General features: G+C 41.5%; 1 protein-coding gene across 2 annotated transcripts; it reads right to left on the bottom strand.

Moving 5' to 3' along the window:
* Positions 1–3,521: 3,521 nt before the first annotated feature.
* Positions 3,522–33,418, bottom strand: CLDN18 (claudin 18; the record flags this gene model as incomplete). 2 transcript variants are annotated; one of them, XM_079100891.1, is made up of 5 exons in its annotated part: positions 3,522–5,854; positions 7,144–7,254; positions 11,434–11,551; positions 12,618–12,782; positions 33,199–33,418. In XM_079100891.1, 5 exons carry the CDS (start codon positions 33,416–33,418, stop codon positions 5,683–5,685), a joined length of 786 nt encoding a protein of 261 aa, XP_078957017.1. In that variant the 3' UTR covers positions 3,522–5,682. The 2 variants fall into 2 exon arrangements, with proteins under 2 accessions (XP_078957017.1, XP_078957016.1); XM_079100890.1 differs by lacking the exon at positions 33,199–33,418 and adding an exon at positions 23,285–23,722.
* Between the last annotated feature and the right edge of the window lie 30,835 nt (positions 33,419–64,253).

Genomic DNA, 64,253 nt, shown 5'->3' with positions numbered 1-64,253 from the left:
TTGCAGAGTAAGAAAGAGCCTAACCGGGCCCTAGACTCTAGTCTTTGTTCTGGTCCTGAGCATGTCCTTTCTCCTCTCTGGTTCTTGTTGACAAAAGGGATATGGGCCTCTGCTCTGCCATCTTCAGAGATGAGTAGAGGTACTCAAATGGAGACATAAATGGAAGAGGGTTTCCAAAGGGGAAGGAGAACTAAAACAGCACAGTGTGAAGTCAGTTTCTGGGCTCATGACCATTGTACTTTTTATTTTTCTGTATAGGGGATTGTACCTAAGGCCTCATACATGCTAGGCAAGTGCTCTACTATTGAGCTGCATCCTCAGCTCTTTTAAAAAGTTTGTATTTGGAAACTGGTTCTCACTAAGTAGCCCAGGCTGACATTGAATGTGTAATGCTCCTGCCTCAGTCTCCTGAGTGGCTGGGATGGCAGGTGTGTGCCACCACACCTGGCTGACCATTGTATTTTATTGGTTCAGAATAAAGAGAGACCTTTATTCAGCCATGACTTAATAAATTCCTTCTTCCAAACTGCCTGAGTGCCTGAGATGGAGTTTCTGTTGTTTTTTTTTTTTTTTTTTTTTTTTTTTTTTTTTTTTTTTTTAATATTCTGCTCTTGAAGTTTTAGTTTTAGTTTTTCTTGAGAAACAAAGATATTATCATGGAAGAATATTTGACAAATACTGGAAAGCATAAATAAAGAAGAAAAGTATCATATGTCTCTCTGTCCAGAAGCAAAATATTTAAAAATATTTTGGAATATATTTCTTTTGGGGGCATTTTTCAAAGCATTCTTTTATAGAGTCAGTATTAGAAAAAGATTTTAATAATATTTATAGCTGCATGCTAGTTTACTTGTCTATGAAAACTATTGTAAGTCTTAGAATTTTAGGTTGATCCAGTTACACTGTTCTGAATAATTGATTAATATCTTTGGATATAAATACTTATGATTATTTCCTCAAGAGAAATTTAAAGAAGGTGAATTGCTGGATTAAAGGACAAACATTTTTAGCTTTCTTTCATGTTAGGTACAACAATAATATTATCTTTACATCTGCTGGTGCACTAAATTTAAGTTAAAATCAGGACAAAATATAATGTTTTCTGTGGTAGGAACTTGTACATTCCTCAGTCTTCAAGTAGGACTGTCTCTTCCCTGAAGTTTGAGAACTTATTAGAGGCTCAAAGGTTAGACCTCTACAGCTTTTCTTTTTCTTTTTTTAATTTGTTCTATTTAGTTAGTTACATGACAGAAGAATGCATTTTGATTCATTGTACACAAATGGAGTACAACTTTTCATTTCTCTGATTGTACACCAAGTAGAGTCACACCATTCATGCAGTCATACATGTACACAGGGTAATGATGTCTGTCTCATTCCACTGTCTTCCCCTCACCCCCTCCTATTCCCTCATTCCCTTCTGTCCAAACTTCCTCCATCTCTCCCCTGCTCCCCATTATGTATCAGCATCTACTTATCAGAGAAAACATTTGGACTTTGCTTTTTTGGGATTGGCTTATCTTACTTAGCATGATATTCTCCAGCTCCATTCATTTACCTGCAAAAACCATAATTTTATTTCATTGTGTATATATACTACATAAGGAAATGTATATTTCCTGATACAACTCACAGGACTATTTGAGTCTTGTACCCATCCCTAAACCTCTTCCTGTAGCCAGAGTAGTGTTATCTAACCATAGGAGGAAGTTGAAAATGAATTCCAAGAAAAGGTATAGAGAGTGGGAAAAAATCTTTATCACCCACACTTCAGAGAGAGCACTAATCTCCAGGATTTGTATATTTCCTTATCCTGAATGGATAAGATGCCTTTTGTCGAAGGGCATCTAGGTTGGTTGGTTCCACAGTTTAGCTATTGTGAATTGAGCTGCTGTAAACACTGGAGTGTCTACATCACTGTTGTATGCTGATTTTAAGTCCTTTGGGTATAGGCTGAGATGTGGGATAGCTGGGTCAAATGGTGGTTTCATTCCAGGTTTTCTAAGGAATCTCCATGCTGCTTTCCAGAGTGGCTGCACCAATTTGCAGTTCCACCAGCAATGTATGAATGTACCTTTTCCCCCACATCCTCACCAACACTTAATGTTGCTTATATTCTTGTTAATTGCCATTCTAATTGGAGTGAGATGAAATCTTAGTTTTGATTTGCATTTCTCTAATTACTAAAGATATTGAACATTTTTTCATATATTTGTTGATTGATTATATATCTTCTGTGAAGTATCTGTTCAGATCCTGAGCCCATTTATTGATTGGGTTTTTTGTATTTTTGGTGTTAAGTTTTTGGAGTTCTTTACAAATCCTGGAGATTAGTGCTCTATCTGAAGTGTGGGTGGTAAAGATTTTTTCCCACTCTCTATACCTTTTCTTGGAATTCATTTTCAACTTCCTCCTATGGTTAGATAACACTACTCTGGCTACAGGAAGAGGTTTAGGTATAGGTACAAGACTCAAATAGTCCTGTAAGTTGTATCAGGATTTTTTTTCTCTTGCAGATATCAGAAAAGAGATGCTTCTTTTTATCTAGTTTCCCTCACTGAAACAGGAGCAACCTTCACTGCTACTCTGTGGGACAATCTTCTCAAGAAGCAAACCAACAAGCGGGACACAGTGGCTCACACCTGGGAGGCTTGGGAGGCTGAGGCAGGAGGATGGCAATTTCAAGACTAACCTTAGCAACTTAGTGAGGCCCTGTCTCAAAACAAATATCAAAAGGACTGGGGATGTGGCTCAGTGGTTAAGTGCCCCTGGGTTCAGTCCCCAAATCCTCAATACCAAAAACAAAACAAAAAAACCCCAAAACTGAATAAAAAGAAGCAAAAGAAGCAAACTGACAGAGGGGAAAGCAAAACTGAGGTGAGGGCAGAGAAAGGTAGAGTCTTTTATGATTCAGCAGTGCCTGAAGCCAACTCTGGTCACATATCTGCCAGTTACATAAGCCAACATCCTGTTTGTGTTAAAGTTGTCATAGTTGGGGGCCTGTCACGTAAGAGCATCCTTTGCTTGCATTATTCCATTATTGTTATCATCCACATTTTATAGATGAGGAAACTGAGACTCAGAAAACTTAAATGCTTTTCTTAAGCTAATAGCTATGATGTGATGTGACCTGGAGTTGAGGTTGGGTTGCTCTGAATTCGCAGCTCACACTGTTCCTACAGCTTGAAGAGTCAGGGAACCAGCTTATTGAGCTGGCCAACCAACTCTTGACAGCATCAGGAGGGCAGGCATTGGCTCAGGGACAGGCCAGTTTCATTGGACACTTCAGACAGGTGCACTCAGGTTCCGGCAGACTTAGACCCCCACACTTCATGCCTGTTTGTCCGGGAACCCCCTTTCATTAAGGCTTTCTAACTTGCAGAATCCACTAACTGGGCTGGACCCAGACCAAGTTGGCTCCCAGTTGCCAGGCTGCTTCTGGCAAGATGAATTCAGCTTTGAGGTGCTGAGACTTCCCACTTCCACTTCCCAAAGCTCAGGAAAACAGAAGATATTCAAAAGGAAGATAACGGTGTTTTTAATACTTGAGTAACAAAACATGCAGGTCAATACTCAATGCATATACAATAAGAGCAACAAAAAATTATAAAGCACAGTCTAACTACATGGAGGCTTTCAAACAATTAAGTGTTGAATAGAGAATGTGCCAAGTGAAAACCCAACTGAGCCTTCAGCCTTAGACCTGATCAGGGACTTTCTGGTGATGGGGGAAAGCTCCTTGTGACCCATGGCCTTCATCTTGCAGGGATGAACCTGCTAATTCCAGCAAGAATATCTAATGGGGTTTCTTCTTCCTATTGCAAGTCAGAAATTGTGCCTTCAACTCAGTTCCTGAGAACCCTAAGAGTCTCCGTGCCCTAGATTTCTTATTTCTTCCTCCTTCCCCCACCTTCTCTCAAATTGGATTATCTATCTGTTCATACTCTGCCTCAAGCAATGAGTTCCCGGAGTGTCTCTCCAATTTGGCCTAAAACCCTTACTGCCACAGTGGGAGGGTCTCTGGGTTCACTGCTCTGGCTCTTAGTGAAAACTACTACTTCCTTTTATTTAAAAAATTTTTTTAGATGTTGATGGACATTTATCTTATTCATTTATTTATATGTGGTGCTGAGGATTGAACCCAGTACCTCACACATGCTAGGCAAGCACTCTACCACTGAGCCACAACTCCAGCCCTACTCCTTCCATTTTAATGGGCCATGATCTGGTCTTTATCCAGCATGGTCCATTTAACCTGAAGACCCCTCAGTATTCATCAAGCCCCCTAGAGGCCACTTTCTTAGGTACTATTGATGTAAGGATTTTCTTTTCCTCTAAATAACAATCCCAAAGTCAGATTCTTCCAGTGCCACTGCTCCTCCCTGGTTTGGTGGCTTTCAGATTACCTTTACCTCCATTTCTAAGGGAGCCTGTTCTGGCTTTGGTGCTGGGATGAAGTTCTGGTGTCCTGGAAGAAGGAGTTAAGGTTTTCTGTTCAAAAGGGCAGTGATACAAGTACTGGGTGGGGGTGTGGCTGCAAGGAACTCTCAGTTCAGCCTACAGCTCAAATATTTCAACCCACTCCAGATGAATTTAGCGAAAGGAACAGCTCTTAGTGTAAGTGCTACTGTCAACTGCTAGTGTGGACACAAAACATTAAATTCAGTCTCACTATTGTTTTAGGGGAACTTATTTTTAGCCACTTCCTAGGAATTTCTGTGTTCCATTATTTGTCTTTTACATGATTTTCATTTATTATCATGTATAATCAGGCTCAGAGGCCTCAAAAGGGAAGAATTAGAATCAGCGAGCTTTTTGTGGAATTTGGACTTGTATGTGACTTTACAAAGAAGTACAATATAGACAATGTCAAAGACAGTATTTTTTTCATTTTCTTCCTATCTATGTATAAGGGTCAAGCTAAGTCACAAATACACACGGGGGTGGGGGGAGAGAATCATTTTGCTAATAGATTTCTGACTACACTTAGATTATAAAACATTCTTTTCTCAGTCCCCTAGGCCCAATTTCTGACTTGCAGAATCCCACTGGATGATCTTGCTGGAATTAGCAGATGCCAACAGATGCAGAAAGGTTTGGTTGCCTCAACTAGAAAATCACTTTGGTCCAGTAACTTTTAAGGTCATAGCAAAGAAAACTCAAGAGAGCGGGCTGGATAGATGACACGTTTCCCTATCATTTCTTCTCCATTTAGTGTTTATTAGTAGCCAGTTGGGAATGGGAGAGGCAAAAATCAAACAGCAGAAAATAATGTCTTTGGATCTACTTTCTTATTTTCCTTTTAACAAGCTGGAAAATAGATGGTTAATGGGTTTATTAAATAGAAGGAGCAGGAAGAGTCTATCTAAATCAAAGTTTCAGGGAGTCAAACCACATTCTATCATCAGATTTTAAAAGTTATATTAAAAAATAGTGTTTTGGACAATGTGAGCTGTGTGGCCTCTACTTTACAAATGATAACTCAGCTGTTTTGTGTTAGACTATTTAGAGACAGAGACATGTAGCCAAGACCATCTGGCCTCAGAACAGATGAAATCAAGTCTTTCTAACTTCAGACTCTGAGTCAAAAGCAATAAGGAATCAGGGTAGAGTCTCCTTGTTTTGGGGTGAACTCTCTTTGGGGGAGGGTTTCTTCTGTCCATTCTGAAGGATCTTCGAACATTACACGTAGTCATACTTGGAAGGATGAGATTGTCCCTCATCCTCTGTGTGGGCACCCCCATCATATATCTTCTTGTTTTTAATGTTGGACCCAAAGCCAGTGCTGGCCTTGAAGCCTCCAGACTTGTAGCCAACATTGTGACCCGAGGCATGATAAGACACGGCTTTGTAGCTGAAAGAAAAAGAATTGTTCCATAACCACAGATGTTCACAGGAGGACAGACACCCTGTTACCCTGAATTGTCTCAGACCTATTAATCTGGGGCAAACTAAGATGTTTAGTGATCTTGCTCTTTGAGATATTAGTTTTTTCTCTTTCTTTTTTTGTCTCTAGGGAAGGATTTCTTGCTTTTATATTAGAGCTTCACTGTGCTGGTATTTGGTGACTAATGAGTTCTCTTAATCTTGAAGGTGAACTACAAGCAGAAGAATCATGGGACTTGTGAGTTGGAAGGTAGTTATTATATGCAACCCATCTCCTCCAGTTTTCTTATTTTATGGATAAGGTAGTACAACTGCTATGATTTGATGATGTACTTTTCAAAATTCACATTGAAACTTAATCACCACTGTGGTGGTCTTAAGAAATGGGGCCTTTGAGGAAGTGATTAAGTCATGAGGGATTAGGGCCTTAGATGAGGGATTGAGGTTGAAGGAGCTGTCTCTTGCCCTGTGAGGACAGCACTCCTTCCCTCCAGAGAAGGCAGCAAAAAGGTGGCCATCTTGGAAGTGGAGACTGGGCCCTAACCACACACCAAGCCTTGGTCTTGGGCTTCCCCACCTCCAGGACCATGAAAAATACATTTTTATTGTTTATAAATGAACCATTCCATGGCATTTTATAATAGCAGGCCAAATGGACAAAGACAGAGGCCCAAAGAGGACAAATGACCCATTGGAGGTCACATGGTTAAGTTAGCAGTAGAACCACACTGGAATTCAGCTCTACCAACTCCAGGTTCTTTGTGGAGTTAGAGTAGGGTTGCTCAACAGCAGTGCTGTTGACATTTTTGGAATTGGATGCTTCTTTGTTATGAGGGACCATAGTATGCATTATAGGATGTTTAATCTGGCCTAAACCTACTAGAAGTCATTATCACTTCCCCCTGCCTCCCACCACAGTTGCAGCAATCAAAAATGTAAAGTGTCTTCAGATATTGCCAAATATCCTGGGAGGTGGTACAAATTCTTTCCCAGCTGAGAACTACTAACTTGTGGAATATTGGAGTGAGAAGCAACCTAGAGGGATGCTTTTCTTTTCCTTCAAATAATAACACTCCTAAATCTTCCCAGGTTGAAATCTTCCTGTTCTATTCTTCAGAAAAAGAGCAAGTTATCATGAACCTTTAGTCAATAAATTTCTTCTGAGTACCTGGATTAATCATGTTGGCTATAAATTATATATTAAAATGGATTCTGAACAAATGAAGTGTCTAATTGCATTGGGGAAAGACCACTCACTTGGTATCATCCTGTGTCAGGCCACGGCAGGCAATGCACATCATCACGCCCCCAATTAGTGTGAGTCCTCCAGCGACCCAGCCCACGAACAGAGCTGCACCAAAGGTATACCTGGGTGGGGTAATGGTGAATGTGAATGAAACTGACTCAACTTTCCAGGCTCTTCCCACTGCCCCTAATCATGCCCATCCTGTCTGTCCCCATGGTTCTTTGAGTTCTTACTATGGGTCAATAATACTCATCTTACCTTATCTCAGGTAATGTTGTGCTATAGTTTTTGTGTTGAATGTCTCCCAAGGGCCCGTGTATTAAAGGTTGGTCCCAGGATAGTGTGATTGAGAAGTGATGGAATCTTTAGGAGGTGGGCTCTCCTAAAAGTGGGAGGTTCTTAGGTCAATGTGGGAGAGCCCTCCAAGAGGATTGTGGGACCTTGGTCCCCTCTCTGTTTACTTTTTGCTTCCTGGCCATGGGGTGAGCAGTTTGCTCTGCCACACATTCTCCTTCATTGCTATCTGGCAGCCCCATCAGAGGCTCAAAGCAATGGGTCCACTTGATCTTGGACTGGACTCTCCAAAACCATGAGCCAAAATAAACATTTTATCTTTCTAAATTAATTATCTCAGGTATTTCATTATAGTAATAGGAAGCAGACTAATATATCTTGCAACTATTCATGCAAGTAGGAGTATTATCTTCTGAAAGAACTAGGTTGAAGTGATTACTCATTCATTTTATCTTTTGTTCAACAAGTATTTGTTGAGCTCCTATTATATGTGCAGAACTTCCTTGGCACTGAGATAGGGGATGAACCAGGTAGATAGAGACCCTACCTACCTTCCTGGTGCTTCCTGTTCTAGCCCACACTAGAATTCTAACCTGGTGGTCTGACTCCAAAGCTGGTGCCCTTTGCTGTGAGAACTGCCTCCAACAGGACTCAATTACATCAAACCAAGATTAAGAACAAAATATCCTTAGAATAAAATAATTTCCAAATGGACATTTTTGGATGGTGAAGAGAGGTATCCCTAACTCCTCAGTGACCAAAAACTGTTAGACTGTTAGAATGCCAGTGGGTATCCTGATGCTGGCTAGTAACTTGATTTCCATCTCCAAAAGATCCGGCAGAAAAAAGGAACCAGCATGATGGATGCCACCCTTAGAGGTTTCCTCTTGTGCTCCTCCAAGAACTTGGGGGCTGTTCGTAGGATACTGAGAATCACTAATATATTTAAAATATACTACATGAACTAAAGACATTATGCCAGCAGCACACAGATGGCATTATGTGTGCAGACTTCTGCAACTAAGAATATGATATTTTAGATGTGCTTGAAAAGTATACAGATTATGATTAAAATAAACAATGTAAGACTTGTGGGCAGTGTAACACATAGGGCAGAACTGGTTGAAAGCTCAGATCTTAGAAAAAGTTCTGGGGGAAAACTTATACATAGGCTATTTTAATTTCCTTTGGACTAGGAAAAAGATATTTGGTTTGAGGGTAGCTGCCTTGGAATGAAGAACCCTGTCCTAACCCCATGTTCTACCTAGTGTTGCTGGGGAATGAATGGCAGACCCCTTCCTATGGCTCCTCCTGGGGGGACCTTGGTGACTCTCACAGCCCTGGTCTCTCTACCCTCACACAGACAGAGCCCATGTCCTTGATGTCCCTATATTTGGTTGAATGGCAATGTAATGCTAATGATAAAACAATAATTGCTACCATTTATTGAGCTCTTACTGAAATTGTGGTAAGCATATATTTCACCACTATCTCATTTAATTCTCATAATAGCCACTGTAATAGGATTCATCGTTGTCATTTTACCAAAGAGAAGCTTGAGGGTCAGAGAGTTAAGTAACTTCTCCAGAGACTCAGAAAGGACAAGGCACTGTCAGGATTTAAATTCAGGTCAGTCTGCCTTCAAATCCCTCATTGTAATTGTTAAGCTATACTTTCTTCTGTGATGGGAACAAGGTTCCTTTTCACCTTAGACACTGTCGGTCAAGGTTAGCAAACTTAAACATTTATGTGGGATAGGTGAGGAACTTAAATGAGCGAAGTAACTGGATATAAGAAAATATTTAATTTTCTTGATTCTTATGGGAAGAAATCATATAAGCATGATGATAAATGGCTTCAGAGTTGGACCCTTCAGTGGGGCCAAAGGAAACTGAGAGTGTAATGCCTGGCTAAAAAGGACAGCTGCCTCTCTGCTGCAGAGATGGCTGCCCTCTGAGAGTGAGGGTCCAGTGCTGCCAGGTCTTCTGATTTTCTTATACAGAGAGCTGGAAAAATAGGTGTGTGTGCGTGTGTGTGAATGTGCACACGTGTGCTGTGAAATCTGTTCAGGCGCTCAAGGTGCTCTGCCCCTTCAGCCACTTCTGTGTGTCTCTTCCCAGCCTTATCCTACAGGCCCTGTGACTCTCCCTGGATTTGGTGCAGCTCCTGAAGCCACTTTGCCCTTGTGACAGCACTGAAGCATGGAGACTTTTTAGATTGGGGTGGAGACCACCCTGAGGTGTAACCCACCTTGCAGAGCTCCCATGAGGACCAGCCTGACCCTGAGACTCACGCCTGGATTCCCCTTTCCTGTCTCTCTTCACCCCTTTCCTAACCACTCGTCTCTTCCTCCATGAACTCTGGCACAGGCATCTCCTTAGGATCCATTCCTGAGGATCCTAACGTGGGATGCTTTGAATTTTAAAAGTTGGAGATTAATTCAGATTATAAGATGAAAGGTTTAGGCTAATACAAAATATCTGTGTGCTGTGTGCAGTGTGAGGGCAGGGAGTTTGCAGCCCTGGTCCAGGGCTTAGGTTCTGCCAGTGTTAAAATGCAGCATCGGTGCAGGTGGGGGACAGGTGAAGGAGAGGTATACAAATGGAGCATTGAACCCAAAACCCCATCAAATGGGCTGCAAGGATCCTTCTTGTCAGCTGGGCTGTCTTGTATGATTTCTGGATGAGAAAGTGAGAAGAAAGAAGGAAGGGGAAAGACAACTGCACAACCATGGAGGGAGAAGTTAGGAAGGCCTTTCAGAATCTAATTTACTTATAGGACTGAAGTGGCCTGCCCAAGGGACAGGAATGGGTGCTCAGGAGATGGAGTGAAGGAGTGGTAGTGTCAGGCATTAGCTCTGGGTGCAGAGGAAGTGGTGGGCGTCTCCAGGTATTGAGATATTCCTGGCAGGTGGGAGTTTCTAAGTAGGACGGCCAACCATTCTGTTTTGCCTGTGATGGAGAAATTTCCCAGGAGGTATGAATTCTAGTGCTAAAACTAGGAAAGTCCTAGGAGAACTGGAATGAGTTGGTCATCTACTTCTAAGTTACCCTGGCAACTAAGAGACATTCAGGAACATGGCAGAGAACAAGGGCAGCTTATGGGGACCATTTCCTTCTTATTCTTGAAGCACAGTAGAAGCATAGCTGGGGATTGGAGTTCCAGGGAGCCAGACAGGGGTATATTTATCACCTCCTCATACCCTACCTGTACCTCATGTTGGTTGGCTGGAGAGATACCAAGTGCATCCATTGTAGAGAGGGAAGTCACTTTGGTGTATTATTTAAATCATTCTCCCATAACAAGATCTTCCTCCTTCGGGATTTCACCATTGCTTCTTGTTATCCAACACATCCATTTGAAGTAGCTAAGTGAATACAGGTGTTGGTATTGCTTTTCCATCTTTTTAAAGTTATACTCTTCTTTGGGCATCATATTATAGAAAGGTTTCAATTCTCTTTGCTAGACTGTGACCTCCATAAGAGTGGGGACTTGTCTATGTCAAGCACTGAGAATACTTCCTGGCCCATAGGCGCCCAATGCACTTACAGAACAAATGAATGAATGGGGGAAAGAGGCAGTTGTACAAGGAAGAAGCATCCCTTTTCTTACCTTGCTCATTTCTATTCAAGCTTTCACCTGTTCCTAGCCACGTTCTCATTATGGACTGTAAATGTAAGTTGAAGTTCATTTACATGCCTGGGTTAATAGTGCCTGTTTCATTGCCATTACAATGGGGCCTGTTTAAGAGTGTTAGATAAATACTGTGAACTGTCACTGTATTTCAATGCAAATGTCAGATCAGCCTCAAGTCATATTGCCAAGGATATTTCACTGAAACGAAGTTTATGAATTTATAGATCATTCTTGATTTATGATATGGCATGGTTGCTGCTGATAAATTTTTGCTATTTCAGGCCCTGACAATCACATTAGGCACATGTGTTTAATCAGATTCTTACAAAAGTATTCACCGTGGAATATGGAGACACAGATTAGGAATTTACCTGGTCTGAACAGTCTGTACCATCCCACCCATGCTGCTGTACATGCTAGCTGAGGACATCCAGAAGTTGGTAACCAGCATGTTGGCAAACACAGACACGCCAATAATTGCACACACACCTGTGGGCAAAGAACAAGAAAGCTCCAGAGTCAGCTTTAAGGGGTTGCAATATTTCTGAGGAAGTTTATGCTTACATGAGCTTAAATGAGCAGGCTGCAGAATATTCCCCTCCTAAAAAAGAATGGTCAGTCCAACCAATGATTATTGAATTCCTGTTATGTGCTAGACTGGGCAAGGTACTTATCTCTTATCTCATAATTCTGGTAGGATGTGTGTGTGTGTGTGTGTGTGTGTGTGCATGCACAGAAAGAGATATTCCATGCATGTTGGAACCAAGGATAAAATGCTTTTTATCCTTGATGATCTAGATGATGTCAAGAGCTCGTCCCTTGCTAGCGCCTCAACAGGAACATGCCTTTTAGGGATCCAATCACAATACTACCTTAGGGTTGAGCCTCTTGTGTTTGGGTTGGGGTGGTAGCTGAGAGAGACTGTTATGGTTTGGATCTGAATGATCCTTGTGTTGCAGGTTTAGTCAGCAATGCAGCAGTGTTTTGGAAAGTGACTGGATCATGAGGGCTTTCACCTTGTCACTAGGTTTAATCCACTGATGGATTAATAATTTGAAGACATTAGTGGGGGGTGGTGGAAACTTCTGGAAGTGGGCCTCAGAGGAAGTGGTTACTGGGGGTATGTCCTGGAAAGGTGTATCTTGTCCATGGCCCATTCCCTGTCCCTCTGTTTTTCTCTGCTTCCAGCCTGTCATGATGGAATAGTTTTGCTCCACCACACCCTTCCACCATGTTTTGCTTTACCTCAAGCTCAAAGCAATAAAGCCAGCCAACCATGGACTAAAACCTCTGAAACTACACGGAAAAATATTTTTTTCCTCTTCTAAGTTGATTTTCTCAGCATTTGTGACAGTGATGAAAAGCTAATGCTGGGACCTTAGCATTCGTGATGGTTCTGTAGAGTCTTATTAGGCCTCCACACTCAGATCTTGAATCCCAGGGAGAAAAGGTCTGAACAATGTTCCACAGCAGGAAGGCGGCACATTTCTTCTACCAGAATGATTTTTCTTTGACATTCCCAGAAGCGTGTTTGAGACTGGGAATTCATGTTTACCTGAGATAATGAACACAATTCCAGAGGTCAGTGTCATTTTGGCCTTGGCGGAGTCCTCCATGTTGCCGATGCGGATGCACTTCAGTGCAAAGATGGACACCAGGAGGCCGATGGCACCCAGTACTATGCCCACGATCATTAGGGCTCGCACTGCCTGCAGCATGGCTGTGGGACAAGGGGAGAGACACAAGTAGAAATTAGACCACCCCAACATGGTTGATTAGGTTCTGGGTTAATAAAACACAGCAACCACAATTAACCAGCACCTCTGAGGAACAGTAAGTCCATAAGAGAACTCTGTCATTGTCAAAAGATGTGGAATTGTGGGAAATGCAGAACATGTCACTTAGAATCCTTAGACTGATGTAGGATATGGACACAGATGTCTACCAAAGGAGAAAATTATGAATGGTTGGAATTGGGAGGACCCTTGGAATTCTGTTTCATTTCTTCATTTTAAAACTTGATAATTTGAGGTCCAGAAAGGGAAAAGCATTTGTCTAAAGTAGCAATCAAATTATTGATAGAGATTATAGTGAAACCAAGTCTCTCTGACTCTTAACCAGAATATCTTTCTTCTCTTGTCTTTCCATATGAGTTCAAAGCTTCATATAGTTGTGTCCACTTGAGGAAAATTCACTATTACTTTATAGCATATTATGAAGTCAGGGTTACCAAGTGAGAAGTCAAGGGTACTCCATTTTTTGATTTCCAAAAACAACTATGAAGGACATGGTGAGCTGTGGGTGTCAGATATGTATAAAGAAGATTGGTATATCAATACCAGGCCTTTCTGTTGGGGGCTGTGCCATGTTGGCGGTGCCGGGATGGCGCCTGATCACATCGGAAGCGAGGAGGTTGATTGACATAAGCACACTCAGGTGATTTTCTGGTCCACGCACACAATGTATGTGCATGTGTTCTCGAGCACTAATTGCCTGCTTGGAGCATCTCGCGTAATCTTTGCGTAAGAGGCGTGGCCCTGCTCTCCGCCTCCTGGAGGTGATATAAGCGTTGGCAGAGCGAGACAGAGAAACAGCAGCCATTACCAGAAAAGCTAGTAGAAGAAGACACACGCCCGGCAGCAGCCAGAGGGAAAAACACACGGCAGTAGCTAGTAGGGACATACGCAGTAGCAGCCATTAGCAGAAAAGCAGGAGAAGAAAGACACACACGCGGCAGCAGTGAGTAGGGGCAGCGGCGGAAGGCAGATCGCGGATCGGAGAACTGAGACGCATCACTAGGGCACCTTGGGTGGATGTACCCTTAGTTCACAGGATGCAGGACTTTAAGGTGTAGCAATTCTCTTCCTCTAAGCTCTAAGGAAAGCCTGTCCTTCTTTCAAAATCTCTGATAAGCAAAGTCTCTCTCTCTCTCCTCTCAAAGCAAGTAAACCTCATTTCCTCTATCCTCTGTAAACAAGCAAGAAAGCAGTGCACTAAAGAGAAAGATAGAAGTGCCTCAGTTTCCACTCCACCACCCATAAGACCCGTGCAAGTTGTTGCTGCAAGCGGTGACATACCCACGGATCTTTGGAACCGCAAAGAGCCAGCGACACCTTTCAACATGTTTATCACAGCTTATCAGTAGTTGACATTCTAAAAATCAATTATAGCTGTAGATCCTGCTGGATCCTCCTATAGTGACTATACCTGCAGACATTGTTTCTAGTGCATCCTTGAAGAGCAGCAGCTCATCACAACAATTATTTACTGAGTCCCCACAAGTGGGCATGGGATGACGGTATTTAGCAGGTCAGACCTGTCTCTGGCCTCAGAGAGTTTTTGACAAAGCGTGGAAAGGCAGTCATTCCATTACAAGTATGGTGAATTTTACAAGGAAGACGCATTAGTTCTTGGTGTCTTCCAGAGGGCAAGTCTGCTAGCTTGGGTCAGTCTGCTTGAGTTGACCACAGAGCTGTGTAGCTATACAATGATCTGGACACCAATTGTTTTATCCCAGGATCTCCCTTTTTCTTCTCTGAAGCACATGACTCCTGAAGGAGCTGCCAAGTCTTATATCTGTGCTTTTCAAAATTTTAGTTTCTATGCTGTCACAAATTGATGCCCTTGGAAAAATACAAAATCACATGCTTAAGTGTCATGGAAATGCCAAATTATTGAAAAAATTTAGAAATGTTTATTTTCAATTTTGATAGCAGAATTGTTCAGTTGGATAACAAAAGCTTGTCTATAGGACAAGCTCCAGTGTGGTCTATAGGACACATTTTGAATAGCACTATTGACCCTAATATCTTGTCCCTTGACCACAGCATGGGCATTTGACTCAACCCACACAAAGGAGACCCTTATGTAGCATGTATGTACTTTGTAAACAGAAGCATCAGGTCAGTCTCTCTTCAGGTGCTGAAAGACCTAATATATGGCTCTGGGAACCCATATGGAGAAAGCTGCTGTATAATGACAACCAGATGAAATTCAAGAGGGAGGTACAGTCCCGATGGTGGTTGAGCTCTGGGCTCCAGCAATTCCTGAAATCTAGGCACATTCTTTCCTTGGGATCCAGGAGCTATCACAGCATTATTATTTTTAAAAATCCCCTTATCTCTTGAAGCTAATTTATGTTGGGTTTCTAACTTGTGAAAGATGGTTTCATCAGTGCCTAGAAATGCTAACCCATAAAGCCTTATCCTTAATGGAGAGTTTCCACCCCTCAGGGGTCACGTGAGCACAGTGTTGCTGAAGCCATTTGGAGACAATATCTCGAGTCTAGTCTTATGGCTACAAAGGCACCAATCCCACGATGTGGAGTCAGAGAAGAGGTGAAGGAATCAGTTTTCTTCTATTTGAAATAGCTGAATTTTTTCTAATTATGTAAACAATAAATGGTCATTATAAAAATTGCACAGCCTATAGAAAACCATACACTGGAAAAAACCTAAGAACTCTTCATCTCACCTCTTGGAGATGACTTTTAGTATCTTGGCAAGTAGTTTCCCAGGAAGGTATTTTTAAAAAGAAGAAAAAAGCACCAGCGAAGTCCACTCTACTACTCGGACTCAACGGAAATGCAGGTGGTTAAAGACCTTGCAAAAGTATAGTAATAAGGGGACTGTCAGGTTCACCCAAAGGAGGTGTCTTTCCCACCCTCAGGGAGACCAGTTAATGATGCCCTGGCAGAATTCACACTTGGGAATGGAAAAAACAAGCAAACCCCAGAGAAACACTTAACATTTTTTTTTTCTCCTTGGGAACACCAGGGGACCTGCCCACAGTGCTGCAGGCAAAAGGCTCAGAGGACGCTGTAAACCAAGCAGGAGGTCTGTCCTGCCTTCGCTGTCAGCCAGTTGCTGCATTTGACTGAAAACTATTAGACATTAAATAAATTCCATCCACATTTAAAAAGCCCTGTAATGCAGATAATAAAATTAACTCCATTGTCTGGTTGAAGAAACTGAGACTCAGGGGTGAAGTTGCTTGTCTAAGGACACACACCAAGGGAAAGGCTGATCTGGGGTTTCAAACACAGAGCTGTCTCCAAATCTTGCTTTCCCATCACAGCACATGACTTTGAGGTACCTCACTGGAAAAACAGGTAGAGTTCTGGTACAGGGATCACAAAACTAATAGAATGTATTCTCCAAAGTTGGAGACTTGGCCAGAAAATGCCGTGCTCTAAATGGATGCTAAAAATGTATAAAGGGACATTCTTCCAAAATCGTCTTGGGAAATAACCTATCCTGGGAAGCCATTTGTAAATGTGATGCTCAAGATGAGGGCATTCCCATCTGACCAATCACCTTGGGAAAATTTCCATCTCAGGCAAAGCCAATGCTAGTGGTTTGGCCATGCACTCTAAGGTGTGTATCACAAAGCAATGTGTCATGATGCAAGAATTGGCAAACAATGAGAAATATTGAAAAAGAAGTGATAGATCATGCAGAATTCACTGAAGTGGCTTCTGCAAATAAAAGCATGGGTCATCTGCTCGAGTATTCATTTATATCTTTGCATTCAAGCCAGCACACATTGGCAAAATCTTCGTGTTGTCAAGTAATATACACTCATCCATGAATTCATTTATTCATTCATCAAGTATTTTAAAGCCCAGATCCTCCGCAATGGCTTTTGCCAGATGCTGTAGAAGGTCTAAAGTTTCATGAGAAATAATCTCTGCCTTCAAGCCTTTACCGGAAGTCCTAACCTCCAATTTCTTTTCACCTTGAGAGTACCTTGGCTGAGTAAACACAAAAGAACCACTTGTGACAGTAGCACAGGGTGTGGTTACTTCTCTTTGATATACTCAGTTAAACTGTACATCAACCCTGTGATTCAGGACGGTGGTGCAGGGGACATTTTGGGGCAGCCCCTGCCTTCAGGAAATAGCCTCAGAGCTGATTGGTTTTTGGATATTACTCTCATGAAACTGGATGTTTGGAAAAAGAACAGACTTAGACATTCCTCCATCTTGTTTCCAAGGGCCTCTTACAAACTTCAGATCTACCCAGGAGCCTGTTAGAAGTTTAAATATCTGTTCTATCTGTTCTAGTTCTGATTTTTTTTTTTTAAGCCTGAAGCTATTCAGAGAACAAAATAACTTATTCCTTTTGAAAAGCACTTGTCGAGGTATCTGGTTAAAATAAAACAACCCAAAGTAAGCAAACAAGCAAGCAAGCAGCCAACCAAACAAAAAATAATTAACCAAGTGGAGGTAAAAGATACCGCTTCCTCGTTCTGTGAAAAACTACACATATCCCCACCTTCAGCAAGGTACTCTGCTGATTGTGTGATTTTAATATTTGTTCCAGAACACATATCATGTATGTACTGTGGCTGTGGCCGAGGGATGTGGTCTTCCCTGATATCGTTGGATGAGAACCAATGGGGATGCTGGCAGGTGGGAGGGGAAACACTGGGTTTTCCAGTGTGAAGAGTTGGCTACTGGTGTGCCACAGGAATCCTTGGGACTGGAACCCGGCTAGTTTGCCCTGGTTAGCCTTTGTCTCAGGCTCTCAGATGCTCTTCTGTCTTTTGCTGGTCAGGTTTGCATAAAGCCTCATAGCTTTCCTGTTCTCTCTAGATCTCAAGATTTCTGATGAACCCTGAATCCTGCTTTGAATCAGGGGTCCACCATGACCCTGAACTCCTTTTCATTTTTTAAAGAAACTCTTTCTAGTTGCTTATATCCTACCCTATGCCTTTGGTTTGAAAAGACACAATATTGCTTTATATCTTGTGAGGCCATTGTTAGAGCCAGAAGTCTGTGCTTGGGTGGGTGAACCAAGATCTTACCTGCTTTGGAAATCAGGGCCCTTGAAGAGTTCTTCTGGAAATGGGAACTCTGCTGGGGGCAGGTGTCAGGAAGTGGGAGGAAATGTGCCCTGCCAATCATTGCTAGAGACCCCTTAATCCTTGTAATGATCCTGGGGAACTGCAATGTAGTGTTTTGAAGTTCCCTACCAGTTGGAATATTCTGCCACCTGGGATTCAAATTTTTCTCCATTAATAGGTAAACAGAGAAATTGCTCCCCAAAAGGTAGGTTTCTCTTTTCAGCATTCTGTCTCTTATTTGATATTCTGATCAAGAGGCCTGGTCTTATCAGCTGATAAAAAGGGAGTCAACTGGCTCTGGAACCTGATTCCCTGCACCCACGGTGTGACTCCTGCATTCTTCCCAATGAGTAAGGAGGTGTTATCGGACCTGAAGGGCGGGCAGGATTGAGGCTGAAAAAAGTAAACAGTGAAAAGGAAACTCAGTGTTCCCTCCCTGTTGCAAAATATCTCATTCTGTTAAAATAGCCATGGACTGACAGGTGAGGCACACTCAGGTGTGATTCTCAGTGCTGGCTGCACCTGAGCATCTCCTGGGGGAAACTTTTAAAGAAATAGTAATGTTTTGACCTCACCCTTGGAGACTTTCATTTAGTTGTTTGACTTCATTAATTTCAAGGAATAATGTAGGAAAAAGAAGGGCTCAGAGTGGGAAGTTGAGAGGAAAGAATTCCAGGGCTGACAGTACTGAGATGTCTAAGGGTGAGGTTGAAGAGGCAGCAGTTCACTTGGAGCCAGAGATCTGGGCTGGGGCTTTGGTGGGGCAGGGAAAGGACCCACACCTCCAGGCAGCCTGACCTCAGAGTAGAGGCAGGGAGAGCTGGTGGAGGAGAATGAAGAAGGAAGTCTGAGGCTGACCCCAGATGAATGTCCCTTCAGAAGAAGGTGTAAGAGCCTAGATTCTCCAGAGATCCCAAGGAACCCACATGGGGGTCCTCTGTGGCCCATGAAAACCTACAGAGCAATGTGATGCCACATGAACGTCAGCAGGCACGCCGTTTGACTTCATCCGGGTCTGCACCCTCAACTCAGTGGTATAAAGATATGTCTTGCATTAAGATGTTTGGATTATCAGATGCCACTTAAGCCAGGCTTGATAAGTATTTGTTTTCTCCTCATCCCTAAAAGAATCTGTCCCTTGCCAATCTTCTTGCTTTGCCTTTTAATGACTGTACACAAACCTGAATCTTCTCACATGGTGATAAAATCAGGCTGAGGATTTGAAACAGTCACATATATGGGATTGTGGTGATGGAGAGGGGAAGAAGTTTGAGAAGAGGAGCAAGAGGAAGGCCAGGCCTAGGAGGAGGCAATCAGGATGATCAATCACAAGATCTGGCTAGTGATGAGCCTGGAGCCAGCTGATGGAGAGGCAGAGTCTGCCATAACTTATCAGTGACTTAAAGTTTTCCCTGTTATGCAAACTCAGTCGCTAGAAATGTTTCTTCTGGATTTCGATGGAATCCTGTTCCTGTGTCTCAGACAGGTGGGGTTGAGGTACATATCTGAGTGGCTGCTGGGAACTGTCCCCTGTTCTTATGACTCGTCCCAGCATGACTTTTCACAGTACAACTAGGAGGTAGGAGGTAGAGTGGCACCCATCTCCCCCTGCCCCAGCCCTGTCACCCATTGTGGCCCATGCTAGGTGTTGTAGAGATTCAACACAGGCACCTCAGGGTCCTCTGGTCCATGCTTACTGACTGAGAAGACCACAGCTTCCAAGAGCCCTACATGTATTGTGGCGGGACCTTACATTCACACTCGCAGTCCTCAAAATATGATTGGTAAAGCCCTTCTCAGCTTGCTTGCCCTAAATCTCTCCTAAAAAAGCCCAGGGTATCTCCTGTTGCAGATTTGGAACATCTCAATACTTCTTGGGGAGCAACTGGGTCTCCTCTCTATGACCTCTTTGGCTTGACATCTAAAAAAGTACCTAGCATTACCAAATCTTCATCCTTCCTCCTCTTTTCCTTCCTTCCTCATTATTTTTTTTCTCTGAAAAATTGGCTTTTTTTTTTATGACCATATTTATATCCACTTGATATTAAGAGCTGGGGAATTTTTGTAATACAGAAACTCATCTCAAACCCTACCTTCTTCCTAATTTCAGGCCACACCCATCAAAATGTCTGACTTCCATACATGGTATATTATCTTGCATCAGACAATATTTTACACATGGAAGAATTTAACAGTATTTGAAAAATTAATATAAATTAACGCATGTCTTCTTTTGCACTGTCATTGGTGGTTACCATTTGATGTTCAAGGAAGGTCTTGTAGAACTGAAATCAGCCTGGTGGATAAAGTTAACCAAGGCAGTTAGTGTTCAAAGAGTCCCTTCTTAGAGGCAGTTGCTGTGCACCAAATAGCTGTATGCTGCTACATCTCCCAGTTCCCAGGGCCATGAGACTAGTTCTGGCCAAAGTACTATGGTTAGATGTCACTTGCAGGCTGAGGTGATTAGGAAAGCTCCTTCAGGACTTTCTTGTCATGCCCCACCTTCTTTGAATAATGCATTTCCCATAATGGACCATGTGGCAGGAGGTAAACTTTTGTTGTGCTAAGCCACTGAGATGTTTAGGTTTGTTCATTGCAGCAGCTGACCTTAACTACTCTGACTAATGGAGTCCCTGATAAGCTAGTTTCTGTAATACAGCAAGTGTTTCAAAGATATTTGTTTAATACATGATAGAATTAACAATAAAATGTGCTTAAGGCAGGAGGAGGACCAGGTCCCTTTCTATACATGGAACCATAATAGCAAAACACTATAGTACTATCCTTTTTTGAGTGAAACCTTTTACTTATTATTAGTGCACAGGGCTCATATAAATAATTAAACTATTATTATTTATTTCAACTTAGTATGACAACCCTTTGCTGAATACTCATCCAACCAGGTCCTGTACTGGGAACTGGGGAAAGAATTCTTGTCTAGCCAATGGAACCTGTAATGCAGACACTGAAGAGACAGATGTACAAATAACCAAGTTAGAGCTAAGGTTCAAACTTGAGCAGAACCCCTTTAGTGAACCCCGACATTCCCTTCCTGACACTTCCCATGGATAACCATTTTCTTCCTTGTGCTCCAAACACCCATGTAAAAGCTTTGTAACATGCATTGTATTTTCTTTGATATATCTAAAAACATGCACATACCTTTTTCACTAGTGTTTACTGGTGCTGACAGGACTGGTTTGGGGTCGTGCATACTCTGCAGGTAGGCAATAAATGCCTCTCAGATTAGCAGTGGCATGAGGAGTGCGTATGCTCAACCCCGTAAGAGTGCTCTGGTTTTTCTCTAGTTTGTGAGAGTCTATTTAATGTGAAAATGTGAGCAGGCTTCGGGGAAGATTTGTGGAGAGGGCAGTTGGGGTGCCCTCTCCACAAGGCATTCTGGGCAGTAGAGTCAATGGGTCTCCAGGACCAAGTCAACAGTGCAGTAAAAGAGAAGGAGAAGGCCTAGGAAGGAGGTCAGGGAAGGTAGGTTAAGGATGGTGTCCGACGTCATGTCTGTACCCAGTTAAGCTGGGAATAGAGAATCATGGAAGGTGCTTGAACTTTGACATGTGTAGGGAGGTGAGAACTGGGAACTGGGAGCTGGTGACTGAAGACTCCCCTAATCTTGAGCCATAATCAAAGGAGCAAATACTTTAAAGAGCTGAAGGACAGAAGCCAAATGAGAAAGGTGATGAGTGAGAAGTGGTGGAAAATTTTAGGCTTTGAATCTGGTTGTCAGTGACCCAGGAGGGAGATAGAACTTGACAATGATCAGAACCAAGAGAATATTTTCCAGGAAAGGAGGATAAGGCATAAGGGGGAAGGGAAAAAGGAGGAGGGGAGAAGAAAGGAGGTCCATCAACAGGGCATGGTCCCAGGCAGGGTGGCACAAGGTCTACAGAGCCGATGGAGAGTTGGCTTTGGCTAGGAGAGGGGAGGGTATCTAGTTCCACAGAGAGTAGAATTATCAAGGGTCAGAGGAGATATTCTGAGTGGACTCACAAAGGACAGGATACCTCCATAGAATAAGACAAGGTAGGGTGGTGGCAGTGGGTTTGGCCATTTAGACCCAATGCAGAAAATACAATACAGATGAAGAAGAAGGAAATTATAATGTAATGGTGGGGCCTAGGGAAAGTATCACTGAGCATGAAATCATGGGATGCTATGCTTTTCTTTTTTCTTCATCTGGTAGTTAAAATTAGGGGTAGCCAGCAACTCAACCATCCATGTCTTGCATTTCCTCCCTCTGACCTCTCCCCTCACTGTAGCACAATCCCTGGCGACTCTGGCTTTCTTGCCTCTGGCTGAGTTCTACCCACTTTGCTTCCCTAAGCAGGTCTTTAATGGAGTCAGTGATCTTATTGATCCTGCAATGGGTGGCTTCCACAAATGGACTAAATAACTCAATTCTTGTAGTCTGAGACCTATCTTCTACTTCTTTATGAAAATGAACATTAATTAGTTGAATTGCTTTTCACAATTCATTTTTAAGGACTCCACAGCCTTTTTACAGTTTCTTGGAAATTTATCTCCACCTACCTGTTTACAAGGTACTTTTTTCAAAGACACACCTCTTGGATCCACTGATTAGGTTTCCCTATTATTTTCGTATTTATTTTTTAAAAAATAATACAGAGTTCCCAAAATGCAAAGTTTCTATGGTGCATATTTGAAATAAATATCTGTATTAGAAATGAGGTTAACTTATTTTATCTTTGAGGATGAAAGGATATCACATTTGTAATTATATTTACATTCTGACATCACTGTAATTATAATTTTATATTCTGACACATATTGATTGTTAGGAAGAGCATACCAGATGTTCTCAATACAAATGCAGAAAAAGGAAATTGTAATGGCACTATTTTGGGCAGAAAAAGGAAATTATAATGGCAATATTTTGGGCACTTACAGAGACTTCAACTTGTCAAAGAAAAATTTAGTTGGATTGAAAATAATTAAATTAGCTATTGATAAACCTTTTTGACTCTAACGAAAGACTCAACATCCCCCTTCCCCACTCCCTTGTCTGTACAGGCAGAAGTGAGTCACACTCACAAGGAAGCAAACAATTTATTTTCTCCTGGAGAAACGATGATTCCAGGTATCACCAGCCTGCTCTCTCAATAGACCTGCTCTTCTGGTGGCCTGCCTCCTTACTGGCAGTTCCTTCGACTCAGTGTGATTTCCCCGCTTTCCCTATTGCCCTCTTTGACACAGAGCCAACTTCTCTTATTCACATCTTTTATCCTGGGCCAGAGCGGCCAGGGTCACCTGCGTTGCCAGGAGCGTGGCTCGCTCGGGGCAGTGGGGCCGACCGCGCCTTGGCCTGTGCTCGCTGGGTCTTGCCCACGGCACGGTGCCTACCTGGAAGGCCCAGGATGGTGAAGTAGGGCCGGCACTCGGTGAACCCAGAGCTCTGCCTCACGCAGCTCCTCCAGAGCCCTTCGTACTGGAACACGGCGGTGACCGGGTTGTCGTACAGGTCCTGGGTGCTCCACATGTCCATTCCCGTGGCGGCGATGCAGCCCGCCAGACCCAGGAGGGACAGGAGGAAACCCACCACTTGGCACGTGGTGGTGGACATGGCCTCGGCGCTCTCGCCCTGCAGCGCCACCCGGGAGAAGCTGCCGCCCTCCTGCTGCCCACGCTGTGCATCGACCTGTGCCCGAGGGAGCTCTGCTAATCAGATGGTTTCCCTTGGCTCTCAGTGTTTGCTCACTCTGTTTTCCTTAGATAGTTCAGTTTCAGTCCTCGTTCAAGGGCATTATTTTTTCATTTGTTGGGGAAGCAGCCCCAAGAGGCACTTGTCCCGCTGCGCTCCACCGCCCCAGTGGATTGGAGCACCGGGCAGTCTGAGTGGACAGGACTCCCCCCCTCCAGGCGGTATCAGTCTCCCCAACCCAGGTCTGGCTCCACCCCATACAGGTCACCATCAGGGGAAAACTCTGACATGTCCACTACCACTGAGAGCATCACAGGAGAGCACTCTGCCTGGCTCATTTAAAATAAAATGGACCTTGGTGTTTTCTCCTGGACACTCCTATATCACCCTTCACTTATACGTTTCCATTTTGATCTTACAGAAATGGCAGGGCAAGTGTTATTATTCCCTTGCTTTTTTTTTTTTTTTTCCTTTTCTTTTTTAAATTTTTAAATAAATCTTTAAAACAATTTAAATTTGTTCTAATTAGTTGTAGCAGCTCAACTCACAATAGCTGAACTATGGAACCAACCTATGTGCTCTTCGACAGATGAATGGATAAAGAAAATGTGTTTTATATCTACAATGGAATATTGCCCATGTGTTCTTTACATGAGTCAAATGAGGTGAGAGTAGGCTAAGGAATATGTCCAAGTGCTTTGATCCACAGATGCTCCAAAGGGTGGCAAAGGTGGGGCTCCCACCCCAACTTCCAGCCTAGCTCTCCTCTATTTTCATGAGCAGTAGAGAGGGTCAGGCGAAGTTTTCTCCACTTGTGAGAACAGAAAACCAAGTCCTAGAGATAAGCTGTCTCCACAGGTATTGGCACTGAGATGAGAAGCCGACCTCCATCTTGTACTGTCACTCATATCACAAGAATCAGGTGAGGACCATGAAAGGGACACAGAAGGTGCTATGAAGGTCCAGGGACCAAGGATGCTCAGGCCAAGAACCCTGGCCTGGTCACAGAGATGTAAGGCCTACTCCTGACACTGTCATTAGTGCCTGGTCTGCTGGTGGTCTGGCTCTTGTAGGTCAGGTTCTTCATCTGGGGACAAATAGAGAACATTTTGGAGCCCTGTCAGATCTCACACGCTGTCTTCTACATTTGTAGAAAGGTTTCCACTACAGTTGATCCAAATAATAGAAGCTGTATAATCCCAGTAAAGAGGTATGTGGCTGAAGAGATCAGGTGATGTGTTCTGTGTCTACAACACAATTCTGTTAAGAGAATTGATCAACCTTCTTCTTCTTGAGGGTCATGTATGTCTGGTTTCTGATTTCAGAGACATTTTAATTAGATTTCTGCATATCTGGATTTCAAGGTCCTGAAACACATGCACGCCCACATGCCCCCTTGCCCCAATCTCTAACCATGACAGGTTCTCCAGGAAACGAGGCCTTGTGTCTGGACGTTTCAATGTTATCTTGGGTGCACCCGACTACTGCTTCCATGGCTTTATTCCCAGCAAACACAGAAGGCAAATAATTTGAATGGAGGCAACCTCCCCTCGACTACACACCTTACCATAGGTTCTGTGATCAGTGTTTCTGAAGAATGAAGCATGAGCCAGAAGACCCAAAATAAGGGCATAAGGAAGAGTTGTTTGACTTGTGAAACCATGTTGATGGTGGTGTGTCCTCTGAGCTGAGCTACAACACCAAAGCTAAATGGCAGTGAGGGGGCAGCCAGAAATGACATTGGTCTCTGCTGGCGGACAGGGATTGACCAGTTAGGTTGGTTAAGTGTTGTTGGAATAATTCAGAAATTATTCGGGCACTTTTTTCCATGGACAGGGTCCATCTTACTCTTCATTTAATCAAGAGGCAGGCTTAAAAAAAGGCAGACTTTTTTTTTTTTTTTTTTCTTGGTACCTGGGATTGAACCCAGCAGTGTTTAACCAGTGAGCCGCAGCCTCAGCCTTTTTTTGTGTTTTATTTAGAGACAGGCTCTCACGGAGTTGCTAAGACTGGCTCTGAACTCGTGATCCCCCAGTCTCAGGCTGTTCTTATTCATGGCAGTTTCTCCTTCAATTTCCCTATGTAGATGTTTATGCTAAATTTCAGAATCAGAAAAAGTTATTCAGAGAAAACTTAATAATGAATTAATAAAAACAATAATGAATTAAGTTTTCCTTCTTGGTTGAAATGTGGCAATGACTTATTTATTTATTGAAAGAAGGGAAAATTAATTTTAAAGGGTGAATAAACTAAAGCTATCTTAACCCAGGCAGACAACTGAATAAGAGAGAAATCATAAATCTACACACTTCTGTGTTTTAAAACACACAGGAGGTGGGATTTTTAATTTTCTTGTCATTTTTTTTGTGGCCTGAAGTGAGTGGACTACTATGTTAGTTGCCTCTGCCAAAGAATGATTGGGGATCCACAGAAGAAAATCTGATGTCCTTGTTTATGGTGACAGGTTTTGTTGAAAGGTATCAAAAGTCACGCTCTGCACTAACTCTGTCTGACTCTGTTTATGGAAATAGGTTTGGTATGATTTTATTTAATCACTTTTAAAATGGAACAAAATGTTTTTCTGACTTTCTAGGGGGAACCATCCCTGCATTCACGTTTAATTATGACTCTGTCAGTATCATTTCATGTTGTAAGTTTCCAGGAGCTCATGTTATTTAACTGACATTGGAGAAATTATTTCCACCACTCTGTTAACTTTTTAGGAATATTAATAGAATACCATTTGTGGTAATTAGACAAAAATGGTGTACAAATAGCAGTATAAAATATTATAGCCAGGAATTAGGAAAGAGTAAAGCTAATTATACTAACTAGAAAAATAATTGACATATTAATTTTTTCTTTCAGAAGGTTACCACAATGTATATATTCCTAATTTCTGATTCTATGTTTTGGTGTTGATAATTGAAAAGTTGGAGAAAATTTTAACAGATCACTCTTATTTTAAACTGTAGACAAAACGTTTGCCAGACTTCTTTAATTTCTATTCTGTGTATATTTTTCATATGATTAAGGGATTATATGGTTTGATGTTTTGCTTTTTCCAATTCATTGTAGTTATGTTATTTGAGCTCTTGTAGATATAATTTAGTATGAGTGTATAATATAGAGATATTATTCACCTAAACAGTGTCTCTTCTTCCTTTCTTTCTCCTCCTTCCTTCCTTACCTCCCTCCCTTCCTCCTCCCTTCCTCCTTCCTTTCTCTGAGGATTTATCACAGGGGCACTTTACTACCAAGCTACACCCCCAGCCCTTTTTATTTTTTTTATTTTGAGACAGTCTCGCTAAGTTGCTTGGGGTCTAAATTGCTGAGACTGGCATCCAACTTGTGATCCTCATATCTCAGACTCCCCAGCTGCTGGGATTACAGGTAAGTGCCATCATGCCTAGCGTGTGTCTATTCTTATATAGGTAAAATATTCTGTCTGAAAGCAATGTTATGATGAACATTTTACACATAACACTTTGCCAGCATTTCTGGTGACTCTTTGTTTTTTTTGTTTTTGGTGCTGGACATTGAACACAGGAGTACTCTACCACGGAGCTATACCCAAGCCCTTTTTTAGAATTTTATTTCAAGAGTGTTACCCAGTCAGGCCTTGAACTTGCTGTCCTCCTGCCTCAGCCTCCTGAGTTGTGTACATTCCCCTGTCCAGCTCTGATGACTCTTTTAGGATAGATTCTTAGAAGTGGACCTAAGTGACCAAAGAGTGTGAAGTTTTAAAAAAATCGTTTATACATAGAACTACATTGCTTTTTGATTTTTATTCCCAGCAGCAGTATTTGAAAACTCTTACTCCACCCTTACATACATTATATATTTGATGTTCTACATAATTACTTATTTAAATTTGCATCTTTTTGATTACTGAGTAGGAACTTTTTAAACAAATATTTATGAGTTTTTTTCCTTAAAAACTCTTCATTTATTCATTAGAGTTTTAGTAGTTTTCCTATCAACTTGTATGAACTGTTTAAGGATCTTAATACATCATAAATAATACAAATTATAAAATTTATTTATAACTATAAAAACATCTCAGTTAGTTGTTTGCTTTTTAGTTTCATTTGTGGTTTTAGAAAGAAAAAACATGCAATGTGTGTTCCCTGGTGCCTGGTGCATAAAATGTGCTCAATAAATATTTGTCAAATGATGTAGTCAAACAGATTTACTTTTCCTTGTCTAAGCATTGTGTCCATGCTTATAGAATTATTTTCCATTTAGGAAATAAAATTATAAAAATTTAAAAATACATAAAATATTTTATGTGTTTTACATTTAATTCATCTGGGATTTATTTTGGCATGCAATGTCAGTTGATACTATCATAATTTTTGTAGCATTTATTGAATAACCTTCCATTTTCCCCATTGCTTCGTAGAACTCTTTGTAACTTAACTAAATTCACTTATGTGTGTCATTTTAGGTTTTGTTCAAGTAATCTGTTCTTGCTTGTGCCAAAATACAATATTTAATTATTAAAGCTTTAAAATTTGGTTGAACATCTGGTAGAATTAGCTCATCACTTCATTACTCTTAAACAAATAAACAAAAACTATTAAGAATTTCTCATCTGCTTCCTCTCAGAGATATATACTTCATCAAGTTCCCAGAGAACTTTTATTGATAATTTCATTGAAGTTTCTTTGCAGTGCTGGGGGTTGGGCCAGGACCTTGGGCATGCTAGGTAAGTGCTCTATCAGTGAGTCACATTCCGAGCCCAGATTAAAATTCTCATAATGGAGAAGAGCCCAGGATCTGGAGAAGTTCTCTCGGTTTGAATCTTCACCCTGCTGTTTACTACTACAATGCCACCAGACAATTCCTTTTTTAAAAATTTTTTTTAGTTGCACACAATCTTTATTCATTAATTTTTTTATGTGATGCTGAGGATTGAACCCAGTGCATGGCATGTGCGAGGCAAGTGCTGTACCACTGAGCTACACCCCCAGCCCCACCAGGCAATTCTTTAATCTGTCTCAGTTTCCTTATCTATAAAATGGAGATCATAATATTTCTTACCTCATAGGGTTGTTGTTAAGATTAGGCAGTTTACTTAAATTTATAGAATTGTATAAATTGTTTATATTTATAAATGTTAATTTCTTAGAAATGTGGCACATAGAAAGGTCTCCATAAATTCTATTGTTATTATACATTAATTATATGCATTTTTATAATTTTCTCATTTAGGAACCTGTAGTATATATTGCTATGTAGGTATTTTAGAAATATCTCTTATCAAAGCTTTTTAATTTTTTTCATTTTGATTTATGCAAAATATTAAAACATATTTTTCTTTTTTCTTTTCTTTTTTGTACTGGGGTTGACCCAGGGCCTTGTGCATGCTAGGCAAGCACTCTACCACTGAGCCACACCCAAGCCCACATATTATTCTTAAGGATGTAAAACACATCACTGTACGGTGTTGCCTGTCCTCCCCCTGCCCATGTCACACACAGAGCTGAGTTCTTTTAGTTCCCTGAACCACACCTCAGTTTCTGATGCCCCTCGGTCTCTTTTTATTCTTCTTTATCCTCTTGGGTAACATGTCGTTAATGGACTCAGTTCACCACCATTTCCTTCAGAAAGCCCACCTCTCTTCATGAACTCTATCCTGTACCGGACAGGACATTTACTACCTTTCATTGCTGTGGTTCATAACCAGGATGAGTTTGCCCCCTAGGGAATATTTGGCAATGTCAGGAGACAGTTCTGATTGTCTGGGTTGGGATGGGGGAGCATCTAGGAGGTAGAGGTCAAGGATGATACTAACTATCCTACAATGTACAGGATCCCTTCACCCCCGAAGGTCAATCATACTGAGATCGAGAAACCCTGTGTTGCAATGATCTGTTTATTAAATATCTCTCTTACTAGATTTATGAGCCCTGTGATATTTGTATTATCCACATGCAGACAGTTTGGAACATAGTAGGTGCTCAACAATGTTGAATGAATAAACATTTCTTCTAATGCCACAAGTTCTATATCATTGTTTATTTCCCAATTATTTCTCCACATGTGAGAAGACCAAAGTCCTTTGCTTTTCCTTCCTTGGGTACCCTGTGAAGGAACCTGGTTTATACCCTGTCAGTCCAGAATAGGTTGACTGCTGGTTGAGTCTAGTGAAATGACATTTTCTAGGAAGGTGACCAGCAGTTCTATGCCTAGAGTTTTTCTGCATAGAGTTTTTCTGGAAGGTTTGATTGTGTGTAGTTGCTTCTCTTTGAACCTGAGAAACTTTGTTTGCATTTTTGGAGTGTGCAGCTTCTCAATGGAAATTTAAAAATTCTGTGTTTTCATTTCAGGGGCAATGGAAAACAAAGTAAAACAAACATGTTCCAGATCTGCTGGTTGGTTACTAATGGCTTATGTTTAGGTTGGTTCTTATGATTATATTTGTACGAGGTGATAGTCAAATGAAGTTCTGAACTGTTAATGAACAAAGACTTCTCTGTAGCTCAAACAGAAAACAGCTGGGGGAAATTTCTCCCCACACAGCGATACTGCAAGTTCAAAGGCTTGTGCCTTGGTGGTCAGCACACTAGCACCACCATCCTATCTTTGAACACAGCTGATTGCAATGTTTATTGGTAGGAATACACAGTAAAGAACCGATTCTGTGTAATTCTAGAAATAATTGGGTCAAGAAGGCCATTAGAGCAGTTTTCAGGTGCACCCCCAAACAGCCTTTCCTCAAATGAACATGACCACTGTAGGAAACTATGGGGTCACAGACACCTTATGACCACAGATGTGAGAGGATGTTTCCCTGCTGGGGTGTGGCTAAGTGTGAGGTGTGATCTCCTCAAAGTTATGAATACAGTTTTATAATGCAAACCTATGTGAATAGAGAACTTGCATCAATAATACTGAAGCAAGGTGAAATGCAGAAGGAGACTTGAGTTTGAACCTTTGTTCTATTACACTACACCCAAGTAAATTAACACTATGCCTCACCCAAATTAAGTTTCAAATTTGAGCTTATTAGTTTTTTGGTTTCATTTAAGTTACATTTGCAAGTTTGGTATTTGTACTTGTGTAACACTTCTATGCATTAAGAATTTAAATCTATTGCTACATGTTGTTTATAATAAAGTAACATTGAAATAAGTAGATTAACATAATCAAATAAATTTAAATAAATAACATTTAATAATTTAAATCAACACTGAGTATCTGCAAAAATATTTTTAAAAGGGATTTCTACAATATTCTCTTTGAAAAACACTTCTCTGAACTCTCTAGTCATGGGATTTACACACACACGTACACAATTACGCCCCTACGTCTGAGGTACAATAGCAGTCTCTGGCTTGTTTTCAGCTCTTGGAGCATGGGCAATCGCCCTATCCCTGTGGGTCTCCCTACTTCATCTGTAACATAAATATGGGGGATGTTGACTGCTGCTGTTAGTCTAGGACCCCATCCTAGGAGAACTCTGAGTGCGGCTGCAGAACCAGACTTAGGCTAAAGACGAGGACGGGAAGGTGCCTCTGTGGTGGAGATTCACACTCTGGGTCAGGAGAGATTTGGGCTTTGTGTCTTAGGGCTGTGGGGATTCTTATTAGACCTATCCACTGGGGCTTCGGCTCAGATAGAACAGGTTTGGAGCCCTGGCTACCCATGTAGATAACCTTGGGAAGTTACTCGGACTCAGTTTCCTTGTCTCCAGGGGTGATATAACAATCACATCAAGTTCACAAGGTGTTTTAGAGACTGTACAAAATACTCGAGGATTGTTGTATACGAGCATACAATTTACCATTGTCATTTCCCCTTTGTAGATGGTATGGCAGCTTCCCAGGTACCCATCGGAGCTATGTGGCATGAGGTCAGCTGCAGGCTGATTTCCTCCCCTGTGGCCTCTAGCTCTGAATTGACCCGTGTCCTACCCTCTGGATAGGTTTTGGGCATTTTGTGTTTGAGGTGAGGGAGAATCCCAAGGGCAAGTGGCTGGACCCAGGGCTAGGATGGATCAACAGGACATAGGGACATGGAAGTAGCTCATTGTCCTTCCAACCCCTATTAGTTGGCTACATCTGGCTCATCTCCTGCAGATCCCTGGACTCTCCCTCTGACCCTGGTTCTACTGCCTTTGTCTTCAGCTGTCCTCCTGCTTTGAACTATTTTGCATTCTCTTACCAGATTTACATTCTTGAAATACCATCATCTTAAACAAAACAAAACAAACAAACATACCTCTCTTGCCCAAGGGCTTCCAAACACTGTAGCCTGGCATTCAATAATCTTTATTATTGTCCCCAAATAAATCCTCTCCACCAGCCAAAGTCATTCTCTCATTTGCTCCTAAGTGAGACCTGTGTGACCTTTGGCCAGGATTTTTTTTTCCCTGTAATGCTGCCCACTCCAAATCCTAACAACCTTATAAGGGTCGTGTGGGATTTTCCCCCTTTGTTGAGTTGTTTTTTTCTGAGCAGATTCATTGTCATCTCATGTCCTGCAACATGGCCCTCTGTCCTCCTCACGTGGCACCTGGCATTACCCATGGGAAGTATTGTTCCCTATTTTGGGGGTGCTTCAGAATCCTGAAGTGGTAGCACTCCATCAGCAAATGTTGAATGGAGCGCTGCATCCAAAGATGTTGAATGCACAAAAGAATAGTCATATGTCTGCTGTCTTCACTTGTTACCTTTCTTGTGTGTCTTGATCTTGACCCTACAGTCAAATGGCAACTTCAGGTGGGTGAACCCCTCTGTATTCTATTTATGATTCTCCCAACAATGCCCAATGTTGATAAATTCCCATATCTGTACTTTGATTTGTAATCATGGAAGGAACAAATAAGCAAAAATAAAAACAACAGGTTTATTCATTGTCTTACTCTATTCTGAGTGAAGGACACTTTTAACATTCTCTCATGACTTGAATTTTTCAAGTTGAAATGACCAGTCTACTACCCAGTCGAACACACAATCCTTGTGTAGCTAACTTGCCAATCTGGGAAGGGACACCATGACTGCAACACCTTCCCCTCATGGCAGAGCTCACTTGCCAGGCAGAAGCCTGGGTGGGGGTGTCTGGCATCTCATCTCGTGTGGTCCATACTTTCTGGAGGTTAGAAACCTGGCGCCCAGAGCAGGGGCTCATGCAGCACACTCCAGAGAACCCTGGCTGTCTTTCTCTGGTCCTTCCCTCTGCCCAGATCTTTTGCTGGTGCTTATCTAGGCATCCCTGAGAGCTGGGGCTGGCAGTGGAATCGTTCGGGAGATAGGCAGTCCCCGCCTCAGGGAGGGGAATCTTGGGGCTAAATGAAGAAAATGGCTAAAGACTGGGCTTCTTGGGTTCTGGTCGTGTGTGTGATTGAGACTATGCCTTGGCTCACATAGGAATTATTAGAGAAATGTGCCCATGGGGACATTGTAGCTCTGGACTAGGAGATCCAACAACTCCAGAAAGTTTCTTTCCCTAAGGTTCCTATACTTCCGTCTCAACCCTTGAGGTGGTTGCAATAACCTTTGTCAAAAACAAATCTCATTTCCCCCATCTCCTGGTCCCTCTGCCTGGGACACCTGCTGCCCCCTCTCCACCCGTCTCCCTGCCATCCAGCCAGGCGCCCAGCCCTTACCTGGCAGCCCCAGCAGGGTGTAGTAACCCCGGCACTCGGTGAAGCCAGAGCTCTCGCGGACACAGGAGCGCCACAGGCCTTGGTAGTTGAATACAGCTGTCACTGGGTTGTTGTACAAGTCCTGGGTACTCCACTGGTCCATGCAGGTGGCAGCAATGATGCCTGCAAACCCGATCACTGAAACCACAAATCCCAAGCCCTGGCAGGCAGTCACAGACATGATGGGGCACAGCGTAACACAGGGTACTAGCAGACCAAGGACAGCCAGTTCTGAGGGTGCTCAGAATAGGGATGGTGTTTTCTTGCAGAGGCTGGTGCACACGTCACAAATGGATCATGTAATGGAGGGGGACTCACCAGTGCCACCTGGGCTTGCCTTGCTCCTTTATCTACCTAAATGAGATAATTTCTTGGTACCAAGAGCCATTTGTTTTCCACCATATGTACACTCAACTCACTGTTTACCTTTTGAGGGAGTTTCTTTCCTGATTAGCCAGGTTCCCCTTTGTAGAGGGTAAAGCAAGTATAGAGGTGGCTGTTGGGGAGGCACTGCAGGTTGGTCCTGTGGGGCTTTCAGTGGATAAGCCAGAAAATACTTGGAGACACAGTGGCTTTGTCCATGTGGCCTTCCCAAGGGAAGGGACTGAGACACATGCTGCCGTCTTAGAAAACTTAGGCAAAGCTGGTTAGGAGGCATGAGGAATTATCATTGATTCTTACTCATCACAGTAGTTATGTTCTATAAAGTCACAAATGTCACTGAATTAGCAAATACTGAATCACTGCCCATAGGGACAAATATAGGTTTAGGTTCCTGTGAGCCTCTGGTCACATTTTCACCAATAGATAACCTTATGTGTGTTTCTGTTTAAAGACACTTTGTTTATCATATACTGTTGATTCATTAGCGTCCAATTATAGTCAAGAGCAAAGTAATTTGTGCCCATCATCTAACACATGCATTTTCTCCATAAGGTGTTTAACAGCCTCCTGGTGTTGGTAAACAATAAACAGCATTTCAGCACTGTGCACAGAAACCATTTTAAATAGTGAACCCAACAAAAAGCACAAAAATACAAAATGTGTGGCATTAGATATGCTTCCAAAAGGATACTGGTTTACGGTATGAGAGCTGAAAAAAAGGAGGCAGAGCCTCAATGTGTTGGACCTCAACTGGGAACATGCAACTTAGCAACTTATTTCTCTTCCCTGCACATGTTCAATTATGACTATGGAAGTACAATGGGCATTGATTTTAGAAAAAGTTAAAATATGGAATACCTAAATAGTGAGAACCAACTGTAGTAGTTATTTGATGTGGTCATGCTGTGACTTCTGTGGTGTTCATTCAGCCTTGATCTACAGAGACCATGGAGGAGAGGAGAGAGCAGAGGTAAACAGCAGGAAGGCCTTTGGCTCTGAGTCCCCACTCCACCTCTCACAGGTTAAATGTAACCCACAGAGAAGTCACTTAACCTTTTTGAGCCTCATTGTCTTCATCTGCAAAATGAAATAATAATGGTAAAGTTTCATTTACTGGATTTTTTAAGGTTAAATGTAGAATATAAGCAAAAGACTAAGCATTGCATGTGGAGCACAATACTCAGAAGGTAATAGCAAATATTTAAATACTAAGACTGATAATAATATAAGCAAAAGATTTAGCGATGGTCAATCACTGTCACATTGTATCTCTTCACAATAATTAGAAAATCAAACCCCAACTTTCTCACATGAAGTGTCTCTAGTTATAAAAAAATATTAATTTTTTTTGGTCTAAATGTCATGTCTGCTTATTTTGTTCAGAATATCTCTGGATTCAAGTATCAACTCTTTTCTCTAACTCACAGAGATATACTGTTTATCACTGGTTAACATTTCTGTGTCTCAGTTTCATTACTTCTAAAGTTAAGAGTTCAGAGTATCTCAAAAAGTTTGTAATGTTAAAACAGGAATTTCATCAGTAAGACTGATGTGTCATATAGATAAAGAGTGTGTATGTGTGCATGCTCACCTGTGTGTGTGTGTATACTGTGTGGCAGTGGGAGGGAAGGTGGAAGGGCATGCTTGTCTGGATTTTAGGATGGAAGGAAGAGGCCACCCACTTTCCCTTTGCTCCTTGAAGTAACCTCCAGGGTGATTTATTAGAATTCCATGGCCTCCAGGAATTTGAAAACTACTGGAAGAGATTCATTCAGTAATCTATGCAACAACTTATACAGTGAAGGAATGGACTAGAAAAATCAACTCATTGACCCAGGGAGAAAGCAAGAAAGCTTATTAAGCTTAGCTTGAGTTGGTCCATATATGGAAAAGAAGGGAAAAAATCTTCTAAGTTTCAGGGGAGAGGCCTGCTGCAGAACTGAGGCAGCTACAGAGGTCACTGTTCACCCCGATTCTTGAAATCATGCCAGAAAGATTTCAGACATGTTGCTCAGAGTAACAGGCATGAGTCTATTAGAAGGGATACAGAAAAGGGGACATTCTGAAGGGAGAGAGTGGGTCTTCTCAGAGAGGAGAAGGATAGAGTACTCCTCCTACCCTCCAATTTTATTGAGGGTCCCAGGGAAGTTTCCAGAGAGTCTTGCCCAGGTCTGCCTCTTGACTCTTGACTGACAGCATAGAAACTGAATGGACTACCTTCAAAGAGGATGGTATGGTGCTCACAGTATAGGAAACTTTAAGGATATCGAGTCCCCCTGTTTTGGTCCCAATTTCTTGCCCCTTTAATTGGTTTACTGTCCTTTAGCCCTCAGGGAACTTTCTTTGTGAGGGTCTAGATGTTTTAGTTGCCAGGGTGATTGGGGGTTGTAACAGTTTTGTTGATAAGGGAGGTTCCAGTCTACCTGGTAGGGTGAGACTAGGTCTCGAAACCGTAGTGTTTCTTAAGGGGATGTAATTATGGCTGGGGAGGCTTTAACATACCATGCTGCTTCTTCCAGGTGCTTATTTGTCAGGTAAGTCTTCCGGCAGTTTTGGCCGCCCTTCATTTTCCTTCCCTTGCTCATCCATTCACAGCTGACTTGCCACCTAACAGTGATTCTACTCAGACTGAGCGCCTGTCTTGTATATGACTGAGGGTTAAATATGCACACTCCACATCATGGTCCTGGAACTCCCACATTAAGAAAGTAGCTTTAAAAGGTGATTCCACGCTGATAATAATACATCTGGAAGGACTTGTATGGTTTTTGCAACTGCAAAAACCTCAGTGAAGTTTTCATAAAAGATTTTGATATTAATGCTCTGTCAGACTTGAACTCAAAACCCCCTCAATTCAAAATCTTGTAAGCAGGAAAGATCTCCCATGTTCTTGGATAGGCAGAATTAATATTGTCAAAATGGCCATACTACCAAAAGTGCTATACAGATTCAATGCAGTTCCAATTAAAATCCCAATGATGTACCTTACAGAAATAGAGCAAGCAATCATGAAATTCATCTGGAAGAATAAGAAACCCAGAATAGCTAAAGCAATCCTTAGCAGGAAGAATTAAATGGGATATCGCAATATGAGAACTTCAACTATACTACAAAGCCATAATAACAAAAACGGCATGGTATTGACACCAAAATAGACAGGAAGATCAATGGTACAGAATAGAGGACATGGACACAAACCCAAATAAATACAATTTTCTCATACTAGACAAAGTTGCCAAAAATATGCAATGGAAAAGACAGCCTGTTCAACAAATGGTGCTGGGAAAACTGGAAAACGATATGCAACAGAATGAAACTAAACCCCTATCTCTCACCCTGTACAAAAATCAACTCAAAATGGATCAAGGACCTTGAAATCAGACCAGAGACCCTGCATCTTATAGAAGAAAAAGTAGGTCCAACTCTTCAACTTGTTGGCTTAGGATCAGACTTCCTTAACAGGACTCCCATAGCACAAGAAATAAAAGCAAGAATCAATAACTGGGATAGATTCAAACTAAATAGCTTTCTCTCAGCAAAGGAAACTATCCACAATGCAAAGAGAGAGCCTTACAGAGTGGGAGAATATCTTTACCACTCATACTTCAGATAGAGCACTAATTTCCAGAATACATAAAGAACTCAAAAAACTCTACACAAAGAATACAAATAACCCAATCAACAAATGGGCTAAGGATTTGAACAGATGCTTCACAGAAGAAGATGTACAAGCAATCAACAAACATATGAAAAAATGTTCAACATCTTTAGTAATAAGAGAAATGCAAATCAAAACTACCCTAAGATTCCATCTCACCCCAATTAGAATGGTGACTATCAAGAATACAAGCAACAATAGGTGTGGGAAAGGATGTGGGGAAAAAGGTACATTCATGCATTGCTGGTGGGGCTGCAAATTAGTGCAGCCACTTTAGAAAGCAGTGAGGAGATTCCTTAGAAAACTTGGAATAGACCCACCATTTGACCCAGCTATCCCACTCCTTGGCCTATACCCAAAGGACTTAAAATCAGCATACTACAGAGATACAGCCACATCAATGTTCATAGCTGCTCAATTCACAATAGCCAGACTGTGGAACCAACCTAGATGTCCTTCAATTGATGAATGGATAAGGAAACTGTGATATATATATATATTACTCAGCCATAAAGAATGATAAAATTATGGCATTTGCAGGCAAATGGATGATATTGGAGAATATCATGCTAAGTGAGATAAGCCAATCTCAAAAATCCAAAAGACGAATGATCTTGCTGATAAGTGGATGATGACACATAATGGGGGGTGGGAGGGGGGCAAGACTGGAGGAAGGAGGGACTGAATAGAGGGAAAAGAGGGGTGGGAGGGGTGGGGGGAAGGAAAAAAATAACAGAATGAATCAAACATCATTACCCTGTGTAAATGTATGATTATGCAAATGGATCTTCTAGATATTGTATCATGTTATCAGCAGATAATTTGACTTCTGCTTTTCCTATTTGTATCACTTTAATTTCCTTCTCTCGCCTGATTGCTCTGTATAGAGCTTCAAGAACTATATTGAATAGGAATGATGGGAGTGGACATGGTTGTCCTCTTCTGGATTCTAAAAGAAATACTTTCAGTTTTCCCCCATTCACTATGATGTTAGCTTTGGGTTTGTTGTATATAGCCCTTGTGATGTTGGAAGTAAATGCCTTCTATTCATTAATTTCTTCAGTTTTTTTTTTTTTATCATCAGTGGGTTCTGAATTTTGTTGAAAACTTTCTTTGTGTCTGTTGAGATGACTGTGTGATTTCTGTCCTATATTCTGATTATGTGGCAAATTACATTTATTGATTTGCATGTTAAACCATCCTTTCAATCCTGGGAAAACCAACTTGGTCACAATGTACAATCTTCTCAATATGCTGTTGAATACAAGTTGTGAATATTTTATGTAGGTTTTTTTCGCATCTAAATTTTTAAGGGATATCCATCAGTTTTTTTTTTTCCTTGATGTGTCCTTACCTAGTTTTGGTATGAGGGTGATACTGACTACATAGAATGAATTTGAAAGGGTTCCATTCCTTTATATTTTCTGGAAAATTTTGAGGAACACTGAAATTAGTTCTTCTTCAAAGGGCTATAAAATTTAGCCTAGAATCCATATGGACCTGGGTTTTTCTTTGTTGAAAGTCTTTTTATTACTGCTTCTTATTGTTAATTATTGATCTGTTTAGGTTTTCTATGTCCTATTTTTCAATTTTTACAGGTCACATGTGTCTATTAATGTATTCATTTCTTCTAGTTTTTCCAATTTATTGGAAAATAAGTTTTCAAAATAATTCCTAGTGATCTTCTGGATTTCTATGATGTCTGTGGTGATATCTCTTTTTCATCTCTACTTTTATTAATTTCGGTTATCTTTCTCTTTATTTTGGTTAGTTTGGCTTAGGTTGTATCAATCTTTTTAACCTCTTTAAGAAACCAATTCTTTATTTCATTGTATGTTTGTATTTTTTAAACGTCTGTGTCTCATTGATGTCAGTTCTGATCTTAATTAGTTCCTTCCGTCAGAATTGATTTTGTTTCAGGATTGATTTGTTTCTGTTTTTCAAGGGTCTCGATATGTATCATGACATTGTTTACTTGGAATCTTTCTGGTTTTCTTATGTAGGCACTCATAGCTATGAATTCTCCTCTTAGAACCACTTTCATAGTGTCCCACAGCATCTAGTATGTTGCATCACTATTTTCACTTGATTCTAAGAATTTTTAAATTTCTCCCCTGCTTTCTTCTCTTACCCATTCATCTCTTAAAATTTTATTGTGTAATCTCCATGTGTTTATTTTGTATCTTTAATTTTGTTTGTGTTGATTTCTAATTTTATTACATTATGATCAGGATATGAATATATATATATATATATGTATATTTATTTATTTAATAAGAATTGCTTTGTGGCTGAAAATATGGCCTATTTGGAGAGGGTTCCTTGAGCAGCTGAGAAGAAATTGTATTCAACTGTTGGATAAATATTCTATAGATGTCTGTTAAATCCACTTGATTTATAATATTTTTTAGGTCTGAAGAGTCTTTACTGAGTTTTTGTCTGGATGAGGAGAGAGATGCATTGAAATCACCCAATGTTATTGTACTGGGAGCTATCTGAATTCCAGTTTTATTTGTTTAATTCTAGTAGTGTCTGTGTATGTAATTAGGTGCACCAATATTTGCGGCATAAATATTTACTGTCATTGTATCTTGTTGGATTGCTTCCTTTTCCAGTATGACTTGAATCCCCCTGGGTAAAATCTTCTTTGTGCCTATTTCACTCACATTCTGCTAGTCACACTTTCGCTGGAGAAATATGGCAGTGCTTACTCTGATCTCTTGGCTGTCACAGCAAGCTCCAGTGTAGTCACCTCCAGAGGACTCCTGCCTCAGCTCTCTGCTTGCCCCATGAAAAATACAGAGCACTTTTCAAACACCAGTTGACTTCACAGCTCTGGATCAACTAAGTTCAGGCTGCTTTTCTCTTCTATAGGTTTTTCCATTCATGAATTCCCTATTTCACCCATCTTGCTGAGAAGCAGTACTCTATTTGAATCCAGAGCCATGGAGCAGCTGGAAATGCAACTTTCCTCTAATCTGCCATATTTAATCCTCAGGAAAAGAGAATTTGGACTCAAAATGCTTTAGTAACTGTGAGGCAGGCTCCTTGGAGCTCTACCGTTCTGGCTGCCATGGTACCAGATGACCTTCCAGATGTATAAATTAGCCCTGTGGCCAAGAAAACATACCTTGCATCTAAACTTCTCTCCAGATTGTCAGTGATCAAGGATGCTTTGGAAACTTGCAGGAAGTTTTTGTCAAATCCGACAATCAGAGGCAATCTTATTATGTATGATAACATGTAAAGTAATTCATGTTTAATCCTAACAGTATTGTGGAATTTTTATAAATTTCACCAAGTGGGGCCTCTGTTTCCCAGAGAAATAGAGACATTTGGAAAAAAATAACTCTGAGTATCACTATGTTGAGAGGTCTTTAGCTCTGAGGATGGTCTCTGAAAGAAATAAATTCAAATTTCCAAAAGTGTGAGAGTCTATCTGTTCTTTCCAGATGAAATGGCTATCACAGATGCTGTAGGAGAAACTCAGCATGTTCTTGTCATGAGCTCACACTGCTGAGGCAGATATGACTCAGAAAATGGTCATGGAACCCTGAGTTTCAGTCTAATGTGGGTGTTCCAAGGACATAGTGCAGCCAAGCAGTGACTCATTTCCACTTGGTTTTGCTTGTGGGAGTAACTAGATAATACTGCCCTGACTGTGGACAGGAGGTCAATGGCCCAAGTGATTGACCCCATTCGATTCAAGTTTCAATTTTAAAGCCAGAAAGAATGAATAACCCAAAATACTGCCCCACATCCATTGACTTTCTAGTTATGGCTGTTTTTGAGCCCCAACTGAATAATTAGTGGTATATATATTTTTAGTAAAATAAATGTAAGCCTGAAAGGAGTTCATAAAATCATGCTTATTTGAAAAAGAAAAGAATCTGTATCCTATCAGGCTAGCCCAGAAGTAGGTCTGTGTTTGTTCATGAAGCAGGGTTTCAGATATAAAATCCAAACCTTTTTCATAGTTGATAAAACAAGATGAAGCAAAAATGAGGGATACTACCCACGGTATTTGATTTTCCTATTGCCAGCATAGGCCTGTATCAGGATGTACCTGATTAAGAGGAGGCCTTCATAGGACAGAAGTTCTAAGACAGAATCAGCCCTTAGCAAGGGTTTGATTCATCACAAATAATCCTCAGGATCTCACCCATCTATCTTTCTGTGAGCCGTCCCTCCTCTGGATGCTCACTGTCCCAAGCTCCTCATGCTCCCCCCCATTTCTAAAACTTCCATTAAGAAAGAAATATGCTAAGACACGATGATTAGTTGGAAAGACTTAGTTTGCAAATTCTTCCTCACTATTTGCATTTTTACCTTAGGAATCAACTTCTCTCCACCTTAAAAATAAATCAAAAAGTTTTCTGTTTACTGATGGTTTGGTGACCCCCCCCAGACTTTGATATTTTTAAGAATGAATACATTTTTATATAAGAGATTTTGGGACCCACAGAGAACAGCCAAAATTATTTTGCCAACTAAGGACAATAACTAATTTCCATAATCATAATAAAAGAGAAACAATATTTTAATATAAAAAGAGAAAACCATGATCTCAGAATAAAAGAAAATCATCAATAGCTAGAATATATGGCTTGTGCTTAAGAGGACATGTTGGGAAGAGCATACTTGAAACCTGAAAGAGGGAAAAGCCAAAAATCTGTGATTCTGATGTACAGGTCACGAGATGCAGTGTTAGCTTTTTGAATAATCTGATAACAGTACTCAGGGACCAACCATCCTGGTTTGTTTAGGACTGTCTGGTTATAGCTTAGCTCTGGAAACCCCTCAGTTTCAGGCAAACTGGATAGCTGATTAACCGCTTATCATACTTTGCTTACTTGTTTGAGGAACAACTTCTTATCCATGTTAGTCTACTATTTCTACTGAGATGGATTTCTTTCTAGAGGTGAGCATGTGACTGAGGCCTGACCTCTTGGTATCCTTCACTCCTTGGCCACAATGTTTGCATCATGGATGGGCATGTGATACAAATCATGTTGGTGAGAGTTAATTCTGGGATAATCAGGAAAGAAAAGGGGCTGTTTCCACTGGGAATGTTGATAGTAAGTCTAATGACTGCTTGGAGATGCTAGGAATCATCAAATGGAATCTTAAATAAAGCAACCAACTTGAAGAAAAGTAGAAAGGAGAGTTGGGGAAAACTACTAGCTCTTGATGATATTTATCTCAACCAGCTTGTGTCTGAAGAGAGCTTTGCTCTTGGATGTTTTCAGAGCAAATAGGTTGATGGAATTTTGACAAATAGATTGTAGTGGTCATATAGAAATAAGGAAATACATGTGGTTCTAATCAGAGGTATGGTTCATTCTGCATCTTGATGCTTAGAGAAAGGGATAGAAGTATCAGCAAGCCCTCCCTTAAATAAGGTAATCAGTAGTTGTATGGAGTTTAATGATCAGAAATACAATCAATTGTCTAATGGGAAAGTACTCAGAAATAGTAATGCATGACTAATGCTATAAGGGATTTGGGAAATTCCAGATGTTGGTTAGTCCATTGTAATTGTTATTTTAATTTGCCTTCCTGCCCACAGCAATTAATAGTAAAATCACGACAAACTATATGAAAAATTGGCTTATGTGTGGCTTTTGGGGGAGCAGCTCTATTAGGGAAAGAAGAAATCAAGGAACAGGCAGACAAATTATTTGAAGCCCTGTGTCCCTCTGTCTAACAAGAAGTCTTTTTTTAAAAAATATTTTTTCTTTTCTTTCTTTTTTTTTTTTTTAAACCCAAGATAGAGACGGAACTCTAAAGAAACAAACTCAAATATTATTTCACAAGGGAAAAGCCAAAGGTTAAGTTGACATAAATTATTCAAGAAGTCATTGGTCTTGTCCTGGAAACCATGAATTGGGATCTAAATTTGCTCAGGGTGGTGGAGGACAGCTAAGCCTGAGAAACCAATGGCATAATCTCTCTTTGTTGCTTAATATTTATTTAGAAGAAGAAAAAAACTTATTGTATGACAAGAAAAATTTATTTTTGTGAATAATTTGTTTTCATTGATGAAAGATGTCCTAAAAATTATATAAAATGGTTTGATATTCCATACGTACTATCACTATTATTAGCTGTTTGGTTGGATTGGCCCTTAATCAAGCCCTGAAGAGAGAAGGTGGCATCAGATTCTGAGAGGGAGAAAAAGCTGCATCCTTGAATCTGCTACAAAAAAACCCCATGACCAATGTGATCCTGCAATATGTGTAATCAGAAAAACGAGAGATTACTCTCCATTTACGTGTGATCTATCAAAATGTATAAATGCATTCTACTCTCATGTACAACCAATTAGAACAAAAAAAAGTTAAATTATAAAAAAAATAGCAGGGAGAACTGGTTTGTGGTCCTCAGGATAGGCAGTAGAAATACCATGAGGGGAGGCTTCCTGTTTCTAGGAGTGTGGGCGAGGCTATTTGATCAACCCTTGTGCTGAAAACAATTTAAAAAGCTGAATGAAATATTAATAAAAAAACTTCCTAAAAAATAATAAACTAACAAGGTAATATGGAATTACCAGGCTAAAAGTAAAGGAAAAATAGAACCCCCGAGATATAAATGAGCATGGAAATCACTTTTACCTGAGGACATTTGCTGATCCTACAACATTAGGACATTTGCTTTGGCAATCTGTGAGGTGTGAGCAGAGGACAAAAATGAAAGTTTCATGGGTTCTGAAGATGGGGAGATAAGAGACTATCTTCTAATAAACTGGAAACCTAAAAAGGCTAAATCCCCAGGAAAAGGGTGATACATAAGTTGAGAACTGTAACTTAAAAAAAATTCCCTGGTATTTCAGATAATTTGGTTGAAGGTGCTTCCATACGGACAATGACCCCAGGCACCTGACATCAAACAAACTCGAATTTTTTCTCCTTTTGGGGGCTGGAGCTTACATTATACTTTCAAATACTTTTTTAAAAAAGATATAATGTATTACATGTAACCAAAGATAACCAGCATACACATAAATAAGATTCCGTGAGAGTCAGCAAAATAAAACATAAGACACAGATTATGTATTATAAGCAGATTAGACACAGCTATAAAGGAAATTAGTGAACTAATAGATCCATACTAAGAAATTATTCAGAATATAGTATTGGGATAAAAAATGTGGTGTGGGCAAGAGGAGTCTGGAAGATACAGTGATAAGGTGCAAGCCTATGTTTAATTGCATTCCAAAGAGAAGAAAGAGAATGTAGCAGATGTGAATTTGAAGAGATAACCACTGAGAACTCAAGAATTTCTCAAATCCTAAACAAGATAAATCAAAACAGATAAACCCACAGCCACATCAGGACATTGCAGAAAATCAAACATAAGGAGAGTTTTCAATAGCAGATAGTTAAAAAGAGATTACCTTCAAATAAGTAGATGTCAGCAACCACGAAAGACAGAAGGCAGTTGAATGCCATCTTCAAGGTGCTGGAAAGAAAAAAAGCTGTCAGTCTAGAATTTTATATTTGGCGAACAGATCTTTTAGGAAACATGATTTTTTCAAATAAATAAAGCTGAGGGTGTTCTCTAACAGCAGATCAGTAACAGAAAATTCTAAAGGGACATTTTCCAGAAAAATGATTCCAAGCCTCCTAAATATGACAGAGGGTATCCTTACAACCCCACAACTACTATCATTTCCAGGGGTGAAAGACTGAATGTTTTCTCCCTAAGATCAGGAATAAGTCAAGGATGACTGCCTTCACAACTTTATTCCATGCTGTAGTCAGGGCAATAAGGAAAGAAAATGAAATAAAAGGCATACCGATTGAAAGAAGTAAACTATCCTTATTTGCAGATGACATGATCTTATGCATAACATCTTTCTTCTTAACTCTTTACATTTAAGAAAAACCTATTGAACATACAAAAAAAAAAAAAAACTAGTAGAGATAATAAATGAGTTGAGTCAGGTTGCAAGATACAGGTCAATGTTACGGTTGGATATGAGGTGTCCTCCAAAAGCTCACATGTCAGACAATGCAGGAAGGTTCAGAGGAGAAATGATTTGGTTGTAAAACTCTTAACCCAATCAGTGATTTAATTCTCTGATAGGGATTAACTTAGTGGTAGCTGAAGTGACAGGGTGTGGCGGGAGGAGATTGGAATTAAGGCATGACTTTGGAGTATATATTTTCTATCTGGAGAGTGGAGACTCTCTCTACTTCCCGATGATGCCAGCTGCTTCCTTCTGCCACGCTCTTCCACCATGATGTTCTGTCAAACTCGAGGCTCAAAGAATGGAGCCTGCCTTCTATGGACTAAGACCACTGAAACCTTGAGCCCCCAAATAAACTCTTCCTCTCCTGTAATTGTTCTGGTCAGATCCTTTTAGTTGCAGCAGTGAAATAGCTGACTAAAACAGTCAGTATAACAAAGTTCATTGCATCTTTATATTTTTCCAATGAAAAACCTGAAAATAATGTAAGAAAACAATTCCATCTAGAACAGCATTAAAAAGAACAAAATACATTGGAATAAATTTCATAAAAGAAGCACAAAACTCACATTCTGAAAGCCACAACAATTTGTAAAATAAAGGAGACCGAACAAAACGAATCAAAATTCTGCACAAAATGATAAGGCTTTATTTTTAGAAATGGCATTATTATGTTGTGATTACCTCGATGAGGTCATTAGGAGCTAGGTTGAGCTCACAGTTCAGCCTGCTTTGCATCCTTATAGGGACAGCGGTGTGGCCTCTTGGTTAGGTATGGCTTGCTTCCTTATAAGGAGAGCAGGGCAAGTTTTGATTCAGTGTGACCTATGTCATTCTGCCACTCTTTTCTCTTCTGTTTAGTTGATGTTTGAGGTGAAACATTTTAATTCTTGTACCTCTCACTTTGTCCTATAGGCATTTCTTTCTGGTTCCCACCAGGGGTTGATGGGAATCTGCAGCAGGCCAACTTCCGCAGTGTAGAAAACGCTGCTGCTGTGCCTCTCCATCCCCACCCCTCAACTGCTGGTGTCACATGGCACATGGGCAGGCCCCATGTGTCCAGTACCACAGAATACGGCTGGGGTTTTCTGCAACAGGAATCTCTTACATCTTGTAGAAAACAAAAGTGGCACTAGCCTTTATGATTGTCATGAACTTGCTTTGCCAGAGATCTTTCTGCCTTCGTGGAGATCTGAGTTCCTAATCAGGTGTCCTTTGGGTCAACCTGAAGGACTCCCCTCACGCAGGGCACATCTAAGGGGGAACCAACTCCCTGGGCTCTTGTTTCCCTGGTGCTGTGGCTGGAATGTGTGTGTCTCCCAAAGTTGCTGTTGACACTTGGGCCTCATCCTAACCACATTGAGAGATGGGCCTTGAGAAGGTGGTTAGGCCATGAGGCTCCAAGCCCAGGGATGGGATGTGCACATTAACAGTGCTTCTCCCACATGGGCAGTGGAAGTGAGCCAGGGTTCACTTCCCAGCACATTCCCCATACACACACACACACACACACACACACACACACACACACACAATTACATTTGTCAAACTGGGCATGTTGGTATATGGCAGTGTTTTTTTTTTTTGGTCCTGGGGATTGAACCCAGGGGTGCTTAACCATTGAGCCACATCCCCAGACCTTTTAAAATATTTTATGAGAGACAGGGTCTCACTTGCTAAGTTGCTGAGGCTGGATTTGAACTCACCATCCTCCTGCCTCAGTCTCCTGAGCGTCTGGGATTGTAAGCATGTGCTACTGCTTGTGACTGTATAGCAGAGTTTTAATGAGCTTTTCTATCACTGTGGCCATGACACTCAGCAAGAACAACTTAGAAGAGGAAAATTTACCTGGGGATTACAGGTTCAGAGGTCTCAGACCACAGAAGGCTGACCCAGTTGTTCCAGGCCCAAAGTGAGGCAGCCCATGATGGGGGAAGGGCCCACCACAGGAAAGTGCACAGCTGAGGGCAGCAAATAGGCAGAGGCAGAGCCAGAGCCAGAAAGAGGGTGGGGAAGGGTCACAGGGATGAAGCACCTGCCAGGGCATGACCCCAGTGACCCACCTCCTCCAGCCACGCCCCACCTCCTCCAGTGATCAGACAGTCCATCCAATTAGATGGACTGATAAGGCGACAGCTCTCCCAGTCCCACCTCACTTCTGAAGAGTCCTGCACTAGCAGAGGCACCTGTGCGGGCACACCTCGCATCTGGTGGACAGCCATAACAGGCTGTCATACTCTCAACGTGGGACACTGAGGCAGGAGGATCACACACTGAGGCCCAACCTGAGCAACTGAGAAAGACCCTGTCTTCCAAACAAATAAGTAAACCCAACAAAAACAAAAACAGCAAGACACCAAAACCAACCCCCAAAAACACCCCAAGAGTGATGGGGGGCTAGGGAAGTACTTCAGTGTACAGCGCTTGCCTGACACCCGAGGTCCCGAGTTCAGTGGGCGGTATGTCCAAAGGACACCAAACACAAACCCAAAGAAACAACAAGCGGGGCTTGAGAGAATGTGGTCACACTCCTGCCCTCCCCATCGGGTGAGGATACGGCACCAGGGCACTTTGACCTTGGACTTGCAGGTCTCCAGAAAGGAAGGAAGTGGATCTGTATCGTTAATAACCTCCCCAGTCCAAGGGTTCTGTTAAGAGTAGCAGGAAGGGGCCCGGTTGTGGGGGAACACCTCATTCCTTCCCCTGGTGGTAAGGACACTTTCGTTCTACGATCATCGGCTTCCGTATTTGACCCCTCATCATTATGAACTTGCCAACCCTCCACCTTTTGCGTTGCAGAGAGAAATCTGATGAGGACCTTGTGGGGAAATGGTGACGAATGCTCCCTCCTCTCAACCCCATAGCGTCTGAGGGGGCAGATGGTTTTGTTAGCGCATGCCGATGTGACTGAAGCGCTACCGTCCTGCGGACCCCATTACTGTGTGTCAGAAAAGAGGGGAATTGGATATTAAGTGTAGATATGATGAGGTCTTTCAAAGCTGACGTTTATTATGGATGTTCAGACTCCAAACGGAAAGACCACTGAAACATGCTGCCGGTTTTCATCCCTAAACATGTAAATATCAGACTCCATAACCCACGGAAACAAAAGCTTCGGGGTCCTTACCACTTCTTATCATGAAAGTCAAAAAGGTCCTGGAGGCCCCCAATTGAGATGACCCGTGGGGGCTGTGCCCAGGTGAGATTGGGTCATTTCTTGCTCTGACTTCACAGGAAGCCAGCGTGAGATCATCTCAAGCTCTATGAGAGAGAGGCTGTGGGGGGTTTGGCCCTAAGTACAGGAAGCCCTTGGTGGTGACCTGTCTGACTCTCAGATAGTTTATCTTGTTTGGTGGTTGGTGTTTGTGGTGGTTTGCTGTTGTTTTTTTAAGATATTTGTTTGTTTTATGTTTTGCTTTACGGTTGTTGGTTTTGGTGTTTTGGTTTTTTTTTGTTTTGTTTTGTTTTTTTTTTTGTTTTTTTTTTTTAAGGTAGCATCCTTAGTTGGTGTTCCAACTTAGAATGCGCAGAGAGAATAGTAAGAGTAGTGTGGTGGCTGAGGGGCCCAGCTCCTGCTACAAGGGGGGCTCTCATGGACCATTATCACATCCTGAAGACCACTGGGGAGGGGGGCTTCATGCAGGTGGTACTTGCCCACCATCTTCTGACCAGGACAGAGGTGGCGGTGGAAGTTGTGCCGAAGACAGAGGAGATGGAGCCCGTGCTGTGCGAACAGGATTGGTTGATGGCCCTGGACACCACAACATGATCCAGCTCTTCCAGGTCTTCGAGACCATGGACAGCATGTACCTGGTCATGGAGCATGAAGGTGGGAGACAGCTCTGGCATCGCATCCTGCTGGCCGGTGGCGTTCCAAAGGAGAAGGTTCCCAGAGTGTTAGGGAGATGGTGCGTGTGGCACTTTACTGCCATGAGAAGGGCATCATTCACCTGAACCTGAAGCCAGAGAACTTTGTGCTGGATGCCAGGGGTCACCTGAAGCTCATCAACTTTGGACTGACCACCAGCTTCATGCCCGGGCAGAAGCTGACCAACTTCAGGGGCACTCTCCAGTACTGTGCCCCTGAGGTCGTCCAGATTTAAGGGGCCCCCAGTGGACATCTGGAGCCTGGGTGTCACTCTGTACTTCATGCTTACAGGGAGCAGGCCATTCAGGGGAGCACCGCCGAGGGGCTACAGAAGCGGATCTTGCAGGCAAGCAAGACAACATTCCCCCACACTTGTCCCAGGGAGCGCGCAGCCTCATCCAGCACATCCTGACAGTGGCCCACCCTAGAGCAGGTAATGAGGCACCACCCATGGCTGAGCCAGGGCAAGGACTCTTCACCCAGCTGTCCCAAGTGACCCAACCCAACGATCATGACCATCATGTTTGATGTGGGTTACAACCCCTCTAGCCCCTGGGTGTCCCTGGCAAATCACCAATTCGATGAGGCCATGGGCATCTACCTCTCCCAGGCCCTGCAACGGATCCTCCCAGCGTCCACCCCAACAAGTGCACCAGTGAACCTGCCCTTCCCTTGTCCTGTGAGCAAGAGCAGCCTGAGGAGGCCAGGCCACCAGGGCAGAAGGGCACTGCACATGCCAGCGTGCCAGCCATTTCTCTCAGCTTCCTCCAGGTGAAGACCCCCGCTCCCAGCAGGACCTGGGTTCCAGTGGTGTGTGTACCTCAGGCCCAACCCTGGTAGGTGGGTGGCAGAAGGTGGCAGGCCAGCCTCCCAAGGTACCTCCACAGGGCCATCCCATCACCGAAGCAGCAGCTGGAGGGGGGTCACTAGGAGGATCGCAAGGTGCCTTCAGCAACTCTGCTGCTGCCTGCCCTGCTTCTGCAAACCCGCCTTCAGAAGGACAGTGGCTCCGATGGACACAGGCCACAGACCTCCTCAGTCAGGCAATACCGTGGCTCCAGAGAACATACCCAAGTGAGACAGACAGACCAACGGACAGCCCGAAGACCCCGAGCTCCCAGTATCCCAACATCACGGTGCGGGCGTCGCTCAGGAAGCAGCCTCAGCTTCAGAAGTCAGGCGTGTCAACTGGCTCAGGCTTCTCCGTGCAGATTCCAGCCAGGAGCGCATTGGACACACCAGGACTCTCCTCTGCCTCCACCTGCCAGAGACCTCACAGATCCTTTTCCCTTGGACACTTGCCCTGCCCCACTCTTCTCTGCCATAGTAGAGGTGGTTCCTAATAAATTTCTTGTTTTCTCATATCATATGATACAGTTTATGTTCTAAAGGTTAAAAAAAAAAGGTTTTGAAAAAAGGGAGTGGAAAATAAAAAACCTAAGAGGGAGTCCTCAGTGCAGGTGTCAGACCTCAGTTCAAGGCTGATCCACTTTGTGTCCCTGTTCGGGGTAGTTATTTGTGGGCTCTGAGCCAAAGTAAATGGGGACTCACTTCCCTTAAGCCAATATATTTGGTGAGTGGCTCTTCTTGACCTAGTGTTGACTGTGGTTTTCCCCTTCAGACACTGTAGACTTGAGTCCATGTGAGCTGATTGGTTTGTCCAGAAAGAATCCCTTTCCTGGTTCTAGGCTTCTTCGTGCATTTGTGGAGCTGGTGGGTGGCAGCTCTTTGGGAACACACATCTGTAAAATCATTGGAGATTCTGGATCGTACTTTGGCATCATATCCATAATCTCATGTGCGGGGAAGTGAGTGTGGGCCAGCGGGTGGGGCAGGCCTGCCTTCAGCAGTGGTTGGGTGCTTCACCACATGCTTGCAGTCTGTGTACCCCAAATCTCCTTGGGTCACAGTTAGAGATCCCAGGTTGTGAGCACATGGGACTTTGGAACTGGAGATATTAAACCATTTTAGGGTTGCTACTGACTTCATGGCCAAGTGCACCCATGTGGAATTTCTCTTTGAGTTATAGAGACAGGGAATTTTTTAATGTGAAATGCGCCCAAATAAACAGTTAGAAACCCTCAGGTCAATTGTGGGGAGGGTCACATGGATGTTTGGGTCAGTGCAAGTGCACAACTGAGAGTAGTTTATGGGTAGCAGTCCCGAAGGCCAAACTTGTTCAGGTATTGGAAGATATAATATTTGTTATGGTGGGAAAATCACCCAAATCGATCTTGAGATCTGTTGCAATCCATGTAAAAACCCAGTTGACATCTTTATAGAAATTAACAAATTATTCTAAAATTCAGAGGACCTAGAATGGCTAAAATCATCTCCAAAAAGAAGAAAAAGGAATGGAGGACTCGTGCTTTCTGATTTCAAAACTTATTACAAATCTATCATAAAACAGTGTGGTAAAGGCATAAGAATAGACATATTGATGCAGTGAAACCAAGAGTTCAGAAACAAACCCTCATGTTATTGCCAAACAATTTCTTAAAGAGTTCTAAGACAATACACTAGGGGAAAAATAATCTCCAACAAATGGTGCTGACATAACTGGATATCTACCCCTACCTCACACCATACACAAAGATGAACTCAAAATGGATCAGAAAGCTAAATGTAAGAGTTGAAAATGTGAAACTTAGATGAAAACAGACATAAATCTTCATGACCTTGGAATAAGGGGATAGTTTCTCAGTAGGACATCAGAAGTGTAAGCAACAAGTGAAGAACAAATTGGTCTTTATTGAGGTTAAAATTTTTGTGTTTCAAAGGACATCAAGAAGGGGATATTGTGAGAAGTCATCTTAAGAATTTGAAATCAAAATTTCAGTTGGGAAAATGGACATTAAACTAAAGGAAGAGATACTGCCAGTCCTCCTGGATTTCTGCATGTCTCTCTGGTAAAAGGAAGAATAACTGCTTTGAAACACTTCTTAGCAAGGGGCTGTGTAGGGACTGTGTTTTCCAAGCTAAAGTGTTAGTGCATGTGAACTGAAAACAATTTTCCGTCTGACATTTGATTTGTTTAGAAAAAATTGAAGTATGAAATTAAGTGATCTTAATTAATTAATCTAAATTAATTAATCTATGTAATAAATTAATTTCATGATGACATTGAGACAAAATCCCTGCTTGGGATGTGGTTGGGATGATGGCCATAGAAGTTTTCATTTGCCCAACAACACACGCCTTATCTGAGCCAACTTTTCAGTATCAGGACGACGCAGGACTGTGTTTCCTGCTCTCAGGAATCAGGAGGTGAGGCAAGAGGGCAAACAATGCTGGGAGGGCTGGTTTCTGTTTGACTAGCTGTAGGCCTGCTTGGCTTCCTGCCACCTCCCAGTGTTCAGTGCACAAGCTACATGTTCACTTTTGGGTGATTTTGTTTAGGGGAGATGAAAATCTACACAAGGGGTCTCTGTGTCATGGGAAACCTGCATAATCCTTCACTAATGTTTCCTTTAAATTTCAGTACTTATATTTTCTTTTCACAAAATTAATGCAAAATGGTAGAAAAAAGTTAAAATAATTTTTAACTATTCAAAAAAGGGATAAGTTGGTGGAGCATTGCAGATTTTCAGAGTAGCAAAAGCTAGGTATGATACCACAATGGTAGATATGTGTCATTTTGTATTTGTTGTATTATTTATGTTGTACCCATACAACAGACAACACCAAGAACAATAGGGGAGGCTCTCATTTTGAGGGGTGCTGGGGCACTGTATGTGAGAAACCTCTATACCTTCCTCTCAATATTGCTGTTAACCTAAAACTGCTCTAAAAGTTAAGTCTAATAAAAATAAATAAATGCATAAATAAGTTTAAAGGAAGAATAAAAAATCCCCAAACCAAAAACCCATAGAGATAGACTTTGACCCATCCTCTAAGAGTTGCCATTGTTAAAAATTTGTCTTTAATTACCTTTAGTCTTCCTTCCCTGAATATTGTACACACTTTTTTTTACATAATTGAAATCAGACTGCACCTATAGATTTTTATCAAACTTTTTCAATTAACTTTATGTTTAATAAAATATTTTATTACTTCATCAAAAACCCATTCCAAGTACAGGTTTTAATGTTTTCTCACGTAGACATAGCATGTTTATTTAACTCTTTCCTCTACTGTTGAATGTATAGGTTGTTTCCAATGTTAACTTTTTCAAAGAAATGGTGCATATTAATTAAACAAAACAGTGAGTTTCATTGTGGCATATTTGTACGTCCATATAACAATTTGAGAAGTTTCTTTCCTCAGTACCTCCCCTTACTCTTCCTTCTGCCTCCCCCTTCTCTACCCTGGTCCCCCTTCTCTACCCTAACAGTCTCCTTTCTACATTCACAGTATTTACATTTTAATGTGTAATATGATTCTTGAAAAACTAGAATTTCTAATTTTTGAAATATTGGTAGATGTTGGAAACTAGCAGTTAAGATTCAAGTAGTTTCCACCTCACTAGTGATAGATGTTCTAATACTCTTTCGGGACAAGCTGTATTTTGTTCTGGGCACTGTAGGACTTAACACTATCGTTACACAGATGTCAATTATGTGCCCACCTGGTATTTTTAGGGAAAAATGTGGTGTCACCGCCACTCCTAGTGTAGATGTTTGTGAACTGAGAATCTAAGTGTCCTGATGGGTAAGGTGTATTGTTTTCGGTGTTTGCTGGAGTCATAATTGTGTCTCTGCAGAATATATTTTTTTGTTTGTTAAGGAGAAGTGAAAGGAGAAAAAAAGAACACATATTTTTCTCCGATTGAAATGAAACTTCTCTGTGTATAAAGGCTTTTTGTTCTGGAGGTGGAAAGAGCACTCAGCCTCCTGAGATCATTCTATGACCCAGGGTCTCCACAGTTCTGCCCAAGATTTCTGGAGGGCCTTATGATGTTATTACCTTTGCCTCTTGGGATCCTGTCTCCCTGCATCTGTTCCTGCCCCATATTCTGCGTATCTCAAGTATCTCTGGATCTCAAGTCCAGTTTCTTCACTTTCCACAATACCCATTCACACAGAGGATCTGCATGTGGAGCAGTAATAATAGTGGTCACTGACATTATGGAGCACTTACGCTACGCCCGTCATTATTTAAGTTCTTTATATGTATTGACCAATTAGTCTAAATAACATCCCTGTGAGATAGAAATTCTATCCCAACAATACAGATGAAGAAACCAAGGCACTGAGAGATTAGGTGCAATTTATGTGCAAGTGTTTTCTAAAGCTGGTTCACTTACTCAAATCATTAATGAGCATCTTAATAACTCTGCAAGGTGTTGAGGATTGGGTGGTGAAATATCTAGACATTGAGTTGTCCCTTGAGGAGTTCACAGTCAGGAGGTGGGAAATAGCAAGGAAATTACCAAAAACAGGGAACAGGTAAAGTTCAGGGTGGTACTCTAGTGAACTTCGTTTAATCTCTGTAGTTGTGAAAAAGTCTGGAGACCTGAAGGATAATTGTAAATAAGCCAGAAACAGGGAGAAGAATCATGGGAAGAGTGTCCGGGGGAGAGCCGTTTGTGCAAAGGCTGGGATGAGGAATGAGGGTGATGAGGACCACGTGCTGAGGAGTCTGGAATGTCTGCAGTGCCAGGAGATATGAGGTGAGTGTGGAGAGAGGGTAGGAGAGTTGGGCAAAAACCAGGGCCGGGAGGCCTGTAAGCCATGGAGGGTTGCCTTAAAGATTCTAGACTCCATCTCAAGGGTGATGATTAGCAAGGAGGAGTTTAAGTAAGGGGGGTTAGGCTTTGATTGAACTAGGCAAGAGTTCATGGCGGCCTGGATCCAAGGAGTCGCCAATGGAAAAAAAAAGTGATGGATTGAGATTTGCCGAGAAGGTTGTATTGGTTTAAACTCTTATTGGCATCAGCTGCTGTCAGTATTCTGCCCGCCCCCAACACACAGCATTTTACAACCCAGATTGTCAGTCTGAGAACATCCTAGCCGGCTATTGGTCCACTTGTCAGCCTGTGAACATTCTCCGCAGTCATTGGTTCAGATTGTCAACCTGTGAACATCCTAGTCAGTCATTGGTCCTTTGTTATTAACCCGCACAATTCTACTACTTAAGAATAGCTCCACCCCTATTCTCTCTCACCTCCTCACTCTCACTCACTCTCCTCCTCACTCTTGCTCATACTCTCTCACCTTTTCTCTCTCTATCTCTCATTTTCTCTCTCACCCTGTGGGCAGATACTCTGCCTGTCTGTTTAATAAAATCTCTTGCGTGAGTTCCTGTGTCGGGAGTGGTTTCTGGGTGTTTTCAGTTCTTAGTTGCAAACAAATTCCAGAGCCCATTCCAGTTGATTTAAGAGGGAAGGATTTTGTTATGGGTTATTAGATATCTCACAGAACATATGAAGTCTCATGGAATAGATTCTAGGCAGTTTCTGGTGAAAAGCTCTAGAGGAGATAGTAGAGAAATCTTTGTCATAGCCAGAAAGCTGTCCCTGCCACCACCAGACCCAGTACCAACTGCCTCTGCTACTGTCCATCCCAGCAACAGGGTCACCCCATGTCTGGCCTCTTGTCCTCCATAACTTGATTCTGATTAAAGCCCCATACAGGGTCATTTAAATAGAAGAAACTTGATCACACAGGTCTCCCTTAGTGGCAGGGACATAAATGAAAACTTACCATGTCTATAGGAAGGCATGCTAGACTGCACGTGGAATGGCAATGGAGGGGTCAACCTGCAGTACTTGTCCCAGAGGTGGCAGGGTCAATAGGCTTTGGTGCATGATGTTGAGAAGAAGATGTTAATAAATGTCCCTAGTTTATCCCTTTATATCTAAGGGGATTTGGGCAGATTTTATTGCCTTAAGAAATGTGACAGAAGGAGAATCACTTCAGAAAGGAGGGAGATGTGTTCTGTTGGGTATGGGTTGACTTTGAGGCATCTCGTGCTATTCATGTAGAGGTGTCCCATAAATAGATGTAGATCTGGAAGTACAGGTTTTTGAGTCATCAGCATACGGATGATACCTGATGAGGGAGGCTAGATTTTTCAGAGGAATGACAGCCAAGGAAGGGAGTCAGAGTGGCACAGAGGTTCAAAGTCAGACCTTTTGGAAAAACTGTCAATATTTAAGAGGGTAGGTAGAGCAAGAGGCATCAGCAAAAAGACTGGGAAAGATTGAATAGAGCGATGAAAGAAGGCTGGACGTAAGTTTACGGAAGACGAGAGAAGAGTTCTCAGAGGAGAGTGTGACAGTGCCCAGTGGTGGTGCTAGAGGTCAAGCAGGTGGTGGGCTGTGGGGTACTCAGTGGATTGAATGAGAAGAATGTTCACTGGTTCCTCTGCTAAGGATAACTGTAGGACAGTGGGAAGGAAGAAAGCCAGAGAGTAAGGAGCAGAGAAGTGAGTAGATTATGAGGGAGGGAAGAGAATTATAGTAGATATTCCTTTAGGTAAGTTGGTCCATGAAGAGAGAGATGAGATATAGGATAAGGGAGGGAAAGACTGAAAAAAGGTAGGGTGGGAAGGCATGGCTGAAGTATGTAAATGCTGATGGGAAACAAAGAAGTAAAAATCCAGAAGAGAGAAGAGATAAATGAGGGATTAAGCCCTTGATAATGCCAGAGTTAGGACAAATAGACAGACATTCATGCATTCAATTCATTTTTATACATCCATTCATTTGATTTTCTTTCTGAGCCATTTGCCTCCTCTTGGCCCTTGTGTAGTTCAGAATTCACTGTGTATTTATCCATTCAAACGTCCTCTGTTTGCCCTTGAATTTCAAACATTCATTCACCCGTTCAGCCAATCATTCATTCACAATTTTTTTTATCCACTCATTCACACACGATTCATATACTCAACCAACGTTTTTGTGGGGATAAGGAGAGGGGTGGGTGGATTCAGAGTTTGGAATCCAGGGCTGTTTCCCTTGCCCAGGGGCACTGGAGGTCTCCATCTTTCTTCTCCTGAATGCTTCCCCTCAGCTGGTGACTCTCAAACTGTTTCTCTCAGACACTGAGGTCCACAGGAATCACCTGGGAATCTTGTTAAACTGCAGAGTCTGGTTCAGTAGCTGTGAGTAAGATTTGTATTTCTGACAAGCTTCCAGGTAAGACCTATGCTGCTGGTCTTCAGACCACACTGAGGAGCCAAGACTCCAATCGGTGCTGTTCGATAGACATATTAGGGTGGCCAGATTAAATACAGGATACTTTGTTAAATTCAAATTTCAGATAAATGATGAATATAGTATGAGGCATTTATACTAAAAATTACTGAGTATACTAAAAAAAATTGTGTTTATCAAAAACCTAAATTTAACCAGACATCAGCATTTTAATTTGCTCAAACTGAAAATCTTATATATGATCTGAGCCACAAATATTAGCCACGTATGTAATTCTGTATTTCCTACTATATTTTAAAAAGAACAGGTGAATTAAATTAATAATATAACTTATTTAACCCAATGTAGTGAAAATATTATTTTAACATATAATTAAAATAACAATTATTAAGGTATTTTGCTTTCATTCGTTCTTTTTTTTTTTTTTTTCTCCCCATATTTAGCTTTTGAAATCCTGTGTCAACATCTCAGTTTGGACATGTCAAATGTTTAATAACTGTATGTCGCTAGAGGCTACTGCATTGGACAGTATTGGTTCAGATCTTTGCGGCATTGGGATTTCAATGGCTTGGAAGAGGAACGCGTTTAAAAAGCACCCAGGTGATTCCAATTTGCATCCAGGTTGCTTCTATGGTCCTTGCAGCAACCTGGTCACAGAGCATTCAGTGATGAGTGGCAGCTGCCACAAGAGGGAGCCATTCCCTTGGAATAAAGGCTCCTCAAGGCCACCTGGTCTCACTGGACCAGGACTCAGGAAATGCTGGGTGAAGCCAAAAGCACAGACCAGGACCCTTCCTCAGCTTCCCTCCCCTGCAGTGTGAACTACTCCCTCCTGCGGGACCCTTCGAGATGCTCCATTGTCCCTTCCATCTTGATTTCCCACCACCCCTTAATGAGATCTTTTCCCCTTCAGTAAAGGGGGCAGATACGAAGACTAAGGACCAGGAATCCTGCAGTTTGGGGTCTGAACCCAGTCCTGCACCTCTCACCACCTCCCACGACTATCCTTGGATCCCTCACTGGTGTGCAGATAACACCCGTCTCAGTCGTGTCCAGGAAGGGCAACGGGTGGTATGTGTTTAGGGTAATGCCCAGGAAGTGCTTGTATTAAAGTAAAGCCAAGTAGGTACTTAGTAAATAACAGTTCATTTACCCGCTGCCCTGTACATATTTTGAGGGTGATGTGATTCACTTTATCAAGTAGTTCTCAAGCTTGCCTTACCTCAGGATCACCTAAGAAGCTTATGCACAGATCCTGCTTCCTGGTCCTCTCTCCCAGAGACTCTGATTCATTAGGTCTGGGATGAGACCAGGGATTATGGATTTTTAAAGGGTTCTCCAAATGGTTCTGAGAAACCAGCCTGTTATAAGTTTTGTAGGTTGTTGTTTGAGAAACAAAGACATGGAAGGAACAGGGATTTGGGATAAGAGGACCTGGGTTGAACTTATTACTTGGCTTCTTGGGGCCCCAGTTATGCCACTCGTTAAAGAGGACTAATAAGACCCCTTTCTCAGGGAGTGGTAGTAAATACCACTGCCTGGGTGAGTGAGGCTGGGTAGCCAGGGTCTTCCCTCCTGCCCTCTTCCTCTTTCCTAATTCTCTGCATTATCCCCTGTTTCTAGAGCAGGCCATTCTTTCTCACCTCCTGGTCACTGTTCATCACTTCCCTTCCCCTTCGGACGTCCTCCCATTCTGTCTGCCTCCTCCATCGGAGCTGGGCCGCCACACCAACAGCCCCACCTGCCTGCTCTGATTTCAGGTTAGATTTTGTCTTTGGCGTCCCTGCGCTCCACTCCTCATTTCTGATTCAGTTTCTTTGACCCAGCAAAGGGTTTATCATTGGAAGGTGACCATTGCCCCCACCCTACCCACCTACTTCCACCTCCCACCTACTTAGCTGCCAGGGGAAGGGGGTGGGGGACATAGCAGGAGCAGAAGGGAGAGGAAGGAGCAGCAGACCTGAGTGAAGAAGTGCAAAGAAGACAGGTCCTTCCTGCTTTTCAGTGGCAGCCGTCTGGCTGGAGACAGGTCTGCTACATAGAAAAACTTACAAAAAGCAAAGCTGAAAGACAAAGGCCAAGCTGGGGCAAACAAGCAAAGGGTGAATATCTTAATAGATCTCATATACAAATGATATTGACTCAGGTTTGCAGTTTTAATTAATACCATGGACCAACCATTCTGATTTTTGAATTGAGCTGGTAATTGTAACTTAAGGCGATGGCAAGACTGTTAATCAAGAGTGAGCAGCAAGATCAGGGCCTGCTGGGGTTTTCATCTACTTGCAGGGTAAAATTAACATCCGCTGCCCAAATTTTAAAATGGCAACCAAAGACCCAAAATATAACAGAATCTTTATCATGTCCAAAGTGATGTCTATTTAATGTGCTCGTCACACCCCAAATTTAGACCCTTTTTATTTTTTACTTAATATATCATGGCATAATTTCTTATTCCATTATATCCAGATTTCCACCAGTCTTTTAGAAGGCTTAATAGAATTCCATCATGAGACTCTTGTCATTTATTTAATTAGTTCCATATTAATATATGTAAAAACATTGTTCCCAATGTTTTTATTATAAAGAATCATGGTATCAATATCTTTAGAACTTTTATCTTTTCCTCATTTTTTTCCCTAAAGTGAAATATTTGGTAAGGACATAAATGAGATGTAAGTTTAGAATTTTGATTGTATTATTCTCTAAAGAAGTTAGACCAGTTTACATGCTTGCTGACAGTTTGTTTAATGACAATTTCCCATATCCTTGAAAACTGAAGGATACCAATATTTTTATTATTTCCAAGGTAGCAATGATGGCTCGTTTTAACTTGTGGGGTATTTGATTTTTGTCCACTGATAAGCACCTTTTCCTGCATTTCTGGATGTTTTTCTTTCTTTTCTTTTGATTTACTTGTTCATGTTGGTGAGTTAAGTTTTGATCAGATTAACAATCCCATTACAAGATTGTGTTTTAATATCTTCTCTTAGTAAAATTAATGTCAAATTGGTGGGCAGAGGTCTCTGCCCCCCAATTATAAATAAAATGAATGCTTCCAATTACCATTTTAGATTAGACTACTTTTCAGATTGTTATCTTCTGTGTGACTCAAGGCTTTATAGTGTTTATGTGTTTTTTTAATAGAAGGCTATGAGCATAGGACAAAACTTGCTCAGATAGAAAGGAGCTTGTTAACACGACCTTTGATTGGGAGTGCTGCTTACCTAGTCCGTCTCTCTGTGAGTGCCCACTCACTGCTGCTAAAGGTGAAGCAGTGCAGATCTGTCTGAACCAGGCTTTGGGATGTTTATAAAGACTTCAAAGAAGTTTGTTAATGAGACTGAACTCATTCTTTTGCTATATAGCTAACTGAAATATCTGTATGTATATGATCTAGCATATACAGATAGATTCTGTGATGGATTTCAATTTTCTCCTGGCTAAGGAGCTTCTAAAAGCCTTCACTTGTGACGATGAGTAGAATGGCCATTTCTGGCCCATTTGCTAAGACCACGTTTCTGGGGACTCCCTCAGTGTGCTCAGACATGTCCCTAACGGGAAACCCACCATTTGCTATTGGAGACATTTCCTGCTCTTTCTTTCCTGTTTCTTTTCAGTTTAAGGGCCCAGTATAGTCAAGAGAGTAAAGTTCAGCATTTTTATTTTCCTCTGGTTTATTTTGCAAAATGCAGTGAAGGAACTGAATCCTTAGGGTGGAAGGCTAAGGTAGCTCTCCTTCCCTAGGTCCACTCAGACCTGGTATTGCATTAGTTCTTTCCTTGCCTGGGATGACCATGGCTTTCCTGGTCATTATTCCATGGCAAAAGGTCCACAAGTTAGAGCAGCCAAAATCACCCACACTTCAGGAATCAGCACGCCCACTCTAACAATGATGGACCTGGTATATGTGACTGACACTCCACAGGGATCATTTGTGAACATTTCCTCCCTCTCTGTGACTAACTCGTTCTCGGTAATAATCTTTTTTTTTTTTTTTATTTGTTTTATTGTAAACAAATGGGATACATCTTGTTTCTCTGTTTGTACATGAAGTAGAGGCATACCATTTGTGTGATCATACATTTACCTAGGGTAATGGTTTTTGATTCATTCTATTATTTTTTTCCTTCCCCCCACCCCTCCCACTCCTCTTTTCCCTCTATACATTTTTTAAAATTTATTTTTATGGTAATAATCTTTTAATGAGACAGATAATAATAAGGACCAAAGAAGAAAGGTGGGCAGCAAAAGCTTTCTTTTATCTAACTTTTACAAATAATCATGCCAGTAAACAAAATAAATAGATAAAACAAATGCTATTTGGAAAAGGAGGAAAGTAATGAATTACTACTTTTTACTTACATGAGAAATTTAAGAGGAAAAAAATCACACTGCAGTTTGCTCTCTGTTGTAAAGTTTAAACTCAAGAAAATCTCTGAGTTTAAACTCATAGAATGAGAACTGAGGTAAAACAGGTTCTTGGCCTGTAAATCATCACACTATCACTGCTTATTGCAAATCTTATTGCAAATCTGCTGATTAGATGTAGGAACTCGTAGTACCACAGGAGCTGGAGATAGTAAACTCTGCCCACAGCAAACGTGAATGATTCCTAGTCCTTAAGAACTTGCTCCTGAAACTCTGTGTCTCAATAACTTCTCACTACATAGGTTTGGTTCTGTTATTTAATGTCCATAGGTGATAAGTTTTGCACTAAAAGCGTAAATATTTGTAGCAGATGATTTTTAAATTATATTAAATATTTTGAGAAGAAGAAGACAATTACCTAGGTCCTATTACACACAGAGTAGTCACTGTTTACAAGTAGGCCTTTAAAAGTATATTTAATAATGAAAATGATTTATTTTTCTTTTAAAAATATAATCATGCTTATTACTTTTAAAAATAGACTGCTGTTTGGAACTGTTTTAAGTTTATAGAAAAGATTTTGAAGTATAGTATGGAGAGTTCCCAATTATCCCACATTCAATTTCCCCTATTACTAATACCACAGTTTCTATACAGTACCCATTGGAAGGATGTCACTAGGCCCAGCCCTGAACTTAAGGAGTGGGGAGATTTTACACACACACACACACACACACACACCCACACCAGAAATTTAAGAAAGGATATTAGAAGTGTGACTGCAGGTAAAAGGCATGAACATGTTGAAGATTCTTATTTAAAATTATAACAATCAGTGAATATTAATAGTACAAAATGTGGAATTTTTGTACTATTAATATTGTACTATTTTGTACTATTAATTTTGTACTATTTTCGTACATGCATATAACATACTTTGATCATATCCATATCTCTTCCTGCCCCCATCCCCCTGGTGCCCTTCCCCATTCCTTAGTGATTTTCTTTCCATTTTTTTTTTTTCTAGCTTTCACATGAACAAAAACATGCAATACCTGTCTTTCTGAGTCTGGCTTATTTCATTGAACATGAAGATCTTCCGTTTCATTCTATGAATGACATGATTTCATTCTTCTTTATGACCAAATAATATTCCATTATGCATATATCCCACAGTTTCATTATTCATTTGTCCACTGATGAGCATCTAGGCTGATTCCAGAACTTGGCTATTGTGAACAGTGTTCAATAAACATGGATAGGCAGGTTAAAAAAAAAAAGAACTTACTCTTAAAATGAATGTATGCAGTGAAGTCCAGAAGTATTGGGGCCACCTGAATAGCTGGGGACTTTCTGAATTAACTTCTAAATAGAAAATGCTTATTAAAATAGAAGTTGTAAAAATGGGCTAATTCAAAACTTACATATATATTATTAATATCCAAGAGTAAATGCTACAATTGTTTAGATGTTAAGCCCACAAAATATATTTTGGGGGGAGGAGTAGCTATCATTGGCAAAACATGGAAAGGCCATTTAATGATAATAAAAAGCCTATGTATAGTGAATTGATTATTGCCTTTAAATACTCTACGTATGATGCATCCCTGATGCCTGGGTACCATGTTAACTCTGGAACTTGGAGGAGAACATAGAAGGAAGGCCCAGTTTCTGTCACTGAGTAAAATGGTACTTAACATATAATTTATCCTTAGCTATCAAAGCTTAGATGGTTATTTTCTTACACATCTGAGTTTGTGTCTGGGGATCCACACTACATAACTTATTATTCTGGAAACTGCTTTTCAGTGCTGTGGCTTTTCTTTTCACTTTCACCTTCGCACTGCATCTTCTCCCCCTGTGGTGCAATCTTTCTTGTATGAACAGAAGAAAAAGTTGCAAACTCTTTTTTTGGAGATAAGATTTACTTCATGAATAGGAACCAGCTGAACCCCGAGCAGAGGCATGAATGTGAAACCCCGATACACAGTCTACACAGAGTTTGGGGTTGTCCACATTCAATGTTCAGTGGGTCCCAGAGACCCTTTTCCTCCTCACCACCCTCCCTTCATTTGGGGAATGCCACACCTTTATCTTCTTTGGCTATTCCTGGCTTGAGGATGCTCCAAGGAGCTAAAGTGGCAGTGCCTGGTTGTAAATATCTTGGTTCAGAAGAGCATTGACATGAATATGTGTGCAGAGAGTGATGAGCCTATTACTAATATTACTAATACCACAAATGTGAATGATTCCTAGTCCTTAAGAACTTGCTCCTGAAACTCTGTTGTTGTGAGGGGGCCTCTCACGGATCCGCCATTTCCTCAATGGTGAAATCCAGTGTAGCTTTGCAAATGATGCTGGTGAGTCGGTGTCTTCAATCAGGATGTCTCTGTGGTGGTGTTTCAGCATGCAATTATCTCCAAAGTCCTCAGAGGGGGGCACAATCTGCATGGTTCCCCACTGGGCCTGATAACTCTCCAAAGCCTCCCTGGGGTGTGGTTGCCTGTGCCAAGATGGCGCTGCAGCAATTAAAGAAGGTTTTCTCCTCGAGCTCCGGGGTATATTTATCTTCAAGCTAATGTTACAGTTTATGCTTCCTTTTGCCAAGCTTCATGACAACTGGGCCTCCTACTCCTTCACAGCCTTCTAGCAGAGCAAGAAGAGA

This window comes from Sciurus vulgaris (assembly GCF_902686455.1).
Source record: "Sciurus vulgaris genome assembly, chromosome: 10".
In the NCBI taxonomy this organism is placed as follows: domain Eukaryota; kingdom Metazoa; phylum Chordata; class Mammalia; order Rodentia; family Sciuridae; genus Sciurus; species Sciurus vulgaris.
The sequence above is the reverse complement of the archived record's forward strand: the minus strand, read 5'-3'. Positions and strand labels throughout refer to the sequence as shown.